At 33.9% G+C, this 72,089-nt stretch overlaps 4 protein-coding genes, 2 long non-coding RNA genes and 1 pseudogene across 6 annotated transcripts; 2 read left to right on the forward strand and 5 right to left on the reverse strand.

The window, feature by feature from the left end:
• Positions 1-12,930: 12,930 nt before the first annotated feature.
• On the reverse strand, positions 12,931-17,387 carry LOC122598938 (annotated as a pseudogene).
• An 837-nt stretch (positions 17,388-18,224) lies between these two features.
• On the reverse strand, positions 18,225-21,653 carry LOC122600126 (sodium/calcium exchanger NCL2-like). Its single transcript, XM_043772790.1, has 8 exons — positions 21,117-21,653; positions 20,735-20,920; positions 20,436-20,626; positions 20,053-20,343; positions 19,812-19,936; positions 19,472-19,727; positions 19,116-19,388; positions 18,225-18,641 (listed from the first exon to the last, which is right to left on the reverse strand). The coding sequence occupies exons 1-8, from the start codon at positions 21,511-21,513 to the stop codon at positions 18,393-18,395; spliced, it is 1,968 nt and encodes a 655-aa protein (XP_043628725.1). The 5' UTR covers positions 21,514-21,653; the 3' UTR covers positions 18,225-18,392.
• A 4,143-nt stretch (positions 21,654-25,796) lies between these two features.
• On the forward strand, positions 25,797-26,979 carry LOC122598932. The gene is made up of 3 exons (XR_006323792.1): positions 25,797-25,969; positions 26,184-26,260; positions 26,802-26,979. It is a non-coding gene; the product is annotated as an uncharacterized LOC122598932 (long non-coding RNA).
• Positions 26,980-27,886: 907 nt separating this feature from the next.
• On the reverse strand, positions 27,887-32,608 carry LOC122601558 (sodium/calcium exchanger NCL2-like). Its single transcript, XM_043774311.1, has 8 exons — positions 32,209-32,608; positions 31,449-31,634; positions 30,976-31,166; positions 30,602-30,883; positions 30,355-30,485; positions 29,134-29,368; positions 28,777-29,058; positions 27,887-28,392 (listed from the first exon to the last, which is right to left on the reverse strand). The coding sequence occupies exons 1-8, from the start codon at positions 32,606-32,608 to the stop codon at positions 28,144-28,146; spliced, it is 1,956 nt and encodes a 651-aa protein (XP_043630246.1). The 3' UTR covers positions 27,887-28,143.
• Positions 32,609-34,337: 1,729 nt separating this feature from the next.
• LOC122601559 (sodium/calcium exchanger NCL-like) lies at positions 34,338-44,757 on the reverse strand. Its single transcript, XM_043774312.1, has 8 exons — positions 44,361-44,757; positions 37,080-37,238; positions 36,476-36,675; positions 36,105-36,359; positions 35,869-36,014; positions 35,296-35,533; positions 34,920-35,192; positions 34,338-34,586 (listed from the first exon to the last, which is right to left on the reverse strand). Exons 1-8 carry the CDS (start codon positions 44,755-44,757, stop codon positions 34,338-34,340), a joined length of 1,917 nt encoding a protein of 638 aa, XP_043630247.1.
• Positions 44,758-53,601: 8,844 nt separating this feature from the next.
• Positions 53,602-54,775, forward strand: LOC122599033. The gene is made up of 3 exons (XR_006323847.1): positions 53,602-53,743; positions 54,039-54,152; positions 54,310-54,775. It is a non-coding gene; the product is annotated as an uncharacterized LOC122599033 (long non-coding RNA).
• Positions 54,776-56,088: 1,313 nt separating this feature from the next.
• On the reverse strand, positions 56,089-61,519 carry LOC122601560 (sodium/calcium exchanger NCL2-like). Its single transcript, XM_043774313.1, has 8 exons — positions 61,132-61,519; positions 59,399-59,632; positions 58,961-59,151; positions 58,553-58,846; positions 58,278-58,423; positions 57,335-57,572; positions 56,949-57,257; positions 56,089-56,557 (listed from the first exon to the last, which is right to left on the reverse strand). The coding sequence occupies exons 1-8, from the start codon at positions 61,517-61,519 to the stop codon at positions 56,309-56,311; spliced, it is 2,049 nt and encodes a 682-aa protein (XP_043630248.1). The 3' UTR covers positions 56,089-56,308.
• Between the last annotated feature and the right edge of the window lie 10,570 nt (positions 61,520-72,089).

The raw sequence follows: 72,089 nt of genomic DNA on the forward strand, positions 1-72,089 counted from the left end.
AATTATATGGGGTGTTGAAAATTTTATATGTTTGGGACATGCAATTTTACCCTTTCCCTTAAAACAAAACTAAATATTTTTTCTTTCTATATACCAAAACAATACACAACCCCCCCCCCTTATTTTCGTGAATAACCACCGCCATCGTCCATCAGCAGCCACAGTCGTCCATAATATCCGTCGCAACGCACGGATACTATGCTCGTAAATAAATAAGAGAACAATATAGAGAGAGAAATGGTATTAGATAACCATAGAGTAGATGATCACTAAAAATAGAGAGTGGAGAGACTGCAAAACTAATTTCCTTACCAACTCTAAATCTCTTAATCGAATTAGTGACGGCGGTGTAGCCGATGAACACAACCCAAGCCGATCCCCTACCGACCCCCACTCCCTCCACTCTAAACACTTTTGCACATTGATCCTAAGTCACACATCATACATCATTATTCATAATGTTAAGTTATTGTGAAATAATGAATTTTACCAATATGATGTGTTATTGTCATGTTGTATGTAATAACGCTTCGAAAGGTGTTTTTTTTCTCAGTGTAACAAAGTAGAAATAATGCCCTTAATTATATATAAAAAGTAACATTTTGATAAAAACATTTTAACATTTAATATTGAAATTTTGCTTCTCAAATTCATCGAATGATGCATTGATATCTTAAATAAACACTAATTTTCATTGTCAAAACAATGAAAATTCATGGATCGTGTGATTACCTTGATTTTAAGAAACTAATGTGTTTTTAAATTCTGAAATCACAACAACTAGCTAATTAATCCGGGTTCAACACGTGAATATTAATGAAAGTTTTTTTTTTTTTTATAAAAATGCATTTTCGCAACTGAAGTTGCAACATTCCAATATTACTCATATCCTCAAAATAGTATAACTTATAATTAGCTTATTATCTCGCATAATATGCGGATGATTTAAAAATTTGTTATCATAAAGTTATTTTGATGATGAAACTTATAAGACAATGTATAATTTATTAGAGTTTTTTTTATAAAAATAATATATATATATATATTTAAAAAAGTAACATTACAAAATAACAAAAACAAAAATGCAATAAATCTTAAAAAGGAAAGTGTTTATGACATTATAAGTAAATTAAATAAAAAAAACTAAATTTTGAAAAAGAATTGGATATGACAAATAAGCAATATTTATGAAATGATAATGTCACAACAATCTTCTTTTATTTAACACGAGACAAAGCACCCGCGTGTTGCGGCGGTGAAATAGTGGGGTGATAGGTCATATAGTATGATAGGTCATAAGAGGTGATAAGTCATAGAGTGTGATAGTAGCCGTCTGGGCTCCGTCCTCGGATTTAAAAATTCGTCGAAATTATATCGAATGACATCTCTAATAAAAGAGCATGAAAATTTAAGAACACCCATATAATTTTTATAATTTATCGATGTACGGTTTTTGAGATAAAAAATTTTGAATGAATTAGAGGAATAAATGATTTATGGAGGAAAGAGAAAAAAATTATTGGTTAAGATTTGAGGAGAGAGAAATGGTAATATAGCTATTTTAGGTAAATTTAGAATTGAAATTTTAAGTTCAATGTTGAAAATCTAGAGGCTTTTTGCTTTATAATATACGAGAGCAAGTACCCGCGCGTTGCAGCGGTGAGATGGTGGGATGATACCTAGGTCATAGAGTATGATATGTTATAGGAGTTGACATGTCATAGAGTATGATAGTCAAATGCCTTAGCCGTACAGGCTCCGCCCTCGGATTTAAAAATTTGTCGAAAGTATATCGAATAACATCTATAATGAAATAGCATGAAATTTTAAAAACACCCATACAATTTTTATAATTTATCGATATACGGTTTTTGAGATAAAAGATTTTGAATGAATTAGAAGAATAAATGATTTATGGAGGAGAGAAAAAAAAGATGATTGGTTGAGATTTGAGGAGAGAGAAAATGTATTATAGTTATTTTAGATAAATATAGAATAGATAGGAGAGACATTTTGGAAAAATACTTACAATCAATATTGAAAATTTCAAGTTCAATGTTGAAAATATAAGAAAAATCTGCTTTATAATATAGTATAGATTATAGATAAATATCTACCAATATATATATAACAAGGTCTTAAATTCTTTTATGAATTAACAAGAACCGTTAGATTAGTCCAAACTTTTAATCACAACCCTTTGATCAAAATAATGGTATCATTACCAAATTTATTATTAGGTAAATACGACATTAGTCCTTTTACTTTATATATAATTCACTTGATTTTTGAAAAATAATAACAAATGCTGTAACTTACACAAATCGGAATATAATTAACTTGCTAAAATAACATCTTAATTCTCCAAATTTTACATCGACTACATGTTGGTCGCGTGAATTGCATTTAATTAAAAGACTAATATGTATTTCATTATTATTAATAAATCAATGTTATTCATGGTAAGTACATATATATGGTTTTAACAAAAAAACAATGTTATTTATATGCCAAATTTAGGCAATTTGTGAAGTGTATGAAGAATTTACGAGTAAAGTAATATTAAGATAAACGTAACGTTTGTCTTATTTTGTATGATTTTACATATATTTTAAAACTATACATACGGTATCATATATTATTAAACTCGATATACAATCTTAAGTTAATAGGTGTACATTAGCATTGTACTCATTTTCGAGTATATGGTGGAAAACCCATGACACTCCTTAATAATTTTCGTTTCATGTATTTTAATTTTTTATATGGAAGAATAAGAACTGTCAGATGAGTTTAAACTTTTAATTATAACTCTTTGATCAAAATGATGATATCAATACTAAATTTATTATTAAGTAAACACAAAATTAGTCTTTTTACTTTAAATTTATTATTGTTTAAACAACACTAATCCTTTATATTATATGATTAGTCAAATATCACCCCACTTTGTTGTAATTTTGTTATAACATGGTCACTACGTCTAATATGTTTGTTTTTTGTTTTTAAGTAAATGTTATTCATATTAGGCAATTTATGTATGTTGATTCATGTGATTGTTTTATATGTTGATTGAGTATGTCTTTAATATATAACTAGCTAATCAATCCGGATTCAATCCGAGCCATTGCAAATAGATTTCATTATACATACGAAAAAAATTTGTTATAGGAGGCTAACCTAGATCTTAATATTACCAAACATTGAATTCAATAATATTAATAAGACTGGAGCATCAAAGTAAAATAATATTAATAACATCATCGGTAGATAAAAATAATATATTCTACAACATATAAAAACAAAAATCAATTCACATATCTATAACCATAAATTTGAAACACCAAAGGAGCTAAACATATGTATTTTAACTCCAAAATAATTACTTACTTTTATATATATATATATATATATATATATATATATATAGGAAAGTTAGTTTGAGAACCCTTAAAAAAAAGAACGCGAGAACCAATCCTGACAATTGATTTTGATCTTGATAATATTTAATTTTCTCTCTTCTCATTTTCACCCAATTCATTCAAATGGTTTTATCTCACAAACCGTACATCGTTAAACGAAAAAAAAAGCATGGGTAGTCTTAAAATTTCGTGCTCTTTCATTAGAAATGCGACTTGATATACTTTTGACAAACAAACTTTTAAATTTCGATTTTTTTTTTAATTTTTTTTTTTTAGCGATAATCCTACACATGTCCAGGACATGTGTAGGGTATACATCATACACATCCTACACATATGCAGGTAAAAAAAAAAATTCGAAAAAAAAAAATTTTGAAATTTAAAAGTTTGTCAAAAGTATATTAAGTCGCATCTCTAATGAAAGAGGACGAAATTTTAAGACTACCCATGGTTTTTTTTTTCGTCTAACGATGCACGGTTTGTGAGATAAAACGTTTTGAAAAATTTGGATGAAAGTGATGAGAGAGAAAAAAGGAGATGAGATGTGTGACCCAGATTGGTTCTCACGTTCTTTTTTTTTATGGTTCTCAAAATAACCCACCCCTATATATATATATATATAAATATCATTAACATAAATTTATAGTAATATAATATATCATTAAACTGTATATACGTCATTAAATTAATAGGTGTGCATTAGCATTGTACTTATTTTCGAGTACTAGCGAATTTACCTGGGTTTATCCCGGACGTTTTAATTAAAATTATAAAACTATAAATTATACATGTAAATTTTGTTATTAATTATAAATCGATATAAAGATGATGAATTGAATAATATAATAATTATAAAAAAGGTTTCTTTGTTTGTAATAAAAGATTAGTAACTTTAAATAATTATTTAATGAGCTATTTTTAATTAAAAATATTATAAATTATTTATGACATTATAATTAAAATAAAGAGCTTTTAAGAAAAAATATAGACTTGACATATCACATTTTTTCTAAAAATATTTTTAAAAAATAATTATCTTTTATTTAGTATAGAGATATGGTGGAAAACCCATGACACTCTTTAATAATTTTTCCTTTCGTGTATTTTAATATATGAAAACCAAATTGATAAACTAAACGGTACTAAATTAATAGGTGTACATTAGCATTGCACTCATCTTCCAATATATGGTAAAAAACCAATGACACTCCTTAATAATTTTCATTTCGTGTATTTTAATATATGAAAAGCAAATTGATAAACTAAATATAAAAAATATTATTAAATCAAAGTAAAAGAATGTTATTATATAACATTGAAAACATATCCTCTATTTCATCTTGTATAATAAAATGAATGATTTCTAATTTTTATTGATAGCCACCGGATTACATTCATTTATTTCTTAATTGGTTAAAGTTAATATTAATACTCACACTTTAGATGATTAGTCAAAATATACCTCTTTTAAATTAAGTTTTAGTAATAAAAAGTGTAAATATGTGATGAAAAACAAAAAGGTGTACATTAGTGATAGAAAAACAAAAGTTTAAATTAATTTTATTTATGACCACTAGATCAAATTATTTAAAGTCTTAATTGGTTAAAGACAATATCAATACCCACACTTTAGATGATTGGTCAAAGTATACCCATTCGAAATTATATATTAATGATGAAAAGTGTAAATATGCTATGCAAAATAAAAAAAATGTAAATTAAAGAGACTTTATATATAATCATAATATAATTTATAATTAAACTTCTTTGTTTGTATTTATTTTATTTATCTATTAGTTAAAAATAAAATTAATTGAGATTAAGTCAGCTATATTTTTGTATATAATAGATTTATGACTGTGTCTAATATATGGGTAGTTTATGACATTTTTAAAATAAGATAAATTGTTAAATTTGTAGGTTTAAATGTAAAACATTGAACGCATATATTGTAATTTATCTTTTGTAATAATCTTTTTGTAAAACAATATTTTTTGTATTTTTTTGATATGACATTTGTTGATTATCATTATCATACGATACTTTTCGATTTAATTCAGGATATTGTAACATGCAATTGTCCGTATTTAAACTGGACGTTGTAACTACAAACCAACTTTTATTAAAAAAGAAGAAAAAAAAAAAGGTTCATAACATTTACATGAGCTCTATACCTTATATTTCTTATTCAAAACAATGTATCACATTTGTTGAAAAAAAATGAATTCTATATACAATTATGTTGTTTATACTATATTTTATTATATATAAAGATAAAGATAAAAATGTATTTACTCGCGTATTACGCGGGACAATAATCTAGTTAGTAATATATTATGTTAATCTTATAAATAAAAAATAAATATTTTGAGCATTCTCACTTTGTTTTTACGTCATTTTGTATTTATAAGCTTCATTTCAAATTATTTGCCAGATGCTTTTTTAAAAGCAAGAGTTGTAACTACACTTTTTAAATAGAAGCTAGCTTCATATTTCAACTCTAATTTTCAACTCTAACTACATGATAATTGAGATTTAACCCACTTGCTCAAGCTAATATTGGTGATAGTATTCATTATATATATTTATGGTTTCCATAACAAAAAGAAAATAATAATATTGCCTTTTAATCTCAACCTTTTAAAATAAACTAAAATATAATCTTCACCCTAGAAAATAAAATGCTAATCTTGGCAAGTTAGAATTAATTGCTACAACCAAATTATGTCGTTTTCATCTATCACGAATATGATTATTATTTAACATATACATAATTGACTTAAGTTTTAAAATTTGTTTAAACTTATTTATAATTGAAGAATTTTTATATGAAGTGACCAATATATATAATTTTCAATCAAATAATTAGTTATTAGCTACCATTTTTGTTAAAACTATTTTGAAGTCACTTTTTATTTATATACTAGTTAATCAGCCCGCATATTATGTGGGCGGCTGAATAGATTTGATGTTAAGATTATAACTTTTTTAAAAGTCATAATATATAAATTATATTAGTTATGTTAAAATTTTAATGATAATTCAAATGTCATACCTCTAAGTTCAAAATAATATTACAATAATCAAATTTAATCTATAAACTGTATACGGGTTTTGTTTTTCAAATTTTTTTCCCTCAAAAGATGAAGTAAAATAGGAAGCTTCCATGATTATCTACTTAAATTATTTTAAAATCATAATATTTTAAAATAAGTTTTCATTTATCTTTATTTTGCCCATTTTTTTATCATGTCATAAAAAAATCAAGATTTTATATGAATATGTCATTGAAGTCTATTTAAAGAAAAATGACATCATCACAATTTTCTTATATTAATATAAGAGATTCTTAAATGATATATATTTTACATTTGTTTGGAAAAATTTTAAGCTACAAACATAACATATATTTATACCTTTTTTTGTATTATTACACATAGAAAAAAAATTTTACTATTTTTATATATGACTGTCAATGGACTTGGGTTAATGGTTTCAATTTGGCAAGTAAAAATTTTTTTAAACCCAACCCAACTATACTTATTTTTATCATAACGTCAAGAAATCATTTTAATAAATAAGTGATGTATATTAAAATGGACAGAGCATATAAGTAATCTAATTATTACTCTTGATTACAAAGTTGACTTGGAAATCTCAATCAAGGTCTATCAACCCATCAACCCGAACTCAACCACCAACCCAAAAAAATCGGGTTGGCGAGTTAGATAGGTTGGTGGATTGGTAGGTTCACATATTAAATAGGTTTGTTGGTTGATCTCAGATTATATGGGTTGGTTGGTTGACGAGTTGGTTTTACGTCAAATGGGTTTGTGTGTTGTCGGATCAAATGAGTTGATGAGTCGACATATTGAAAATTATATAAATATAAATATATTTGGGTTAGGGGGTTGATCTTCTAACCAAATATGTCAACCCGACCCAAACTCAAAAAGGTCAAATTGGCAGATTATCAGGTCGAGATTTCACAACTCTAACCCAATTTTTCGGGTCAGTTTCAAGTCAAATTCAGTGTAAGGTCGAGTATTGACAATTTTAATACATATCAAACCGACTCTATATATATTACATCTAAAAGTGTACATGATTTAAAACTTATTATGAACATTAGGTTCGATTTTATATTAATTTTTATTTTTGGTTTAAGGCTTTTAAGTTTACTTTATAACCCGGTTAACGACCGGGTATTAATCTAGTTATATCGGGTTGAGGTCGCCAATGATTGATCCTCGGCTTGGAATTCGTCTTTTTTTTTTTTTTTTTTAATTGGAGCTACATGGTGGACTTGGGCTACACAACATTGTCTGCGTTAGTGTCAATTGATTACCTCCGGATTGGCACATCAACAATTATCGTGCCGAGGTTGAAGGAAAAAGTTTTGGTCCATAATATAAGATGCTTTTGAACAACTTTCACATATTTAAAAGGAAGTCTTTAAACAAAGTGCCGGTTCAATACATGTAATCAAAATGAAAAGCACAAAGCATCATCTAACTAAAAGTAATATATCAGATGTGGATCACGTAAGGATGTGAAACTATTGGAACAAGATATTTTATCTACGTAAAATACTTTATCTACTAGCAAGTTTCGATAAGTGGTTAACACCTTTGTTTCTAGAGACAAAACTCAAGAGTCTATATCCTCATGCCTTGCAACACAAAAAGTCCTTTTTCAATTTCAGATAGAACCTAGAAGCAATCTTTATTTTAGTACGGACACTACAATAGATATGTCATTTTCTCACACTTAATTTAATCATATTTAAAAGCGTGTATAAATACTTTACATTTTAAATTTAAAAAATCACAATATTTATACATTTATACATGTGAAAAAGAAAAATAAGTGTAAAAATATGTAAATTGATCACACTTAAGAGTGTGAAAGTTTAATTTGTAACGCTTATTTTTTTCATATATAAAAAATGTAAAGAAATCATGTGTTACAAATTGACTTTCACGTTTTTAATTGTAAAAGTCGATTTGTAATAAATTGGTAATTTTTTTTATTTAATAAAACAATTTACTAAGTATTGTTAAAAAAATATATATATTTAATAAGTACACAATATAAGTCAACTATAGTTTTTGATTTCACGCTACAATTAATTAAAAACAATTTGAAACTAGTACAATACCTGTGCGTAGCTCGGGTAACGATTATTAAAGTGGGTAACGATTATTAAAGTAACTTTATATGTCACACTAAAAAACAAAAAAGAAAAGACTAAACAGAAAAAAAAAACACGAATTCATAATAGTCAAGAAATAAAAGTAACAAAGTAATAAAAAATAGATTCAAACATAAGTCGAAACCTCAAAAATGAGATTTGTTCAAACTAATAATACTAACACTTATGAAAATCCATATTTATGCGGCGAATTGTAAAATATCTTCATTCTTTTTCAGCAACATCTTTCACGCCTTCCATATCAAATCCGTCCTTCATATTATAATCTTCACTTCCTCACTCTTCACATTTTCACAAGTAATTGTTGATGCAGTTGCACAAGTAGTTGATACACACCCTCCTCCCCATTGAATTTCGTCCATCATGATTTCCTCATCTTCGGTTACACTTTTTGGCAACTCATTCTCGTTGGAATCGCAATAGTTAGCATGAGAGGGAAGATTACCAAACGTTGACACCATCGTTTGGCCTACATATTTAGTCACACCATTGTAGTTCTTTAGGGAATCTGGATGATAACCGTAGTATTTAGTAAAATACCCGTGCGTAACTCGGGTTCAACAAAACACATTAATAAGTTACACAAAAAATCTCATATGATTAACAAAAGGAAATTATTATATATTACATTAACATAAAGTTAAAACATAATTAAGTAACTCAAATAAATCAAATTTAATGAACCTATATACGAATCACACATTTCTAGCTTGCGGTTTTTCTCAAACTAAAATGTTAACTTGAATATATAAACCGGCCTTTCAAAAGCAGTGCCCATACTTGAATGAGACAATTTAGAAATTCAGTAGAGATGCCCCTATAAACAACAAAACCAGACCCTCATTGTTGTCACGATTCATGAATGGAAATTATAAAAATAAAATCACTAATGTAGCAATGCAAATTCTTTGTTAGTTTTTTTTAAAACTTATACAAGTATTTATTAAAATGCTTCGACAAGAAGCCTAAGCAATTAAAGGAAAGTTACAATTACAAAAGGAAAGAAGGACTCAAAAGCCAAGTCGGCCATAAGAGACAACACTTTTTATCACGATTCGAAATCCAACAATATGACAGAAACAATAAAATGAAAAACGTCGGTGCACGTGTCGTTGATAGCCTTGTGAACAACATGATTTTTATGTTTTTAAAGTGACCACCGCCATACGAAAAAAGTAGCCTCCAAAACTCTTTTAAATCTAACCTGGAAATGAGATGCTTCAATCCACTCCAACAGTAACTTTGGACTATTAATTGGCATATTCAAGCAAAACCAATTGTTGCACATGTGTGATAGCTGAATGAAAAAGTTGCATTGTGAATAAAGATGCTCAACAGATTCAGAATTGTGATGGCATAATGGGCAAGAAAGATCATCTATCTCCAACCCTTTGCGACTGGGTTCCGTCGCAATGGTAAACGATCTCGTAAGAGACGCCATATGAAAAAGTTAATTTTCTTAGGCACCAATGAATTCCACCTCGTCTTAATCGACTCGTAAGGTAAAAGAGCACGTTCAAGAACTAAGCGGAGTTGACGAACAGAGAAATAAACTTGACCTGGTACGTTCCACACCCATGCGTCGTTTTTATCATCAAGATGAACCTTCTGTGGAAGTGAAGTTAACTCCATCAATTGTGACGTTTCCACCCCACCTCGGATATGTCTGCGCCACGACCATAACCCCACGCCATTTAGACATCTCTCGTTAACATGAGCAGCCTTATTTGTTTCCAAAGCAAAAAGACGGGGAAATCTATTTGCAAGAGTTTCATCCCCCACCCAAACATCTTTGTTAGTTTCTTACCATGAAAACTGTTGAAGCTGCCATCATATCAAGTTTTAATTTCCATGCATATAAATCTTTCACCATAAGTAACCTAGTAAACGTAACTACAAACCAACCCACTTAACCCAAGCACAAAAATGACAACCAGCTCCACTTGATCATAATTGGTGCATGTATAGTACCTAGGGTGGTCACCAAAACATTCTTTTGGTTACCTAAGTATATACAAACAGTTAAAATTCTAAACTGCAAAATATGAGATTTTAGTACCTGGGAAACCAAAACAAAAAATAGTAGAAGACATTGGCTTGCAAGTAAAATATGCGGGCTGGTTCAGGGTGGGTGACGACTTAAAACGGGCCGGTATGTGAGGTATATGACTCTTTGAAGTAGTCCACATTTTAAGTCAGAAGACACCTGTTCTGCTTTGGCATATACCAATCGACTCCCTTTTGCATATAGCAAACATCAATACATTTTTGATCCAGTCGCCTTAAAATTATCAATATGGTGTGCAAGAATAGAGAATGTTATAAGCAATTGATAGTTCTACAAGCTGATAACAAAATACACATAAACGGATAAACCACCTATGACCTATATGACATAATACCTCTCTAAGATAACATTCTGGTAATATATGTCCGTATATATTCAAGGAAAAACCCAAGAGTAGCATATCCCATGTTACCGGCGTTATGTGGCATATTTGACTTCATCACATAGATTTAGACTCTAGCTTTATAAACAATTACACAATTATAGATTAAATTATATATTAATTAAACTTGATATACATATCTAACATATTAAAATGAATTATGTGAAAGGAAAAAAAATCAATACAAATAAACCATGACACCCAAATGTCAATAGAGAAACATGATAAGTGAAAAAAGTAATACAAAACAAACCTCTTTCAATTGAAAGCTAAAATCTTGAGATATCGCAGACCATATTTCTTGAACTCAATAAGTGGAAAAGTTTGAAGCCATTAATATTACACCTCTATCTTCTTTCTAGTATGGGTCTATGAGAAGCATAATCCTGCAATTAAAAGTAAAGTGTAATAGAATTAGTTAGATACAAAATAAAAATATCTTAGAAAAAAATAACGTCAATCAGAGAACTAATTTAATTTTAAATATGTAGCCCTTGATTTATGAAGAGATAGTATAGGAAGTTGTTAAGCAGAAAAACCATGTTTTCATTATCCATCTAACTAACTGTCAGTTTTAAAAGGATGAGTTTATACGGATAAGATTGAAAGAATATTTGATTAAACGGCCAGGATTAACTAATATACAAACTAACCGGTGACAATAATTATATATAAAAACACCATCGTAATTCAATTCGGAAATTTGGTCATCATGATCATCATCACCATCGTAATGCAAATCGTCAATTTCTTCATCATCTGAATCGCTAAGCACGATCACCTCTTCCCACTTCCAATATCTCAAGTTGTACTCGCGTTTTTGTTTTTTGAAATCAAAGGTATCATCGCGTTTTTGTTTTTTTGAATGGTTGGATGACAAGGTTTCATTTGTTTTGGTTTTTGGAGCCATTGTTGTGGAAAGTGTATGTTTTAGTGATTTGAAAAGCTTGTGATTGATTAGTAAAGCTGTGAAAAAAAAGCAGCTTAACATGGCTCTGTTTATATAGACGCGGTTTTACGAAATGTTGGAGGGGAATTGTGTGAAGTTGAATTTTAAAAAGTCATAAATATCTCATTAGTTGTTGTAATCGTGAAAGTGCCGATTTGTTTTTAACATGTGGAGGCAAGTTGATAAGGGATAAGGTAACAAATGATCCTTTTTTATTGGAAGATTTAATACGGCCATCTAATGAATAAGGGTGTAATTTAGTACACGTTTTTTTTAAGAAGCTAACTAACTTTTAGATATAATCCTTATTAAAAGGAAGAGTTTTTACGGCTAAGATGAGGCAATTGGTGGATCAAACGAACCATATTTAATTTCAAGCCCAATAATTATATATAATACATTCTTTATTTATTTATAAAAACAATCTATGGCAACCTAGAACCTATTAACACCAATTCCTCATCTTTATAGAATCGATGGATTTTCCGATAGAGTTTTCCCAGGTGAATTTTCAACGAATTTACACAATTGATGGGTTTTGGGTTTACTCGGGTCTGGGCTGATTAGGTTTTGATCCGTGCTGATCCCTAATAGCCAGTGTATTGTTGGAAGATAGTGTTTTTGGAGCTTTTACAAAGTCAATGGCTGAGTATGGAGTTAGACATAAGTCGCGGATTAAAAAACTGAAAGCGAAACCGGTTCATGGTTAGAAATAAAATGCTTAGAGAGTACAACTGGAAGTTTACCAAATGTTTTAATACTCAAATTTTACATAGAAATGAAATACAAGATACAACACATCAGCTAACTCAAAATACACAAATGGAATTAGGTAAATTCGAAAGTAATTGTACAAAAATATGGTGAGATCGTCTACTGTTATGCATATCCATCTCTCTAGACATTCCGACGCAGTTTCAAGTAAACTGAAAAGCATCGTTGACAATGTAAACCACTACTAAAGATAGCGGGTACAGTGGGAAGGCAATGAGCAATATCCAGTTTGGAAACTTGGTTCTGAAACTTGCAAGAAGCCCCATTATGATGCAAACCATGATCACAACTAGGATCTCAGCTGAGAAATGCCATGTCAGGCCACGGAAGTATATGACCGAGACAAGAACAGAAAATCCGAGTATATTGTTCATGAAAACTTTGTGGTATATCTGCATTTTAAGAATATTGAGTTTGTGAAATGCAAGTATGGATAGTACATATGGAAATGGTAGCTTTGACCCATTAACTATGAATAGGATACTAGGTTAGATTTTGCCTCAAACAAGTCAAATTGATGATAACAAAAATAAAAAGATACAGGGGAAATGGGTCGGGCAGTTTAAATGGGTCAAAAGTCACCCACACTGTAGTATTCCCACATCGAATTTTGAAATCATCATATTACCGAACTTCTAGCAGTTTTAATAATCACATTTAGCACTATTTCTACAAACCGTTTCAACCCATTACCCAATCAGAGTGACCCACCAGTGCTTTTTCCATTTCTAGTAAAATGAAATGATGATAGAGGAACGGACATACCTCAGAGAAAGTTACAGATATTGTTTGATGTCTGCTCTGCTTTGCAGCTCTAATGGCTGCAACAGCTGTTCTTGCGTTTGTTGCCAGGGGAACTAAAATGAATGATACATAAAAAGGCTCTATCTTAACAGATTCTGATAATTGTCTAACACTTTCCACCAAAGGTTCAGCCAACACCATTAGCATAAAGATCCCGACTAATAGTAAGATAATTGCCTTATATTCCCCCCCAAAAAATAATACTATTGTCTGAAACCGTTCCATTGCATTTGCTCCAGCTCGAGTCACCATCACTTACCTGCAAAAAAAAAAAAATAATCAGTTAACCTTTCAAAATGTACAAGGAACCGGTTCTTTCCATCATGATGTACTTACTTGGTTGATGTCTAGTGACTGATTTTGTAAGTTACGCTTTTGTGAAATGAGCAACTTTGAAACTCCGCTTGTGAATTCACCTCTATCAATGTTTCCATCTCCATCAATGTCTAAATTTCTCATCATGATCTCAACTATTCCATCGTCCACAAGTAACTCCTTGTCATTGACTTCCTTGATAAAGTTTCTTAATTCTTTTTTTGTAATAGATTTATCCTCGTCGGTGTCAATTAAATCGAAGAATCTGGAATAACATGAAGTTAGACCCTACAGATTAGAAGTGGCGACATAGGTGGGTTGGGTGACCAGTCAGACCAGCTTTGTGTCACTTTCTGTACCGATTCAAACGAACTAACTGGGCTTGGATGACCATTTTTTTTCTTCATTTTTTTTAGTAATTTATGCATAACCAGTGTCACTTTCTTAACAAATATTACAAAATATTATATGAAGCTTTTGGACAAATTGATTTAGGAGTCGGTAGACATTGGTTTGACTAGTTAGAAATCAAAATAACCGAAATTAACTCATTCCTAAATAGATAGATCAAATTTGCCACTTTGTGAAAGGTTCAAATGGAAACCAAAAGTATGCCTATGAAACCAAAAGTAATATGTGATTGACTTCATTCACATGTGTAAAGCAAAGGAGTTTAAATCAAAATAAATAAATAAACAGTGCTAAATACAACCCTGATGGTTGTAGCTAACGTGTATTAAAAAATGTACCTTTCATATTAAAAGTTATCCTTGAATTTTATGGGAAGCATACAACTATTTTATGCATGTTAACATAAAAAAGCTGATAGTCACACAAATACTTTTTATTTGCATATGATGAAATATTTTTCACATGTGAATACTCGAATAACCTGTGTTTTAACCCATTTTCATCTCTCTTTTTTTCATCTCATTTATTTTTCACATATGAATGAACTTAATCATATGAGATTGAAAAAGTACTTGTGTAGTTCTTCATTAACTTTTGTGGTTTTCGTTGAACCTTAACACTATTAGTAATGGTAGATTTTCCGCACCTATTTATGACAGCTTCTTCTGTGTCTCCATCTGGTGCTCCTTTATGTTTGACATATTCTATCACAGGGGATATGAGATCTATCAACTTTTTCTTATTCTCAAGCAATAGTTCCAAAACCTAATATATATGCAAATAAGAATGTATAGTATCAGTCAAATATCTGTAACAAATTTATTTAACAAACTAATACTAGTTTATGGTATGACCCTTACCTGATTGTATTCCTTCCCTGATCTATCACAAGAATGTGGATCATCCATAATTTTTCTTGTGCCATCTAGCCATTTTTTAAACATATTGTAGAATTTCTCCATGGTCAATTGTCTCTTGGGATTTCCTATTAACGTTTTCTTCATTTCTCTTTCCTTAATCATGAAATGTTTTTCACTGTCCAACATAAGTGCTTCTACTTCATAAAACGGCACATGCAGTTCAACTTTTTGTTCAACTTCTGCATACTCCAGTCTCCTATTCTGTATCAGTCGATTTGAATACTGCAAAAGAAGGACGCCCAATTGGACGAAATTAATAGTTAAGTAATATATCACGTTATCAGCATATGATATTAAATACTTTCTGGTAAATGACAGAACGTATACCTGATAGAAGAAGTAAGAGAATAAGCATATAACCGAAACCAAAAGCGACATAAGTAGAACAATCTCGTATTCTTGACTAGAATATGATAAACCAAATACACTAGGCAATAGGATGACTACAAAGGGTATAAGTGAGTAGAACATAACTTTGGCATGATATTTGGTTTCCGCATCGGTAAGAACACCAGAACCTGTAAAATATATAAAGTTCATATTAACTGAAGTATACAAGGAGAATGACTTGAGTTAGTAAATTTTCTAGTACGTGTAAGTGCTTTTTAGTTATATACAAGTGAATATAAACTGATAACTATCCTAGTTGTTGAGAGATAATGCAAACCGGTGAATAGGTGTATCGCTTGTCTTTTTACTTTAAACAGTATCCCTTGATTTTCTACTCTTGGATTAGATTTTACAAAGAAATCTGTTCTGCTACAGATGAAGCATACTCCCCACAAAAGAGTGAGAAGTAATATTGACGATCCAGCTAGCAACCCTGCTCCCGTTACAACATACTCTTGAGCTTTTTCTTTACTAGTTGACAGTCCCGTTGCTGAATTAGAAACCAAGGGTAAAAATGCCAGATCAGTTCATCAGTAATTTAAACAAAGAATTATCACTTGCACCACCCTATACATTGAATGTAAAAATGCCTTAAAATGACATTTAAGATATTACTTTGACCTCACACCCTATATACTCATTTGCAATCGCCAACCCTGTGGTGTACGATCATATAAAAGATAATGTTTAGCCCTCCCAATTCGTCCCCCACTCATCCTTGACTCATATTTCAACCAAGGATCGACGAGTCCACACCATTAGGTGTGACTAGTCCTTGGTCCGTCCTTGGGTTACTACTGACTAGTCCTTCCGTGGCGAGTGTGTGTATTTTTTTTATCTGTGTGTTTATATTTAAAAGTGTAAAATTAAATAAAAGGCAAGTCCTATATTAGTCATCACATAAGACATGGATGTTTTTAGGGATTAGTTATTGATCAGACGTTTTCTGATGTGACGCTAATGTTACATTGACAGAGATTAGTCTTTCTTGATGAGTATCGTGCTGTGACCACTCTTACTAATATACATCCAATGATCTCAGCATTCTGAGAACAGATAATTATGGCATCACTGCTCTAATTGTGAAAACTACACCTGTTTTTCTAGGCCGGTGAAATGCAATATAAGTTTTGTAAGTTAAAAAACTATAACATTGTTGAAAGTGAAAGTACAAGAAAATTGGAGTAAGTTTATGCATCAACACAAGTATGTCTAGCTAGCTTGACACGTGATCTCGATACTATATATAATATATGCATTCTGTATTGACCATCAAACGAAAGACTATGTATGGTATAAATTTAGAAATTAGAGGATGGTTGAAAATAAATACTCACCAAGAAGAATCAAAGAGTCAGGAAGGGCATCGAGAAGCTGATAAAAAACTGAAACACAAAAGTTCTTTCCAAACAAACGGAAAAGTCTTCCGTCACCCCCAGCATAGGATTCAGCATGATATAATAGGTACTCATATATTACCATGAGAAAGATATGACCTGGTAGACTTGTTGAACATGGCAAAAAGCCGTACATTTCCTCACAATTATGCTCTTCAGGTATCATTCCTCTGAGATGTAGAAATGATTCTTTTTCTCGAGCAGCATGACCATCACTAACACCATCAGACACTAACTCATCAGAACTATCATAATGCAAATGACGACTTGTAACGTTCCAAGCTAACACGAAAAGGATAAAAATAACATAAGCTGCGATTCTTACAGATACCTTTCCCATCTTTAAATTAAATTAGTAATTCGGTTGATTGAATTTCGTCTGAAGATATTCTGCAATATATAGATCCTTATGTTCTAGTAAGTCTTTTTTATTTATAACTATGCTATATTGAAATCATCCTTACACACCACTGAATGAATTTTCCTTTTAAGTCCTATAATAATCATTATCGTTTCACATCTCCCATGTTCTAGACTGTTGTAAAAAAAACAAAAATTCAAATGGTTCAAATGAAGTCGGAAATATTGTAAAATTTAGGCATGTTCTATAGAGATTTTCTGTTAAAGTTTGAGCATGATACTCATATATACATCAAATCTAACAAATTTTATATATGTTTTTAGTTTGGCCAATTAAGGGTCCTTTATTGTTCTATTGTGTGTTTGTTATTTTGTTATATATTACTCTTTCGTGTGGATTTAAACAGAAATTTGAGCATGCCAAACAACTTAGGGCATCGATATTTGGTGTTCAGATTGTTATTCCAGATTCATAGGATAGTAATATAATCAATTGATCATAGTCAATGGCTTTTTTTGCAGCTCACGGTGGCTGAAGAATAAGTCAATCTTTTTTTTTTTAACCAACAAACCATTTTGCCACTAATATCAATAAAATAATTGTGAGGTCTTAAATTAATATAGACATCCAAATGAGATAACCTGAATGCATCAATCAACTTGTTCACACAATAAATTGTAACAAGAGATCTTCCAACATAATGTGACACAAAAATGGTCGCTAAAAGTTGTTGACAAATGGTTTCCACTGAACCGAGCCAATATATACAACATTGTTTGGAATTCATACTCTACATAATATGTTAAGAAAGCATAGTTTTAACGTTCAAACTTGCTAGCTTTTGTTATTAAAGTTGTAAAAGGATTACAACGTTAAGAATCATTGTCTTGCTAAGTGTAAGCATCTGTCTGAGTGGATCGATCAGATGGAGGGACAACTTTTTTATGCATATATATTAATGCTAGATGTATATAGTTCATCTTTTCAAGCGGAGTGGAAAGTATCATCAAATAAATAAACCACTACCAAAGATAATGGATAGAGAGGGAAAGCAATGAGCAATGTCCAATTTGGAAACTTGGATTTGAAACTTGCAAGAAGTCCCATAATGATGCAAATGATGACCACAACTAAAATCTCAGCTGAGAAATGCCATGTCAAGCCGCGAAAGTATATAACCGAGACAAGAACAGCAAGACTCAAGATGTTGTTCATGAATACTTTGTGGTATAACTGCAAATTTAAGCAAATTATTAGAGTGCAATATTTGTATGGTATAACTATAAACTAGAGGCGCAATTACAACCCATTTACTAAATGTGTTGATTCAGGTTGCATTTTAGTCAAATGGATCAAAAGTCAAAACTTAAAACCTGGTAAAAGTGGAACGGGTCAAAATTGTTGAAGTGACCCCTAATGATTAGATAAACTTATAATCTCTTAAATTTCCTTATGAAAACATATTACATTAGTGTGTCTGTCGTATAATAACTCTTAGCATAATTTATAAATTTGTAAAAGAAATAAGTTTAAGCAAAAAGTACAAATAGAATACCAATTTCCCTGGTCAACCCAACCTGACCTCTTTTGACCTATAATAAACTGACTCTATTTGATTCCAATATAACATGAACTTTTAGCTAAACTTCTTGAGCTGACCATGTATCCATATGTAGTAACAAATGCATGATAAAGGGTGGGACAAACCTCGGAGAAAGTTAAAGACGTGGTTAGATGCCTCTTCTGACTTGCAGCATTAATGGCCGCAATGGCTGTTCTAGCATTTGTAGCCAATGGGACTAAGATGAAAGACACATAAAAAGGCTCAATCCTTACTGATTCTGAAAATTGTCGAACACTTTCAACCAGAGGCTCGGCCAAGGCTGTTAGCATAAAGATGCCGACTATCAATAATGCTATTGCCTTGAACTTTTCTTTGGCTTTTGCCTTTGCCTCAGCCCGTTGGTATCTATCTGTTTCCTGGACAATATAGATAAATACTTGACCTATAAATTAACAGAACAAAGCAAAATTTTTGAAATTGTGATCATGATATATCTTACTCGGTTGTTGTTCTGTAACTGCCTTTGCTGGTTACGTGAAACTACATAGTCCATCTCTTTAAGCCATTTTGAAACCCCAGATTTGAATTCTTGTTTATCAATGTCTCCATTTCCATCTATGTCTAAATGTCTCATTATGATCTCTGCTATCTCATCATCCATTAGAATCTCATCATAGTTGACTTCCATAATGAAGTTTTTCAGTTCAGTTCGTGTAATAGCTCCATCATGGTTGGAATCAATACGTTCAAAGAATCTAAATATATAAAATGGAAGTTAAAGTTATAGCATGAGTATCATTATATACCCTGATATGCATTTCAAAGTAGCTTTGTCACACCTATCTATGGCAGATTCATCTCGTGCTCCATCTTCTTTAAGCAATTTTTGTCCTGAAGCCCGTTCCATCATAAGGGATATTAGATCTATCAGTTTATTTTTATCTTCAAGCAGTAGTTCCGCAACCTGAAACACTCAACCAGAATAATCGATTCTAAACCATATATCTTTCTGGGAGATTTTAATTAGACAATGCTTAAATTGAACAGATTGGTACTACTTGTTTTTTTGGTTACACTAACCTGATTGTACTCCGTCCCTGATTTATCCAACGAATATGGATCATCCATCAATTGTCTTGTGACATCAAGCCACTTTGTGAAAATGTGATAAAAATTGTCCCTGGTCATTGTTTTGTCATCGTTTGCCTCTGGATATTTCATCATTTTCTCCATCTCTTTCTGTCTCAACATGAGATGTTTTTCCCTGTCCAGCATAAGGGATTGAACTTCAAAAAACGGTACTTTCAGTTCAACTTTTCTTTCGACTTCTGCATACTCCAGTCTTCTTTTCTGAATTCTTGGATCAAAAAGCTATAAAAAAAATGCACACAAAAGGAAAATCATGATCAGATGTTTTACTTATGAAATACTTCTTGAAACTTTTACAAAAAAGAAAAGTATACCTGATAAATGAAGTAACAGATTAAACAAAGAACTGATACACAAAGTGACACAAGAACAACATTTTTGTATGCTTGACTAGAGTATGATAAACCAAATACACTCGGTAGTAGGATGACTAAAAATGGTATTAGCGAAAAAAACATAACTTTGGCATGATAACTGGTTTCTGCATCTGTAACAATACCAGAACCTGGAAAGATATATAAGGATATTAAGCTCATAAATTAATGCTCACATATCTAAAAATCTTACAAAACCACTGCCTTTTAATCATGACAGTCAGAAGAAATATGCAAACCAGTAAAAAATTGCAGCACTTTGTTTTTCTCTTTAGAGCCGGGTTTCACATAGAACTTTGTTCTGCCACAAATGAAGCATATCCCCCATAGAACGGTGAGAAGTAATATGGAAGATCCGGCTAGCAATCCAACACCCGTAACAACATAGTCTTGAGCTTTTTCTTTACTACTCGATAGTCCAGATGCTGCAGTCAGGCAATTCAGAGTATAATTGTTAAAGGGCCAGCTTAATTACAAGTCAAATATCCATTAAATTCTATTAATTCAATTTGTATATAAACTAATCTGGGATAGAGTTCATAGTGAACCACGCATAGATTGCACAGTAACCTTTCTACACCACAGCATAACAGATTAACATAAGAGTGTGTGTATATATACCCAGAAGAATCAGAGAATCTGGAAGCGAATCAAGAAGCTGGAAAACACTTGCGCCGAAAAAATTATTGCCAAGAACACCAAAAATTCGTCCGTCACCACCAGCATACGATTCTCCATGATACAACAGGTATTCATATACCACAATGAGAAACAGATGACCTGGAAGATTTCTTGAACATGGCAAAAATCCATACATCTGCTCACATTGTTCTTCAGAATCGTCTGATTCTTTTAGACGTATCAACGATTTTTTCGTTTTAATGCTACCGTTTTTAAAACCATCTGAAACCTGTTTAATACCAGCATTGTACTGCAAATAACGCCCGGTTACATTCCAAGCTAAAATGCAAAGAAAGAAAGCAGAAAAACATGCAATATTTGCAACAAGTTTTCTCATTTTGAAATTAGTAGTGATTGAGTTGAGAGAAATTGTTTATCACTAATAATGTATTGGTAGTGTGAATGTAAATATCTGGGTGTCTTGTGAGAAGACAGAGGAGGATAAGGAGAGCTTGCTTTGTGGTGATTGCCTCTATATTTAAAATTTATTTTGGAAGTTTTCTTGTCCTTCCTATATATGAAACAAAACAAAAGAAAAACCAATTTAGTTCCTTGTTACTTCAAATTGTTTCTTATTTTATTTATTTTTATGTTTTTGTGAAAAACAAACTCCTGCTATTCTATTTCACCCAACTTGTATAGTACTAGGTAATTAGTTCAGAGCTATTGTTGCAAGGAACTAATGCTAGTGGACCCCATACACTACTTTTGAATTGAAGGTATACTCATTCCCAGGACCATCTTGATAGCCCAAGACTTTAGTCATACACAACATACACATTTATTTGTAAAATACTATAAATTAATAACATACGTGTATATTTTATGAGGATATCACTTTCCGTTGATAAATGTTAATGTCCAACAGATAACGGATACTATACAAGAAAAATGTGGTGACAATACATTTGTAATGCTTTCTAAAATACAGTTTTTTCATAAATATCAAAACGTAATGTATTGCTTTAGAATGTTTGTCTTTAACCATATGTTTTTCACTGAAATTAATTTATTATTAATATTGAGAACTTAGGTCATTCCCATCTTTAGAGAATTTTAGTCTGGTTGTCGTCCCAAGTGATATTTTTGAGTGGGGCCAATACTATAGCCAGCCGACTTGTTTGTTTCACATTAAATTTGATATGTTTACCAATACTATGCATTGAAGTATTGAAGAGTTGTATGGTATGCATAAATTGTGTTATTTTGTTATAAATTTATCAAAAAAAACGATACGAATATCGTTATTCAAAACATATAGGAGACAATATCATACATCTTAGTAGATCTATTACATTAAAATATCACTCATTTGTCTTATTATAAAAGTTATATAGTGTAATAAATTAATCAAAACCTATAGTGTATTTATCATATTCCAAAATATATAAAGTCTTACATGTCGGTGACACATTTGCACCCATAGAGTGATAGAGTCACTAAATCGAGGTTTTAGTAGGTACAATCTATTTTGAGATATTTTGAATATAATTGATTTATTGATATGTAACGTTATATCGACATGTGTTTCTTATGTTACATATCACAAACTATATTAGATTCTATGTGTCTGTGTTGGATCACGGGACGGGATTCTTAAAAGAAGACATTAAAACAAGAGATACATAAATGGGACGTAACTTATCGAAGTGTCATTGTCAAATTCAAGTCAGTGGCTTGAAGTTCACTAGAAAGGACCTACATATCCATTGCTTGGCATATTCGATTTTTATCTATAGCCATTCGCCCATTTAAATTATTTCATATTGATATCAATCCTAGATTTATACTCGTGTTAAATACAAGGATTGTTTATGATATTTTCATCATACGATATTCAAAAGTTTTTTGAATTTAAATGTAAAAAATAGTCTTTGTAAAAGAATATAATTTTAAAACATTACACACGCATATTGTATTTTATTTTTTTGTAATATTTTTTTATAGACAATATTTGTTTATAATTTTTGATCTAACATTTGTTGCTTATCACACTTTAAGGTACTTTTCGATTTAATAAAGATATCAAAACGTACATTTGTTTGTACTTTAAAATTAGACGTTGTAACTACAAACCAACTTTTGATATAAAATAGTTAAATAGCTATTTACATAAGCATTGTACCTATTACTTTTTTATTCATAATAATGCTTCAATTAATAAATAGAGTTTGAAATATAAATAATTAAAAATTGATATTAGTTAATGAAATATCAGTTAATAAAATCAAAACAAAATTATTACCGTATTAACTTAAAAATTTTAGAAATATGTAAAAGTTGTCATTTTTGCAAATTATATTAAAAATTAGGTCTAAGATAAAATTACTTAATAATATCAAGGATTTTGATTAATTAATAGATCGTTAAAGTAGATATTATCTTAATATATACATAAATAGACACAAAACATTATAAAAATAATATTTATAAATTAAGTATTTGATGAGGTTAAAAAGTATTAATTACTCATGGAAAACATAAAATGTTAAATTAGTGATACTTTTTAATAAATACTAATATAAATATTAATATATTTAAATAATGATTATTAGATTTTAATTTAAAATTAAGTTAATAATGACATCATTGAATTTCAATTTTTATGATTGGATAGTTGTGATTGGTTAATAAATTTTTATGTCAACTGTCTTTTGGTATATATAAAAGATATAAATTTTATTTCTTTAAAGATAGATATTAATAGTTGTTTATAAGTTAGTAAATCATTAAGATTGCATATCATGGGGGTTGAATCCCATATCTTCATGTAAAGAACCTAAAGGAAATTTTCATGATCAACCCACTAAAATAGAATTTACAACTACGAGTATTATATTAATGACAATGATTTATATGAAAGAAGAAATTTATAAAATTATAAGATAAAATAATTAAATAAAAAATTTATCGGCTAGATATGATAAAATGTAAAAGATTAATATAAAATGCAATTTTCAATAAAATATTCTATCATAATAAATGCCTTTTACATGTGACCCTCGGATATATATTAGAAAATCTATTTTCTATTTGAAATTTTTAAATATTATTGTTGATTTTTGTAAAGTGAGTTCCGATTAAGATGTGTTAGAGACAATTTTAACCAGATATTTTCTATACCTCCAACCCCCACATGGAAAATTTATTTGAGATGAGAACCCCAAGACTCGAACATGAAACCTTGGGTAAACTCACCCTAGGGCCCACATAGTAGATTTAGAAAATACCTCTGACCACTGTGGTTTAAGCCAGTGGTTTGTTGATTTTGTTTTTGATAGGTGAGTTTTGAATTAAAGTTTTTTTGATAGGAGAGGTTTAAATAAATTATCTTTTATATATTATTTTTTTGATAAAAACAGATTTTTTTATTAAGTCCTAATTTGACGACAGATACTTGATTGTGTAAATCGAATCCCACTGTCACAAATCAATGATTTTGAAAAATCCCTATTAAACTGTCCAACGCTTTAATTTTTATATTCTTGAATGACTTATTCGACGGTTCAATAAAGTTTGTTTTTTTACCCAAGATATTATAAACACAATATCATTTGATCTATTTTTTTTCCTTTCCATAACTATGCTTTACAATAACTATTTATTCATCATTATTTCTTATTCAAAGTTAGGCCCTCCTTAACCCAACTTGAAACGACTCATCTGATAGGATAATGGATTGGATCATGGTTTTGGTCAGACCGAGTTTTGACACGTGATGAAAAAATGTACCTTAAATTTGAGAACCGACTCGACCCGTCTTATAGGGAAATGAGTTGGGTCACATGTTCAATTTTGTTGTATTGTAGGGGTTTGAGTCGTTTGACTTGTGTTCATGCCTAATTAAAACTATTAAAAATAACTAGCACGGTACTCGCGCTATGCGGCGGTGGTCGTGACGGCGACGGTGTGATGGTTGGATGACTGTTGGTGGTGGAGCAACGGTGAGTTGTGTATATAATTGATGTAAAAAGTTAATGGACATATTTTAAATGATAAATGACTGGCGGTGTAAATTAATCATTAATGTTAACAGGATAGTGTATATGAAACTATTTTAAGGGGTGTGAAGTGAAAAATATTACATATTTTCAACATTACCAAAAATAAAAAGGCTATTATTTTTTATAATACTATCATGGTACCCGCGCGTTGCGGCGGATATCATGGTTCAGGCTTCTCATGTCGCGATCACCAAAAAACGTAGGCGTGGACAATTAATTACGCAACATCATACAATAATGTATATTTTGTTTATGGTAATTAATGCCAGACTATCAAAACAATGAAAAGATATTTAAAAAAAATCTGGTCGTTCATATATTGTTGCAAAAAAAGGTTATATTTACATGATTATGTGAAAGAAGAAAGATTTTGGAGAATTAAGGAATTGATAATCAATTAAAAAAAATAATTACCATATATGGATAATAATTCGATAAGAATTTAAGAGAAATAGGCATGTAAGGGTGTTAGTTCACATGGTACTTTATTTTTTTTTTTTTAATTTGTGTGAGGGCATTTCTGATATTTCCCCATGTATAACTTTCGAAAGGCTACTATCATTTTTAATACGTAGTATAGATAGTATAGACAGTGACTTCTAAATTCGAAGAAGGGTTGAAGTAAAAATTAAAAATGGTAAGAAGGTAACAAAATTGTTGGTGAAATTAGGGCTCGAAACAAAATTAGGGCTCGAGAGGAACGGCACTATGGTTGCTGCTGCTGCTGCTTCTTCTTGCTCTGGCGAACCTCACAGTTGTTGTGATAAGCTATTTTGCCCAAATTCAATGGTATTTTTTTTATCTTTTTACTTTAATTTTAATTAACAACCATGTCTGGTATTTACTTCAAGATGAAAAATCTTAAAATTGCTCATAAAATCTCAGACATGATGAACTCAAAGTTTTTAACTTTAGGGGATTTTTATGGCTGTTTTTAAAGAGGGTAATTTTTATTTTTTGTCACTTAAATGTGAACTTTTTTTGGGTACATTTGATTTTGCAGGATTAGCTTCTTTTTGTGTTGGCTGAGTAGTTTGTTTCTCGTCAGGCAGGTTCTTTTTCTCGACGTTCTTCCTGCAAGTAAGTAATAATCGTCATCGTATTTTACTTATAATATCTAGCAAGAAATGAGTTTAATTGTTAGTTAATTAATCCTATATCATTAGTTTCATTATTGGAATAGTTAGAAATATTTAAGATTTAAAGATGCAAATTTTTTAGCTTGAGACTTAGCGTTTCTTGAACTCGGACCGGCTTTAACACTTTTACTACCTCTTCCCGATTTAACACCCCTATAACTTGTGACCTGCCAGTCTGCCACATCCTAAAATTACATGTTTTAGCCTGCAGAGTAATATGATAAGACTCTTTGAAACTCCTGACTTTAAACTGGTCTAACCCGCCGATACAAAATAAATTTAGTTAATATAAGATAAACTTGCTCCAAATTTCATTTTTCTTGATAGATTACCTCTGCGCTCTTTAAACAAGGTTAATTGCTTCCTAACTGAGGGCGATTATCACATATTGAAGCTCCATTGCATTTTTCTTCATCAAGAACAACCTTTGCATAATAAAATGTCTTAACTTCTATCATTTTGAATTATCACTATTTCTCTAGATACTACAATGAATGAATTCCAACTCTCACATATTCCATTTTCAACAACACTACACTGTGTAGTCGATATCGGTCGGATATTGTTATCGGCGTTCCTTCAGAATATCGGTGATATGTACCGATATTCCAACGATATGTTTTTTACCAAATATCAGTCTTATTGCCGTTATACCAGGTATTCTTGTCATTATTCTTATCATTTGTGTGTGTGGGGGTTTGATGTTTTTGAGAGAGTAAAAAGGGGGGGGGGACTTCACCACAACATAATAATCACAAGTTTTTTGTACTAGCCCATGAAACTAAGATCCCAAACCCAAAAAATGTTACCTAATCTATCAATATACCTCTAATGCTAAAGTTCCTGCTTCGTAAGCATTTCTGTCACGTGGAAGATGATACTAGAGTTGAAGTGGATGGTCATGAACAATTAGATGGCTTGATTGATTTGGACTCGGAGGAAGATTTCCAAGACGTAGGAGCAAAAGGTCTTTATTGGAAGCATCTTCAACGAACTAAAATTTTAAATAAAACTTCGAGAGAAATTGTAACGACTAGTTTTGTATACCTAAACCCCGTGTAAATCTTTTACCACCACAAATATTTATCTTAAACATCAACGTCAAAACAAAAATACTTTATAACAGAAACATAAAAATTTTAAAACAATAACATTGTAAAATGTAAAAAGATTTTGTTAGCTTGCTAATACATGCATATTAAAGCATATTAAGATTGTAATAAAGCAATTTAAAATTATTTGTTAACATTGTAATAAAGTTGGTAAAGTTATATAATTAGAGGCTTGAATTATTTGTTAAGATCGTCTTCTTTGTTCAAAACTAACTCACCGTCTAACCCATTAATGCCTTAAAAATACACCTTTTTTTCATATTACTATAGGTTGTCTTTAGCGTATGTCTGAATGCAAAATTACAGTAGGACATAACATGAAACAAAACTTTGAAAGCCAACACAGTCTTTATTCGAAGTCTTGAACTACCTAGTTTAACATAGCCTGAATTTATTTTTGATGCCCCCTTTTTGTTGCCGGTCACCTACTTGGCCCAGCCCCAGTACACCTATGATGAAATTTGGAAGGACATTGTTTATCTAACAATTGTCATAAATGAAGTAATACATACGATGGTTTGTCATACAATACAGAGACGATGTGATTTTTCAAAAGAAAGATTGGTACTAGGAATTGAAGTAGAAAATATAACCTGATACAATTGCTAACTCATATATCAGGAATGAAATTTGGCTAGCCGTAAGTATATATTACGTAACACGGTTTAAAATGCTATGCATAACCACAACTCTGAAACCATCTATAACAGATTTACGTAGACTGAAAAGCATCGTTGACAAGGTAAACCACCAATAGAGATAGAGGATAGAGAGGGACGACAATGAGCAATGTCCAGTTTGGAAACTTAGTTTTGAAACTTCCAAGAATCCCCATTATGATGCAAACGATGACCACAACTAGAAGCTCGGCAGAGAAATGCCATGTCAGGCTACGGAAGTATATGACCGCAACAATAACAAAAAATCCCACGATGTTGTTCATGAAAACTTTGTGGTATATCTGCATTTTAAGCAAAATGAGTATGTGAATTGTCCAAGACCGTTTGTAAAATTAGAGATTGTTGGAAAAATTCACCGAGCTATATATAGATTAGTTCAGGTTAATATTATAGCTCTAAAATGACAAATGGATAAAAGGACATAAAAAGACAGAAATTGTTTAAAATGAGTTAAAAGACACTCAAAGTGTACCTTTAATGCTAAAAACGTGTCATTTTTATAGTGTAATCTTAATTAACACGATCAGTATATATAAAAGAATGGTAACCTGACATGCTAGTAAAATCTTTTACCATGCCAGTTTAAACCTGTAAGCCAACAGGACTGACCCGCCCATAATTCAGTCTCTAGTAAAAATGAAACCATAATCGAGGGAGGGACAAACCTCGGAGAAAATTACAGATATAGTTTGATGTCTCTTCTGCCTTGCAGCTCTATAGGCTGCAATACCTGTTCTAATGTTTATAGCGAAAGGAACTAAGATGAACCATAAATAGAAAGGCCCTATACTTAGAGATTCTGATAATTCCCTAACACTCTCCACCAAAGGCTCAGCCAAGCCACCTAGCAGAATGATTCCGAGAACTAACCATATAATTGCCCAAATCATTTCATTTTTCTCCGCCTTTACCTTTTCTTTAACAACCAAACTGTCTTTTTGAGTTTCCTGCACGAAATAAACAATTCTTAACCTATCTGTTACGGTATAATAAATCACTTTTTCTATCATGATGTATCTTACTTTAGTGCCATGTGACTGATTTGTTAATTCACGTAACTCAAGCAATTTTGAAACTCCGGTTTCGAATTCACTTATATCGATGCATTTATTACTATCAGTGTCTAAATGTCTCATCATGATCTCTGCTATCCCATCATCCACCATTAACTCCTTATCATTTACTTTCATGATGTAATTTTTCAGTTCATCTGACGTAATAGATTCATCTTCGTCAGTATCCATCTTCTTGAAGAAACTAAAAGAGTAACATGAGAGTTTAGAGTGACTATATGATTAAAGGTCTAAATTGATTTAAATTGAAATAAGTCACTTTTCTAATATGATCAGGATGGTTATTGTAATGAGACCGTGATGCATGGCAATGTTATATAAAACTTTAGGTGGTTGTGCAAAGTTGTTTCTGACAAAATTGATGCACACCGATTCACATCTTTCCTAAAAACTACCCCGTGTCATCATCTCCTTTCCTTATCTATTTTAGGATAGACTATTTTATTTCAATTACCGATTTACAATATTTATGCATAATTAAGTCACTAATGAATAATTTTTAGTAAAAATAGAATATAATAAACTCATGAGCTAGCAAAATATTGGTAGTAGATAATAATTTAAATCTTTGGAAAAAAAACCATTTTGGAGTTTGTATGCATTAACAGAAGATTTTAGGCGATTTTCACCTCCGTTGACCCTTTCCTGCTTTAACTCATTTGACCCTTGTATGCATTAAAATAAGACTTTGGGCGGCTTTCACACTTAAACTAATACTCGTATTTTGATTTCACCCCTTTGAAATCAAAATAAACCAAATTGACCCGGTGAAAATTTAATGGGTTTAAATTGCTATATCTGATATTAACATACGAGCATAATACGCGCACGTTGTGGCGGAATTTTATAACTACTTTTTTGGATGATACATTGGATAGAGAGTGTTTTATGAGATTCCGTCGATTGTTTTAAAACCATATAAAAAGATCAATGTTAATTAAATTAGAATCAATTACAAATTGATAACAAAAATAGTGAACTAATATAATAAAGAAAAAACAACCCAATATAATATTTATACATATATTAAATAGTGTTGTAGTGTGTGGAGGGACATTTTGGGAACTATAAATATGCTGAAAGGGGCATTTTGGGAACAAAAAATATGCTGAAAGTCTTATTCAATACTCTTTATAAGGGATTAAAGATAAAGATGTAGCCTTGCCTGACCTATATATGTCCGATTTAACTTGTGCTACATCTTGTGTTCCGTCTTTTTCTCTATCTGGTTTACCCAGTTTGAACATGCGAAATATCTGCTCTATAAAATAATCCTTATTTTCACGTAGCAGTTCCAAAACCTGAAAAATAAACCCCACAAATTGTATGAATCAAAAGTTGATCAGTTCCAAAAACTACATCTAACAGGAGTTCATCAACAAAGCAAATACATACTAGTTTATGGTATGACCCTAACCTGTGATTTATCGAAAGAAGACGCATCGTACATATATTTTCTCGTGTGTTCTATCCAGTCTTTAAATATATTATCATAGAATTCCTTCTTGGTAAGTTTTTCATCAGGTTTCTCGGGATTTCCTATCAACATGTTGACCATTTTTCTTTCCATAATCATGAAATGCTTCTCCCTCTCCAGCATAAGTGCTTCTACATCATAAAATGGTATATTCATTTCCACTTTTTGTTCCACTTCTGCATACTCCAGTCTCCTTTTCTGTATTTTTTGGGGATCATGATACTACAAAAGGATGATGTCCAAAAAGGTGAATCAAGATTAAGTAATGAATCCATAAAGGAATTTTACACTTTAGCAACTTGTTAGTAAGTTACCTGATAGATGAAGTAACTAATTACGCATAAAACTGAAACAAGAAGAGACGCACGAAGCACAATTTTGTATTGTTGACTAGAATACGATAAACCAAATACACTAGGCAATAGGATGACTATAAATGGTATGAGTGAACAGAACAAAACTTTGGCATGATATTTGGTTTCCGCATCTGTAACAACACCAGAACCTGTAAAAGTATATGGGATATGTATATCAACTAATGTGTATAAGTTGTTGCACAATTTTCAGACATTCTGTACATGCATTTTAAGCATTTATTTATTCAAGTAGATAAGTATCATGGAAAATGATACTTGAGTAGGATAATTAGGCTAATTTTTTAGGAGGCTCTATCATTATTCATCATGGAAATTAGGCTTGATCTTGTGTTTAGGAGGATAATTAGGCTAATATTTTAGGAGGCTCTATGATTCTCAAGTATTATATATAGTTGAGAGAGAATGCAAACCTGTAAATAGTTGTATCACTTCACTATTCACACTAGCTGTGGGTTCTGCATAGAATTCCTTCTGGCTATAAATGAAGCATACTCCCCACAAAATAGTGAGAAGTAATATTGAGGATCCAGCTAGCATCCCAGCACCCGTTACAACATAATCGTGAGCTTTTTCTTCACTAGTTGTTAGTCCCATTGCTGAGAAAGAGCTGAATGTCATGACTCTTTTATATAAAAGGGGTAATGTCGTAAATACCGATAAACTTATAGAATGTCCATTAGAAATTTCATTTTTTTTGGGATTATTACCTATAGATGTAACTATGACAAAATGTCTATGTTATGTAAAGATTTCGTAAAATGTATATGTAATGTAATAAACTTATCATGGTTATTGGATGTACCCGGGTATATGTGGCAACCTAGGTTGCACCGAGACGGGTTCGGGGACGATACGGGTACGGGTACGGGAAACGGCAAAAAAAAAAAATATATATACGGGGACGGCAAGGATACGACAATAAAAAATATATTAAAGAAAACTCAAAATAGATATTGATGTAAAGTGTAAACTCAAAACATACTACATGTTCCAAAAATAATAATTATCAACAATCAAATCGATCATAAGTCCACCAGGTCGGTTAGAGTTGTTTATTGCTATTAATTTATGGCATCCAAGAATATTATACCGAATTGAAAATTTCTTGACCCGTTTGAATAATGTAGAAACTAGAGTATGGTTGATATGGACAACATGAAAATAACTTACCAAGAAGAATTATAGAATCTGGAAGGGCATCAAGAAGTTGAGAAAAATATGAAACCCAAGGGTTCTTGCCAAAAACACGGAAAATTCGCCCATCACCACCAGCCCAGGATTCAGCATGATATAATAGGAACTCATAAACCATAACAAGGCATATATGACCTAAAAGATTGCTTGAACATGGTAAAAAACCGTACATATGATCACAGTGCTCCTCGAATGAATCCATGCCTTTGAGACGTAGAAATGATTCTTCCACTCGAGTTGCAGCATCATTACCACCAACACCAGCAGACACCAACTTAGCATCATCGTAATGCAAATGACGACTGGCTACGCTACCAGATAGTATCAACAAAAAGAAAGCGAAGTAGGATGGAAATCTTGCAACAAATTTACTCATTTTGAAAATGGTAACTGGGTTGAGTGAATTATACCTATGGAGATTTTGTAATTTATAGATCCATATGGGTATCCATGTAAATACTTGATGAGCAAAGTCAACGTCTACTAATTGTTATGGCTATTCACACCAAACAGAAACAATTTTTAAAAAAGAATCAATTTAAGCAGAAGTATAGTCACAAGTCTTTTTATTAAATTCTAAATATCGTGGTAAAGTCATCCTTGCACGTTAATTACTTCAAATTTCATTAGTATTAAATGGGAAGATTAAAGCCCATTATCTCGTCATTCATCTAGAGTGTATGACTGAATGTAACTTAAAATACAATAACTTCACATCGAGTCATAATTATTAAAACCATACAGATACAATACATAATTACATATGTATGATTACGTCACATGTCATGCATCATACCGCATCACATCTTGTAGAGCAAATTCAATGTCTAATTAATAGTAAACGGTACAAAAATTTACTACATTTCTAACAATACCTTTATCACTTTTTTTCATCAATCAACACTGTCAGTGGCCACGTGCTGACTTAGAAGCTGGGCCTAGATGGAAAGTCTCTTGGAAATATGAGACGTGGGTTCGAACTTAGTCTCAGGCAGTTTTCCAGAACCATTGTGTGGAGACATTTCACATGCATCATATCTTTGTAGGGTAATGATGATGGGTACCAAAATGGTACACATGGTTAAGGTATCCTTTGCCAATCTACACTTTCTGAAATATTTATAACATAAAAACATCATATCATTCGAAAATTTAAATGACTGATATATAAATAAGAGTTACATTAAGAGAATGGATGCATGAATGTGTATATAGTTGTTATTGTAGTTAAATGTGACTAAAATGGATGGATGAATGTGTATATTGTTGTGTTGGTTCGAAAGCTGTTTCCAACAATATATTGGCCTTGGTAGAGAGGATGAGCTTAAAGAAGTGTTCCGCCATGAGAGCCATGGACTCCGATTAACGGTGGGCGGGTCTTTTTTTGGAGGCATTAAAAGCAACAAATGTTATGGGTCAATTTGAGATGGCAATATCCAGAAGTATTCGAGATAATAAGACATTCTAATTGAAGAATTTTTTATTCTTATTTTTTGTTATTAACATTAACCAGGGGTAAGGAATTAGATGTCGTAATGCTGAAAGGTTACACTGCCCCCTCCCAAAATGATTGGTATAGGTTCGTCGGGCGTTGATCAATCCTGAATCACACGCCGTTTTATCATATATTGTCTGATATTTACTCCAAGATGAAAGATCTTCAAGTTAATCATGAAATTGTAGATATGAAATCAAAGTTTGAAGTTGAGATTAAAATAATGAAATTAATATTTGAAGATGAAACTGAGGATTTGAAGAAAGATAAAGATTTATGTTTTGGGGTCTATGTTTTGATGTAACCTTAGTTTAGTGTTGACACGGAATCTATTAAGACACAAACTTATTAAGGTGACATGATTACTAATTGTGTCATTTTGATGCCCCTTGTTTGTGGGTTCTCTTTAGTAATACATTCAATGGTTTATCAGACAATTTAGAGACTAAATGATGATCTTTTAAATGAATGATTGGTAAAATATAACCTGATCATATTGCTAACTAGAACATCACAAATGAAATTTGGCAAGCTAGTCGTAAGTAAATGTTACATAAATGTGTCAAACATGGCCTACATAACCACCATTCTGAGACGATTCATTATAGTTTCATGGAAACTGAAAAGCATCGTTGACAAGGTAAACCAGCAACAGAGATAGAGGATAGAGAGGGACAACAATGAGCAATGTCCAGTTTGGGAATTTGGTTTTGAAACTTGCAAGAAACCCCATTATGATGCAAACCATGATCACAATTAGAAGCTCGGCCGAGAAATGCCATGTCAGGCCACGGAAGTATATGACCGCGACGATAACAAAAAATCCCACGACGTTGTTCATGAAAACTTTGTGGTATATCTGCATTTTAACCAAATCAAGTATATTAATAGTCCAAGACCGATTGTAAAAGTAGAGAGATTAGTTGAGGTTAATAATATATCTCTAACAAGAAAATTGATAAAATAAAATAAAATGTCAGAAATAGTTTAAAATGGGTAAATAGACAAACATTTTAAATTGACTTGTTAAAAAAGTTGGATTTATAAAAGAATGTTTACTTTGACATGTAGTCTAATCACTTTATTTTACCAAACCAGTTTCACATTTTAACCAGTATACCCAAGAAGACTAACCCACCCATATTGCAATCTTTAGTGAAAATGAAACACCATAATCGAGGGAGGGACAAACCTCGGAAAAAGTTACAGATATTGTTTTATGTCTCTTCTGCCCTGCAGCTCTAATGGCTGCAATTACCGTTATAATGTTTGTAGCCCAAGGAACTAAGATGAACCATAAATAGAAAGGCCTTATCTTCAGAGTTTCTGATAATTCTCTAACACTCTCCACCAAAGGCTCAGCCAAACCACATAGCATGCCGATTCCAACAAGTAACCATATAACTGCCCCGATCCTTTCATTTTTCTTCGCATTTGCTTCAACCGAACTGTCCATCTGAGTTTCCTGCACGGAATATACATACATTTACTTAGCTCGTCTATATTATGGTATAATTAATGAATCACTATATATGACACTGTTATCTAGCATGATATATGGATCTTACTTGGATACAGCCCTGTGACTGATTTGTTAAGTTATGTGACTCAAGTAGATTTAAAACTCCGCTTACGAATTCAAGTTTATCGATGTGTCCATCTCTATCAGTGTCTAAATGTCTCATCATGATCTCTGCTATACCATCATCAATGAGTAACTCCTGATGGTTGACTTTCATGAAGAAAATTTTCAATTCATCTGGTGTAATAAATCCATCGTTGTCGGTATCCATCTTTCGGAAGAGACTAAAAGAGTAACACAAAAGTTAGACCCGGCCTATGGATCGATGATAAAATATATATATTTGCATACCCATTTAGAGACCGGCTAGATGATTTTTATTTTCTTATTTTTTGTATTTTTTTGAACTGCAGAGTGCAGACTGGCTAGATGTTAAAGGATCTAAAAAGATTTGGATTGAACTAAGTCACTGATTGTTACTATAAAAAGTGATGCACGTTATAACTATTTTTTTGATTTCTGCTCACCCGTTTGACATCAAAATAACCCAAAAATTGACCCAGTAAGAATTAAGAGGAATTAAATTGTTAATAGTTACATATATGTAGCCTTGCCTGACCTGTATATGTCCGCTTTTATATCTTTTACTCCGTCTTGTGCTCCAATTAGTACTCCATCTAGTGCTACGTCGCGTCTACCCAGTATCAACATGGGAGATATTTGATCCAAAAAATATTTCTTATTTTCATGCAACAATTCTAAAACCTGGAAAAAAGAGAGTATGAATCACATAACTCAGTACCAAAGACTACTTGTACCAATACATACTAGTTTACTATATGTGACACTAATTACCTGATTGTATTCCATCCCTGATTTATCAAATATATCATTGAATTTCTTGGGAGTTCCTTTTTTCTTGGAAGGTCTCTTCGGAGTTCCTATCAACGATGTCTCCTTTTCTCTTTCTTTAATCATCAAATGTTTCTCCCTGTCCCTGTCGAGCATAAGTGCTTCTACTTCATAAAACGGTATATTCATTTCAACTTTTTGTTCAGCTTCTGCGTACTCCCGTCTCCTATTTTGTATCCGTTTCTCTTTATCAAAAATCTGCGAATTTAAAGAAGGATGTCCAAAAACTAAGGTGAATCAATGCATCTACGTGCGAAGGAATGATACACTTGTAGCAACTTGTTTGTAAATGAAAATTATAAGCAATGCGTTACCTGATAAATGAAGTAGGTAATTACGCATAAAACTGAAACAAGAAGAGACACAAGGAGGACAATTCTGTATTCTTGACTAGAATACGATAAACCAAATACACTCGGCAATAGGATGACTATAAATGGTACGAGTGAATAGAACAAAACTCTGGCATGATATTTAGTTTCTGCATCTGTAACAACACCCGAACCTACAAAAAACCATAAGGATATACATGTATATATATCAACTAGTGTCCGTACATGCATTTTAAGCATATATACTCAAGTAGATAGAAATGATAAGTATCATCAATGTATCATATATTCATATATGGAGGATGTAAATATAAGGCTGTTAGGTACCTAAGCTTAGGTGTGGAACACTCACATATTGTTTTTTAAATCCATAAAATTCATGGGGCCCAAATATTTATTCATTAATCAAGAAATATTAAAAAAATTGTATGTGAGAGGTTCCACACTTAAGCTTAGGTGTCGGATATGCTTATATTCACGAATCCCTTCATATATATAGTAAACAGAGATTTCAAACCTTTTATTTGTCGTATTGCTTGACTTGTTACTTTACAAACAGTCGCTATTACATTAGAGTGTCTCACTTCACTATTATCCTGGGGTTCTACATAGAATTCCTTCCGGCTAAAGAAGAAGCATGCCCCCCACAGGATAGACAGAAGTAGTATTGACGATCCAGCTAGCATCCCGGCACCCGTTACAGCATATTCTTGAGCTTTTTCTTCACTAGTTGTCAGTCCCGTTACTGAAGTCATAAACCAATTAAGCATAAAAAAAATACCAGAATGACTTAAATATCCATATAAGCTAGATAGGGAGCTGATATTGGTACCATTGTTTTTTATATTATTTCTACCACAATATACAACTACGTACTATTACATATGGCATATTTAATATTTTAATGCCTAGTTGTGATAGTAATTTATATCTTCAATCGGCCACGACGAACAAGTCAACAGTAAGTCAGCTGCGACATGATTAGTTGACTGGCTTGAAAGTCAATGTTTATACAACAGTGACAAAAATAAACCTGCTTTAATTTGGTTAGGTCTTTGGAGAATTGATTAGTTATACATTGTCATCACATGACATATATACAAAAACTTAAGTTGTAATTATGTGACAGTAACTCTTGCTTAAATGGATATAAAATAGTTATAACTACGAGTGGACAATCCGGAAAAGTTTATTGCTTTTAGTTTAAGAATAAATGGCTAATTAATGTGTATATATATATTGAATTGTTGACATGAAGAACATGAAAAAGATTGAGAACTTAATGTAGGACACCATTCAAGAAAACAACAATTTTATAGAAGATACATTCGAATTACAGTAAGTAAATTACAAGTAAATCAAGTAGTACTAAACAATACAAGAATACAAATAAAGAACATAACAGAATAAAAAGAAAGGCAAATCGGGCTGAGGATATGGTTAAACCAAGGTCCCTTAAAACTGATTTCGGGCCACCCAAGTGAACCCGACAGTTTCCCAGGGTACAACAGCCAAAACAGATTGTACTGCCGGAGTTAACCACAACCCAGAATTATACCTTCAAGAACAAAACGAAAAGAAGAAAAAGAAAGAAAATCTGGTTGATGATCCAGTTTGAGAGAGTGTTTTTTATTGTAGCTGAACTACCAAAATACCACTAAGTATAGTTTATATACATATAAATTGGTTAGTGGATGTTTTAGTGGGACACATGTTGGTTTGCATGATTAAACAACATGTGTTACACTTAAGGCTATGTCAAGTGTCCTGCCAGGTGCAAGGCCTGTGCAAAGTGCGCCACTAAAACGCCACATTACGCCTCATCGCCCACGCCCCCGGTCCCGGTCTCGGGCTCGGGCACGGGCGCGGGCGCGTCGGGTGCTTCGCACCCTCCTAGCTCACTTGGGGTGTAGCCCCTTATAAGGAATTATAATTCCTCCAACACTCCTCCTTATAAACATACTTAATGTTTATTCTTCTACCAATGTGGGACACACTTACATTAGTTAATTATTCTTTCAACTCCTTTTAACATATCTATTAACTTGGATATTCTATGTTATTACATAAAATTTCCAACAATCCCCCACATTAATAGATATGGTTATTAAAGATAAATTCCGACAGTCAAGTATTGCAGGATAAGTAGGTGTTACCCTTTGAACTTTCCTTTGTGAGTGCACTTAGTCTCCTAGCAGTTAGTAGAACTTGATGTCTTTGAACTAACTCCTTTTTACGTAGACGTTATTGCACATCACACAATACTTTCCCTAGTCTGGTTAACCCTCACTTTCGTGTCCGTTATGGTCATGGAACACTATCCTGGTTCTGCGAGAGCTCTAGGAATTGCGCCCCCACAATTCCATTCGAAGCGACCACACTTCTCTCTAACATAGGTGATTGCTCACAATCATTAAAAGCTATAAGCTTAACCTCTATGATATCATTGATTTGATATAGGAATGGACTAGGAAAAATTTGCAACTCACTTTATTGTGGTGGGTTCTCCCCCCACAGTGACTGTAAACTCCCTTTGATGTTTGGGGTACTCCCCACAATGACTTCCTCTATTCGTACAATTAGGTTGTCCTATTGAACCTAGATCATGGGATCTCCATTTACATCTAGGTTAGGTTTTCCTTCGTACAAATTTACTCAATGGGCTTTAGTCCCATTCCTCTTGATGACTTATAAACTGCCTCACTACTTAAACCTTTAGTTAGCGGATCCGCAATGTTATCCTTTGACCTAACATAGTCAACAGTGATAACCCCTGTTGTGAGCAGTTGTCGTATACTATTATGCCTACGACGAATATGTCTTGACTTGCCATTATACATTGTATTTTGAGCTCTACCAATAGCCGATTGACAATCACAATGTATACAAATAGCCGTTAATGGCTTTGGCCATCTTGGAACATACTCCAAGAAATGTCGTAGCCATTCTGCTTCTTCTCCAGCTTTATCCAATGCTATAAATTCAGATTCCATCGTGGATCTAGCAATTAGCGTTTGCTTGGACGATTTCCAAGTTATAGCTGCTCCTCCAAGAGTAAATACATATCCACTTGTGGATTTGGAATCCTTTATATCCGATATCCAATTAGCATCACTATATCCTTCCAATACAGCTGGATCTCGACCAAAATGCAGCCCATAATTCTTTGTATATCTCAAATATCTTAGTAACCTAGTCATAGCTTTCCAATGTTCCAAACTAGGATTACTAGTATATCTACTTAGCCTACTAACAGCATAGGCTAAGTCAGGCCTAGTACTTGTCATGAGATACATTAAGCTGCCAATTACCCTTGAGTATTCCAATTGAGCAACACCTTCACCTCTATTTTTCGATAGATGTTGCGTGGTATCTATTGGAGATCGAGCGACTCTTGAGTCCTCGGGACTGAATTTCTCAAGGATCTTGTCCACATAGTGAGATTGACTTAACACTAGACCATCTTGGGTTCGAGTAATTTTCATTCCAAGAATGATATCTGCTAAACCCATATCCTTCATGTCAAATCTCGCCTTCAACATGTCTTTGGTAGATTTGATCATACTATCATCACTACCCACAATGAGTATGTCATCGACATATAGACAAAGTATAACATATCCCTTAGATATGTCTTTGACATAAACACATTTATCACACTCATTAATCCTGAAACCATTATCGAGCATGACTTGATCAAACTTTTGGTGCCATTGCTTTGGAGCTTGTTTCAAAGCGTACAATGACTTGACAAGTTTACAAACTTTGTCCTCCTGGCCAGGAGCGGAAAAACCCTCAGGTTGTTCCATATATATTTCTTCATCAAGCTCTCCATTGAGAAATGCGGTTTTTACATCCATTTGATGTATTTCCAAATTTCTCAATGCTGCAATCGCAAGCACCAATCTGATCGAAGTTACTCGAGTTACAGGCGCATATGTGTCAAAGTAATCAAGATCTTTCTTTTGTCTATATCCTTTGACCACAAGTCTTGCCTTGTACTTATCAATGCGTGAGTCCTCGCTGACCTGAGCGATTTCGATCACCTAGCGGGCCTTTTATTTGGTAGCCATCAGATTTCATCTTTTTCTTGAATATCCAACGATGTTCAAGTGGTTTACAACCAGGTGGAAGATGAACTAATTCCCAAGTATGATTCCGCAAAATAGAATCAATTTCACTCTTAATGGCTTCTTTCCATTGAGGCGCTTCTTGTGAAGTAACCGCTTCATGATATGTTTGAGGTTCACTCATAACCATATAAGAAACAAAATCAGGCCCGAAAGATTTTTCAATCTTTTGCCTTTTGCTTCTTCGCGGTTCTACTTCTTCTTCCTCTGATTGTTCTTGATGATCATCTGGAACAATCTTATCAACCGTAGTTGATGTAGAAGATTTTCCTCGATCCAAACGAGGAAACACATTTTCAAAAAACGAAGCATTTCTTGACTCAAGTATACTGTTTTTGTGTATTTCCGGGTTCTTAGACTCATGTACTAGAAACCGATATGCACTACTATGTTCAGCAAGATTTGAAGATTCACAATCGCTACCATGCTTAGCATATCCTATGAATACACAATCAACAGTTTTTGGTCCTATCTTTTGAACTTTAGGTGGTGGAACCACCACCTTTGCTAAACACCCCCACACTTTCAAGAACTTATAGGATGGTTTTCTATTAAACCATAACTCATAAGGTGTAACATCCTTTTTCTTGAAAGGTATCTTGTTCAAAAGATAGTTTGCCGATAAAACTGCATCTCCCCACATATCTTGTCCTAAGCCCGAGCTTATTAACATGGCATTCATCATCTCTTTAAGAGTTCGATTTTTCCTTTCAGCAATGCCATTTTGTTGTGGGGTATAAGGAGCTGTTTGCTCATGGATAATACCATTTTGAGCACAAATTTCAGCAAATGGAGAAACATATTCACCTTCTCTATCACTCCTTAATCTTTTAATCTTTTTGTTGAGTTGATTCTCAACTTCATTTTTGTACAAGATAAACTTATCTATTGCTTCATTCTTGCTCTTTAGTAAGTATACATAGCAATATCTTGTACAATCATCAATAAATGTAATGAAATATTTGTTACCACCTCGAGTGGGAATCGATCTAAAATCACATACATCGGTATGGATTAAATCAAGTGGCTCGGTGTTTCGTTCAATAGATTTGAAAGATTTCGTGGTTTGTTTAGCTTCAACACAAGTTGGACATTTAGAATTAGAATCAATGTTAAAAGATGGTATACAATTTAACTTAATTAAACGACGCATTGAATTAAAATTCACATGTCCAAGACGATTATGCCAAATATTAGAAGACTCAATCAAATAAGCGGAAGTAGAAGCATTTTCATTCACTTGCTTAATAGGTACAACATTGAGCTTAAACATCCCATTAAGGGCATAACCTTGACCAACATACAAACCACGTTTAGTTAACACAAACTTATCACTTTCAAACACTAAACGAAACCCATTCTTGTTAAGCAACCAACCCGACACAAGACTCTTGCGCAATTCGGGAACATACAACACATTGGTTAACTTGAGCTCTCTCCCCGAAGTCCACTTGAGGATCACATCTCCTTCACCCTTGATATCGGCGGTGGCGGCATTTCCCATATACAGCTTTTCTTCACCGGATATTTCTTTCAAGTTATGGAACATAGTCTTATCCGGACACACATGACGGGTTGCACCCGTATCAACCCACCATCCTTTGATTCCATCGGTGGTAAGATTGACCTCTTCCAACTTAGCCGTGAGGTCAGAAATCATAGCAACAAGAGCCATGTTATCTTCGATCATATTTGCCCTTTCCTTCCTTGGATTCTTGCATTGATTAGCTCGGTGACCAGATTCACCACAATTGTAACACTTCCCTTTGAACAAACTAACCTTCTTCTTCACACCACCATTCTTTGGACTCAAATCCATCCTTTTTCCTTTGTTCTTCTTAATAGGACCTTTCCCTTTACCCTTGAAATTACCTTTTCCTTTGGAACTTTGTCCATGTTCAACAAAGTTGGCCTTAGCAAGACCTTCAATATGACCACCATTTTGAGCACCTCTATTGTCTTCCTCAATTCGAAGACGAACAACAAGCTCTTCAACGGTCATTTGCTTTCGCTTATGCTTAAGGTAATTTTTAAAATCCAACCAACTTGGGGGCAACTTTTCAATCATGGAAGCAACTTGAAATGTTTCACCAAGAACCATTCCTTCTGATAAGATTTCACTGATTATGATTTGCAATTCTTCAACCTGTGCCATAACAGTTTTAGAGTCAACCATTTTAAACTCTAAAAACCTTGCAATAATGAACTTTTTAGTTCCGGCATCTTCGGTTTTGTATTTCTTTTGCAAAGATTCCCATAAATCTTTTGCAGTTGTTATTTTGCAAAATACATTATACAGTGAATCAACTAGACCATTTAACACATAGTTTCGGCATAGATATTCAGAATGCTTCCAAGCATCAACAACACTTACTGATTGAGCATCAGTAGAACCTTCAGGAATTTGAGGTGCTGTTTCAGTTAGGAATCTCGCAAGATTCAAAGTGGTCAAATAGAACAACATCTTTTGTTGCCACATCTTGAAGTTGTTTCCAGAAAACTTTTCTGGTTTTTCATAATGGTTGGCCATAGTTTGGGCAGCTTGGGTACCTACTAAAGGTCCCATGCTTGTAGAGACAGTAAGTCCTACAGATTGTGAAACATTTGCACCAACAGTGTTGGTGGTGGTAGAAGAAGTAGTTCCATTAGTAGAGGAGTTCATTTCAGTAGCCATTTCTGAAATAGAACAATCAAAGTTTTACTAAAAACTTGCAGAAAGTAAAGACTAATTTAAATGAATAACTTTACAGAAAAGTACATAATAAAGTTTTGGAAAACATATTTCTGTAATTCGAATTAACAGAATGGTGAAGAAAGGAAATCAGTTTTAAGATTGTAGGACACCATTCAAGAAAATAACAACTTTATAGAAGATACATTCGAATTACAGTAAGTAAATTACAAGTAAATCAAGTAGTACTAAACAATACAAGAATACAAATAAAGAACATAACAGAATAAAAAGAAAGGCAAATCGGGCTGAGGATATGGTTAAACCAAGGTCCCTTAAAACTGATTTCGGGCCACCCAAGTGAACCCAACAGTTTCTCAGGGTACAACAGCCAAAGCAGATTGTACTGCCGGAGTTAACCACAACCCGGAATTATACCTTCAAGAACAAAACGAAAAGAAGAAAAAGAAAAAAAATCTGGTTGATGATCCAGTTTGAGAGAGTGTTTTTTATTGTAGCTGAACTACCAAAATACCACTAAGTATAGTTTATATACATATAAACTGGTTAGTGGATGTTTTAGTGGGACACATGTTGGTTTGCATGATTAAACAACATGTGTTACACTTAAGGCTATGTCAAGTGTCCTGCCAGGTGCAAGGCCTGGAATTAGACCACCCACTGAGCCATATACAACTACCCACTGAGCCATAATCAAGCCATGTAAGCCATAACCGAGCCATACTGAACTAGCCAAAAATAAAGACGGCTAAGTGCAAAGTGCGCCACTAAAACGCCACATTACGCCTCATCGCCCCCGGTCCCGGGCACGGGCGCGGGCGCGGGCGCGTCGGGTGCTTCGCACCCTCCTAGCTCACTTGGGGTGTAACCCCTTATAAGGAATTATAATTCCTCCAATACTCCTCCTTATAAACATACTTAATGTTTATTCTTCTACCAATGTGGGACACACTTACATTAGTTAATTATTCTTTGAACTCCTTTTAACATATCTATTAACTTGGATATTCTATGTTATTACATAAAATTTCCAACACTTAATTACCAAGAAGAATTATAGAATCTAGAAGGGCATCAAGAAGTTGAGAAAAATATGAAACCCAAGGGTTCTTGCCAAAAACACGGAAAATTCGCCCATCACCACCAGCCCAGGATTCAGCATGATATAATAGGAACTCATATATCATAAGAAGGCAGATATGACCAAGAAGATTGCTTGAACATGGCAAGAAACCGTACATATGATCACACTGCTCCTCGTATGAATCCATGCCTTTGAGACGTAGAAATGATTCTTCCACTCGAGTTGAAGCACCGCCATCACTAACACCATCAGACACCGCCAACTTAGCATCTTCATGGTAATATTGCAAATGACGACTGGCTACATTACCAGATAATAGCAAAAGAATGAAAACAAAGTAGGATGCAAATTTACTCATTTTGAAAATTGTAATTAACTGGGTTATTGAGTGAATTCTCTATGGAGAGTTTTGCAATATATATAGATCCATATGGGAATTCATGTAACTAGGCGATGACCAAAGTCAACGTGTGGTAATTATTGTTGTGGCCTATTCACACCAATTAAACATATTTATAAATTAAAAGCCATCCTTATGCGTCTTAAGTCTTTCTAAAAACTCTAAATATTAGTCACTAGTCTTTCTAAATTCTAAAGATTATGGTAAAGCCATCTTAGCGCGTTATAAAAGTACTTCAACAATAATAATGCTAGTCTCCCAATACGTTGTATCGTCATCATTTCAGGAATATATATATATTGCATTTGGAAACGTGCATAACAACTATACCCATTCCCATCAAAACGGGATACGGAGAAAGAAGATATAAACATCATGTCTTTATCTGAAGTCGGATGACAATGGGTGGGTATCATCGAGGATCTCAATCCTCATCCCCATCTCCGTCTCCATGCATCCACGTCGGAAAATTAGATTACATCTCCATATATACCTATCTCATCGGGTAGATTTAACATAAAAATAAAAAATAGTATATATAACATAAACTTTTAAACAATTCATAATAAATTAAATCTAAAAAGATTTAATTAGCTAGCTTGATAATAAACGGATATTAAGTTAAAATTGCAATAAAGCATTAAGCAATTCAAATTTATTAATTAAGATTGGAATATATGTAGTTGGTAAAGTTATGGGATTAAGCTTAAATTGTAAGTAATACCGTACGTATAAGTATCGGGGTTTACATATAAACAAAGGGATGCATGGAAACTAAAAGATAACGTACGGATCGTCCTCGTAATTAAGTTACTACCATTAATTTCACTTGCAAGGCTGCAACTCTGCTAAGTATTTTTTTTTTTTTTTCCAAATAATAACATAACATGCATGAAACAAAAAACATTGAAAGGAATACAAACTTTAATTCCATGTCTTGAAATTCCTAGCTTAACTTAGCATGAATTGATGAATTTGATGCCCCCTTAATTTTGTGGGTCGACGACTTGACCCACGTACGTACCCCAGATTGGCCCTGTGATAAAATTTGAAAGGACATATTGTTTATCAAACAAATGTCAGCAGCATACATAACATGAGGTAATACATTCAAATGGTTTATCAAACAATACAGAGATGAAATGATCTTTTTCAGAAGAGTAATTGGTACTAGCTAGGAATTTAGATGGAAAATATAACTTGTACTAACAACTCAAATATCATGAATGAAATTTGGCCAGCCATAAGTAAAGTGGAGTAGTACACATAATTAATACAATGCATTATAGCTAGTTTCATGTAGACTGATCGAAAGGCATCGTTGACAAGGTACATCACCCATAGATCGAGATAGCGGATAGAGAGGGACAACAATGAGCAATGTCCAGTTTGGGAACTTGGTTCTGAAACTTCCAAGAAGCCCCATTATGATGCAAACCAGGATCACAGCTAAAAGCTCGGCTGAGAAATGCCATGTCAGGCCACGAAAGAATATGACCGCGACAATAACAAGAAATCCCACGATGTTGTTCAGGAAAACTTTGTGGTATATCTGCATTAAATTTTAACCAAATTGAGTATGTGAATTGACAAATGTATAAAATATAGTAAAACTCAAGAAATAGTTTAAAATGGGTAAATAGACCCTCAAAGTGTACCTTTAATAATTGATACACATTCTAAATTGATTTGTTGAATTTTATTTAAAATCCTTCTAGATGGATATCCGCACGTTCCATCGGCGCGCGAGAGAAAAAAGAGTCGGGAGGGTGTTTTTTTTGTTTTTTTGGGGAGGGGGCTAGTTGGGGTAGGAATGAATAAAAGGGCAGTTCAAGTATTTCTAGGTGTATTTGGTGTATCCATTCTAAAAATTGTAAGGTATTTATGATTTTTCAAAGGCTTAAAAGTTTTTTAAACAAAATGTCATATGCTTTATATGGGTTTAAAGATCAAAGATAGTTTGTGTAATCCTATTTATTAAAAATAGTATCATGTTAATTTGGCTTGTATTAAAATCACTTTTTTTTAAAAAATTTGAACGGCTAAAATCACCTATTTTTACCAGACCAGTTTCAACCTAACAAGAATGACCCGCCCATATTGCAATCTCTAGTAAAAATGAAACCATAATTAATTGATGGAGGGACAAACCTCCGAGAAAGTTACAGATATTATTGTATGATTCTTCCTTGCAGCAACTCTGGTGGCTGCTACTAAAACTGTTCTAAAGTTTGTAGCCAAAGGAACTAAGATGAAATTCAAAATGAAAGGCTCCATCCCTATAGATTCTGATAATTCTCTAACACTCTCCACCAAAGGCTCAGCCAAGGCAAATATCATGCCAGTACCGACAAGTAAAAATATTATTAACGAAATCCTCATCCTTCCCTTTTTCCTGGCCTTGGTGCATCTGATCAGTTTCATGCATGAAATCAATATACTATTTCTTAAATGATGAAAGTATCTAATCTCATTCTTGAATAATTGTTGTTCTATTACTTTAGGGGGTGTTTGGGATTACGTTATAAAAATAGATTATGCGTTTTGAATATTAGAATCAGATAATCAGTTGTAACAAAATGCATGTGAAGCTGAAAAATAGTGTTTGAATTTGATTATGTTGTTTGATATCACAATAATTAGATAATCAATTCTTTGAGTGTTTGACAAATTTATATACTTTAAAAGGTAAACACAAAAGAGGACATTAATGAGTCTCAAACTCCCACTATTCTATAAGCTCCTCTGGTGAAGCTGTAAGAACAAGAAGCATGCATGATGCCGATCGATAAAACATGTTGTTAAAGTGAAACACCGACATAAAAAAAAAAAAAAACTACTAAAAACTAATGTTGATCGGTAGTTTACTAGAATACTTGGGTGATATAATAAATACAATATATTGTTTCATAAAGAAATCATAACAAAAAACAAATCACATATGTGGTGTTGAATAAAGAAATCAGATGAAAAGCATAGAGAGACTTTGCAGTATTGGTGTAAAAATAAAGATGCGAAAGTGGTTTTAGATATCTCCGTTTTCTTGCAGTAAGGTGGACTTGCTTATGAAACTCTGTGTTTAATTTTCTGACCTTTTAAACGCAATTCCCAAATACTAAAAACTGATTATCTACGATTATCAAATGCAATAATCTGAAAATCCATTTCAAAACTCAACCCCAAACACCCTCTTAGTTCATGATTGGTAAAGAAAAAGGCTCGAGTAGTAGACAAGGTTAAATAGTGTGCTGGTTCAAAGGTTCACGGACTAGAGTGATACAACATACAATTCAAGAGACTCGAAGTGCAATTTAAATATGATAATACATAAAGTTATAGGCTGGATTTTTTAAAGGGTTAAGTCAATGGATGACCATCGTACTTTCTTTCTTGTGCATGGTTGCCCATCAAACCAGAAAACTAAGCTGTATGACCAACATACTTTTCAAATTTGTACACGGTTGACCAAAAGTTTACCTTTTTACAGTGTATGAAAATGTATTCCTAATTTGTATAATAATAATAATAATAATAATAATAATAATAATAATAATAATAATAATAATAATAATAATATATTGAATTAAAATGCCTCAAAATGGCGGACTCGCTCGGTGTACTCAAAATGCCTCCTCAAAGTATGCTCATGAGCATATGCCATGGCTAGCTCATATCTTCTCCGCTGCTTACTCTCTCTAACAGTCAAATCCCACATGCACTTCTCATACGAAGTCCACTGATTATACCCACTAGGCCGCTCATACTCAACACTCGGCCTAAAAATTCCACTTCCAACATCTAATGGACCATCGTCTCTTCTTTCTTCCAAACCCTCTCTAGCATTACTGGACTCACCTATCTCATTAGCACCCATTGGTTCCATCAGTGCTATCGCCTCCTCCCGAGTAACCCCATTCTTAGGTGCTATTAAGTAACCATGAGTTTTCAAATCCCTAAGGAGTTTGAATTGAGAATGATCCTTAAACTCCCACTCAGTTCCCTTCAACAACTGTTTCATAGAATGTGAGGTGTGAGGCAAGTCATCCAAATGAATATCTTCTGGAATTACTTTGTGGATGTGAAGAAGGCGAGAGATAAGTCTAGGATGGGGAATGATTAGCTTATTCTTCTTGTTTCGTGCATCCCAAATGTTAGACATGATAAGCTGCCTAAATGATAAGGCTAGGTTTCCTGTCATCAAAGCATACAACACCACAACATCTTGAAATCGAACCATACCCTTATCACTAATCCGAGGACACACATTCCAACTAAGAATGGACATGATCAAACGGGGCAATGGCTTCAACAAATTACGCTCTAACTTGAAATTTTTACTTAAAGCGTCTCGAGGAACAACAAAAATTTCAGCCACCATCTCAAGCCAATTATCAAACTTTTCCACCCCCATTAATTTTTTATCAGTCAAGTAGTCAAAATCCCTCCCCGATTTGGCACCCATGTCAAACTTAGCGATTCTATCTAAAGTAGCAAAAGACATTGTTACCTTCTTTTTATTCACGGTGCCAACTAGCTTAGTGGTCTTTGGAGGGTGATTACCTGGAGTCATCACTAAAGTACCCATCCACTCAATAATACCATCTAAATACACTTCCGAATCATCATGATTATTCCAAAGTAATGCTTGTTTCCAACCCATCTCTTCAAAAGCTTCAACCATCCCAAACCCTTTAAAATCCTCTAAGACAATTTTTCTTTCCCCCAATAATTGGCTCACAACATTATTGGCCGCAACCATCTTTTCCTTAAACAATATCAAATGCCATTTAACGGGTAAAGTATGTAATGAAATACCTTGTCTTCAATCGGGTTTGTCAACTTCCACATCCACCTCCATCTCCTCACTTCTCGGAGGTGAGTTGTCTTCTTCATCATCTTGAATAACCATTTTTCTCTTTTTCTTTTGTTGACTTGAAGAAGGTTCAGTTGATTTAGCCAAGCTTTTCGTCAAATTTCCTACTTTCTTCTTCATCCTATCAACAAAAATCAATCTCGAAAAATAGGCCAAAATTAGAAAAACAATTATGGGGGGTTTTGTAGCCCTTGAAAAGTTATTCAATTTAGCCACAAGAATTGTTGAAATTGATGGAGAATTAAAGAAGATGTGGATGATTGAATTGTTAGGGGTTTATGGAGAATTCAAATGGGAAGGAGAAAAGAACATCAGAGAGAGAGAAATAGAAGAATTGATATAAAAAATAATAATAATCGATCGGTTATTGGCTGCAGTTAAAAGGGTTTTTGAATTTTATTAAAATAAAATAAAAGAAAAACAAAGTTTTTCGTTGATCCCGGCCCCACCGTAACCGACGTTGACATTGGCGTAACTTACGGTGCACTAGAAAAACCACTTTTGGCATCTTGTTCTTGCAATTTGCCGTGACCCAGGAATATGGGCCGTAAAGCCCAATTGAGGTTTCTGTTGGACCGTAATTTACGCCAGACAAAGCGTGGCCTACGCCACTTGCAAAATAAAACCACCGTAATTTACTCTAAATGGAGCATAGCTTATGCTGGCCTAGAAAGTGAATATTTGGCGTTTTGTGAAATTAACGTGGCGTGGGTCAGGTAGAATTGGCGTAAGGCCTTTTTAGCATTTCCAGTCAAGCGTAAGCTACTCCGGGTCCACCGTAAGCTATGCCACTTCAGTAGTTTTTTTTTTTTTTTAATTACAACCACAAAATATGTTTTCAAAGTAAATTGCAATCTTCTATATAATTGAACTCCCTTCCCCAACTTAGTGGTACATTGACCCAAATGTACACTAAAAGTTAGAAATGAGTTACTCGACTTGACAAATTGCAAAAACGTTCACTCTCACCCAAACCATCCTTCCCCAACTTATTTCTCAAGCATATGTGCTGAGAAATAAATGTAAACCTGTGTGACTATGCAACAAAACACTACAACAACTAAAACAAAAATATACGAAAGCGAAAACATACCGCAAAAGAAGATAGAAAACAAACAACGGGTTGCCTCCCGTTTAGCGCTAAGTTTATTGTCCTCGGCCCGACATTACCTCAATTTGATTCATGCAAGATCATAAGATGGTGGACTTGAGATGAAGTTCACCATTTCCTTTGTAGAGCCATTTATGTCACTTGCGTCCAAATAAGGTTTCAAACGGTGTCCGTTGACCATTTGCTTTACTCCATCTTTCGGGTCCTCAATTTCAATTTCACCAAACTTTCCAACTCTTGTAATAACATATGGACCCATCCATTTGCTCTTGAGCTTTCCTAGAAAGAATTTGAGTCTTGAATTGTAAAGCCACACCTTTTTGCCAACTTCGAACACCTTCTTCTTCAACTTAGCATCATGAACCGCTTTCATCTTGTCTTTGTAAGTGGATGCGCATTCATATGCTTCATTCCTTAATTCTTCCAATTCACATAGTTGCAACTTTCTTTCCTTACCTGCACTTTCAAAATCCATGTTAACGGCCTTAACGGCCCACAAAGCTCTATGTGCCAATTCTATTGGAAGATGACAACCCTTCCCAGAAACCAACCGGTAAGGAGTAGTGCCAATAGGTGTTTTAAAAGCGGTACGGTAAGCCCATAAAGCATCATTCAATTTTGTTGACCAATCTTTTCTATCGGGTCTTACCGTCTTTTGCAAAATCTCTTTAATCTGCCTATTAGACACTTCAACTTGCCCACTTGTTTGTGGGTGATATGGGGTGGCAATCCGGTGGTTTACTCCATACCGTTTGAGAAGTTTGCCAAACTGAAAATTTTTAAAATGAGATCCCCTATCACTTATGATGACACGAGGGATTCCAAATCTTGAAAAGATATTGCTTTGCACATACTTACAAACAACGGTATGATCATTGGTTTTAGTGGCTATGGCTTCTACCCATTTGGAAACATAGTCTACGGCCACTAAAATGTAGTAATTACCAAAGGAATTAGGGAAGGGACCCATGAAATCAATGCCCCATACATCAAAAATATTAACAACTAAAATGGGTTGCATGGGCATTTCATTCCTCCTAGTAATACTACCTAGTTGTTGACACCTAACACACTTTTTGACAAATTCAGCGGCATCTTTAAAAATACTAGGCCAAAACAAACCACACATTAAAACCTTATAACCTGTCTTTTGGCCGCTGAAATGACCTCCACATGCAAATGAATGTGCATGCGTCAACACCTCCTGAATTTCTTCTTCCGGAACACATCTTCTCACCAATTGATCCGGGTCAACTTTGAACAAGTTGGGCTCATCCCAAATGTATTGCTTGGCTTGTGCCAAGAATTGTTGCTTCTTTCTTTTAGGCCAATATTCCGGTATCTTACCTGCAGACAAGAAATTCACAAAATTTGCATACCAAGGAACAATAGAAACAATTAGCAGATGTTCATCTGGAAAGGTTTCATTGATTTCCTTGGTTGGTTCACAATCCATGACTTGAATTCTTGACAAGTGGTCCGCCACCACGTTCTCACTTCCTTTCTTATCTCGGATCTCCAAATCAAACTCTTGTAGCAATAACACCCATCGAATTAGCCTTGGCTTTGCATCCTTTTTCTCTATCAAATGCTTCACCGCACTATGATTTGTGTATACTATAACCTTGCTACCACAATGTAAGAATGAAACTTGTCAAGTGCATAAACAACCGCAAGGAATTTTTTTTCGGTGGTTGTATAATTCAATTGGGCATCCGATAAAGTTTTGCTTGCATAATAGATCACAACGGGTTTCTTGTCTACCCGTTGTCCCAAAACAACCCCAATTGCAAAGTCACTTGCATCACACATAATTTCAAAAGGCATGGACCAATTAGGTGATTGCAAAATGGGGGCTTCAACCAATTTCTCTTTCAAAGTTTCAAAAGCTTTTAAACACTCATTATCAAAAACAAAAGGTACATCTTTTAGTAACAAACTACACAAAGGTTTTGTAATGACACTAAATCCCTTGATGAACCTTCTATAAAACCCGGCATGTCCAAGAAAAGAGCGGACACCTTTAACATTGATTGGAGGGGGTAAAGTAGAAATCACTTTAATTTTGGCTCGGTCAACTTCCATGCCTTTATTTGAAATTACATGACCCAAAACCGTCCCCTCTTGAACCATGAAGTGGCTATTTTCCCAACTTAAAACCAAATTTGTCTTAACACATCTTTTTAAAACCTTGGCTAGTTCATTGAGACAATTATCAAAGGTTTGACCAAAAATTGAAAAATCATCCATGAATATTTCTAGGGAATCACTGACCATATCGGAAAAGATACTCATCATGCACCTTTGGAAGGTAGCGGGAGCATTACATAACCCGAATGGCATTCGCCTAAAGGCAAAAGTCCCATATGGGCATGTAAATGTGGTCTTGTGTTGGTCATCGGGATGAATAGCAATCTGATTATAACCTGAATAACCATATAGAAAACAATAAAACTTCTGACCTGCAAGTTTTTCGATGATTTGATCAATGAACGACAATGGAAAATGATCTTTTGAAGTAGCGGTGTTCAATTTCTGATAATCAATGCACACCCTCCACCCGGTAATGAGTCGGGTTGCAATTTGCTCATCACTATTTCTTTTTACTACTTAAATTCCAGCTTTCTTAAGTACCGTTTGAACACCATATGTAAAGGGTGGTGTATTTTGTAATGCTTCTTAAAATATACTCCACTAATACCATATGTAAAGGGTGGTGTATTTTAACGGAAGTTTTTAATTCTTTTAAAAAAATATCAAGTAAAAGATAAACATGTCCTCAGATTTTCTTTGACTGAAAAGTGAAAACCTATATTACCAATCCATTTATTTTTAACACATCCCCAACCCAATTCCTCGTTTCCTCTCTCCCAACGCAATATCTTCTCAATCTTTGTGACGCGGATAAGGGAAACATTCAGAAGAGATTGTTGATGCGGCGTGAGGAACGGCCTAACAAGGTAACTTGACAAAAGTGTAGGTGAAATTTGGGCCCGAAAGCAACAGCACTATGGTTGTTGCCCCAAATTCAATGATATGTTTTATTATTACTCTAATCTTAATTTAATAACCATGTCTGATATTTACTCCAAGATGAATGATCTTCAAATTGCTCAAAAATTCGCAGACATTATGACATCCTTATATATATATATATATATATTTAGGGGATTGTATGGCTGTTTTTGAAGAGGGTAGTTTCTACTCTTTGTGAAATGTGAACTTTAAAGCTCTTTTTATGGTATCCCTCGGAAGCCTGTCTTCTTTTGGGTACAGGAGTTTTTGCAGGATTAGCTTCTTGTGTTGGTTGTGTCACTTGTATTGGCTGATCTCTTCAGTGATTTCTTCTTCACGACGTTCTTTCCGAAAGTAAGTAATAGATATCATCAATATTTTACTTTTCGATATCTGGTTAAATTTTTAGTTAATTAGCTACATGTTATTAGTTTCACTTCTAGAATCTTCATCAATTTACTATGCAAATAATCTTTCAGATTGAGTCTTACCACCCCTTGAACTTCGACAGGCTTTAACACTTTTACCATCTCTTCCCGAGTTACCATCCCTAGAATTCGTGACTTGCCGCACCCTACAATCACAACATTTTAGCCTGTAGCTTAAAATGACAAGACTCTCTGAAAGTCCCGACCTCTACCCTTTTTAAACAAGGCTGATTGCTTTCAAACTGAGGGGAACATCACATCTTCAAGTTCCATTGCATTTTTCTTCATCAAGAATAACTTTTGCATCTCAATATCTTTATTTATTCTAGCATTGTAATCATCACCTCTTCTCTTGAAACTACAGTTCACGAATTCTAACTATTACATATTCCATCATCAACCGCAACACATGACCCGTCCTCATTTTGAAAAGCTCTAGACCAGCTCTTTGGCTTCCTTTCCATCCAGCTGTTTTATAGCTTCCGTTCTGAAAACTAGCCTCTAAATTGCTGAATGCAGCTTGGCAAAACAACCTTCTATATTGGACTCCCTGTGAACCTTTTCTAAAGAAAGCATAAATGCACTTAGCACATGATCTGTGCTCTGCATACGGTGCAATTTCTTTACATGCATCAACCAGTCCTTATGGAATGTATAAAGCTCCCTGATAACTAGTAGTGAAAGTTGAATTCAAAGCAATAATTGGTTAAAAACAACACCTTGTTGTCTGCACATACAATAACCCATGATATCGGATATATCTAATCATTACCACCCCTCCCAATAGCTGATATAAGTTCTCCTGTAACTGGATCTCTAAGAAAGCATCCATTCAAACCCACGATTTCCTACAACCTGACCTGCTTTCCAACCCTCCCTGACTGCTTTATAGCCGTGACCAACGAGGACGTTGGCTTTTCAAAGAGTGGGGTAATGTTACAGTGTCACATCGGCCAAGTACGAGATTGGTTGGTGGTGTATAAGCCTAGGTGTCCCCTCCTCCTTTAAGCTAGCTTTTTGGGTATGAGTTCTACACCTAAGCCTATTATGAGATGGGTTCATATCAAAATTAGACTTCAATAATTTATATTCTGAATAACTGCTATGGTTAATAAAATCTTATATACTGGTAAAATATATGGTAGCATATACATCTTTGTAAACTTCATAATTTGAATAGATGTTCTAAATTTTCCTCCTCAAACACAACATATTAAAAAGATCATAATCGAAAGTATCTTCAATGAACTAACATTTTAAGTGAAACTTCAAGCAAACTTGTAATGACTAACTTTATATCCCTGATGTAAATGTTTTACCACTATTTATTGTAATCTTAAAATTAACATAAAAACAAAAATGGTATATAATAGAAATTGGAAACACAAAACCTAAAACAATTCCATGATACAATGTAAAATGATATTATAAGCTTACTTACAAATGGATATTAAACTACATATAGATATTGTAATAAAGCTATTCAAATTTATATATTTATTAAGACTGTAATAAAGTTGGTCAAGTTATATAAAGTATTAAAGGCTTTCTGATATGGTATAACTAACTATAGGTGGGTATAGAGACAAAGGGATGGTTACTAAAAGATAGTACTATAATAGGTCGTCTTCTTTCAAAACTAACTCACCCCATTAGTTTAACTTGCAAGGTTATGTCTTTATTCTAATATAAATATGAAACAAAACTTTGAAAACCAACAATTTTAAGTCTTGAGTATATGTAGTATAACATATTAACATAGCATGAATCACACTATGCTGCCCTGTTATTTGTGGATGGTAGCCCACTTGGGCACTTAGCCCACTTCCAGCTGAAATAATATAATGATATTTGGAAGGACATTTTCTATATAAAAAATGTCTTAAATGGAGTAATACATTCAATGGTTTATTAGACAATACATAGTTGAAACGATTTTTAAGAAGAATTATTGTTACTAGGAATTAAAGTAGAAATAAGTCATATATCAAGAATGAATTTTGGCTAGCCGTAATTAACATATTGCAAAACTGGTTTAACATGGTCTACATAGTCACCACTCTGAGACGATCCACTATAGTTTCACGGAAACTGAAAAGCATCGTTGACAAGGTAAACCACCAATAGAGATAGTGGATAGAGAGGGAAAACAACGAGCAATGTCCAGTTTGGGAACTTGGTTTTGAAACTCCCAAGAAGCCCCATTATGATGCAAACGATGATCACAACTAGAAGCTCAGCCGAGAAATGCCATGTTAGGCCACGGAAGTATATGACCGTGACAATAACAATAAATCCCACGATGTTATTCATGAAAACTTTGTGGTATATCTGCATATTAAGCAAGTTGAGTATGTGAACTGTGCAAAAATGGAAAATTTCACCCAGATATTGATTAAAATTCAGGTTAATATGTACTATATTTCTAACAAGACACATGGATAAAATAAAAGAAAAGGTCGGAAATAGTTTAAACTGGGTTAAAAGACACTAAAAGTGTACCTTCATTGCATACGCCTTCTAAATTGATTTGTTAAAAAAGCTGGATCATTATTAAAATCATATAGTTTGTGTAATCCTATTTATAATACAATGTTAACCTGAAATGTAAGAGAATTTAGACTATACTAGTTTCAAGTTTCGACCTGTTACCTAACGAGACTGACCCGCCCATATTTTAATCTCTAGTAAAAATGAGACCATAATTGAGGGAGGGAATAACCTCAGAGAAAATCACAGATATTGTTTGATGTCTCTTCTGTCTTGCAGCTCTAATGGCTGCAAACACTGTTCTAATGTTTGTAGCCCAAGGAACTAAGATGAACCATAAATAAAAAGGCCCTATCCTTAGAGATTCTGATAATTCTCTAACACTCTCCACCAACGGCTCAGCCAAGCCACATAGCATACCGATTCCGACAAGCAACCATATGACTGCCTGAATCCTTTCGTTTTTCTTCGCAGTTTCTTCATTTTTCTTTGCTTTTTCTTCATTTTTCTTCGCCTTTGCTTCAGCCGAACGGTGAGTTTCCTGCATGAAATATACAATTTCTTGAACCATTTATTATGGTATATTGAATCACTGTTTTCTATCATGATGTATCTTACTTGGTTACTGCTCTTTGATGGATTTTTCGAGTTATGTAACTTGAGCAATTTTGAAATTCCGGTTCTGAATTCAAGTTTATCAATATTTCCATTTCTATCTGTGTCTAAATGTCTCATCATGATCTCTGCTATCCCATCATCCACCAGTAACTTCTTATCGTTGACTTTCATGATGAAGTTTTTCAGTTCATCTGTCGTAATAGATCCATTCTTGTCGGTATCCATATTTTGGAAGAAACTAAAAAAGGTAACACGAAAGTTAGACCTGATGGATAAAAAGGAAAATGATAAACATAACCCCTAGCTAGGCTATGAAGTTTTTTAGTTTACTTGACTTAATATATATTCATTCTAATATGAGGATGATTATTGTAAAACAATATATTACAGAATGTGACTGTGATATGTGGCAGTTTTATATAAAACTTTAGGTGGGTGTGTAAAAAATTTTCTACAAAAAGTGATGCACACAAATGCACATCCGCCTACAAAATCCATGTGTTGTCATCTTCCTTTTCTATCTATTTTTGGATAAAACTATATTATCTCAGTTAACTCATTTAGATATATATGTATAATAAAGACATTAATAATTATTAGTAAAAAGTAAACAAAGTGAAAACATGGACTAGCTAAATAGTATTACTCGGATTATAATTATAATACTAAATAATAACTTAATTTTGGAGAAAACCATTTGGGACTTTGTATGCAACTATGCATTAACAAAACAAAAGACTTTAGACTGCCTTTAAAACTTTCCTGCTCCAACTAACTTTTTCATTTGACCCTCGTATGCATTAAAAAAAGACTTTGGCGGCTTTCCCACTTTCACTACCTTGATTTCACCCATGTGAAATCAAATATAACCAAAATTTAACCGGTAAAAGCAAACAGGTTTAAAGTGCTACATCTAATATTTACATATGCAGCCTTGCCTGACCTATATATATCTTGTGCTATGTCTTGTTCTCCGTTTTGTGCTCCCTCTAGTACTCCATCTTGTGTTACATCTCGTTTAACTCGTTTTAACATGCGAGATATTTGTTCTTTAAAATAGTTCTTATTTTCATGCAACAGTTTCAAAACCTGAAAAACAAAACAAAACAAAACAGAAGTGTATAAATCACATATAGCTCAATAGCAAAAACTACTTCTAACTGAAGTCATCAAGAGATCAACAAAGAAATACGTAATAGTTTATGATGTGACCCTAACCTGATTGTATTCCATCTGTGATTTATCAGAAGACGGCGGATTATCCATCAATTGTCTCGTGTCTTCTATCCAGACTTTAAAGTCATCATAGAATTTCTTCTTAGTAAATTTTTCATTAGATTCCTCAGGATTGCCTATCAGCTTTTTCTCCATTTCTCTTTCCATAATCATGAAATTTTTATCCCTGTCCAGTATAAGTGCTTCTACTTCATAAAACGGTATATTCATTTCAATTTTTTGTTCAACTTCTGCATACTCCCGTCTTCTATTCTGTATTATTCGTGGATGATAATACTACAAAAGAATGATGTCCAAAAATTTAGGTGAATCAAGATTACGTAATGCATCTATTTACTAAGGAATGAGACACTTTTGGCAACTTTTTTGTAAATGAAATAAATGTGCTACCTGATAGCGGAAGTAAAAAAATACGCATAAAACTGCAACAACAAGAGACACAAGGAGGACAATTTTGTATTCTGGACTGGAATACGATAAACCAAATACACTCGGCAATAGGACGACTATAAAGGGTATGAGTGAATAGAACAAAACTTTGGCATGATATTTGGTTTCCATATCTGTAAGAACGCCAGAACCTGTAGAAGCATATGGATATATATCAACTAATGTGTATAAAGATAAGGAGTTGCAGGATTTTCAGACACTCGTACATGCATTTTACACATATTCAGTATCATAGTTAACACACACTTTTGTCATAGGTCTTTTGGAAGCAGTCTCTCTACCTTCAAGTAGAGGTATAACTGTCTACATCTCACCTCCACCACACCCTGCCAATGACAAGATTGGATATTGTTGTTTTAGTCAAGAGAGAATGCAAACCTGTTAATAGTTGTATCACTTTACTTCTTACATAAGACACTGTCGCATTTACTTTAGACTCTATCACTTCATTGTTTTCATTAGCCTTGGGTTCCACATATAATTCCTTCCGGCTACAGGTGAAGCATGCTCCCCACAAAAAAGAGAGAAGCAATATTGACGATCCAGCTAGCATTCCAGCACCCGTTACAACATAATCTTGAGCTTTTTCTTCGCTAGTCGATAGGCCCGTTACTGAAATCAAATACCATAAAGAGTTGAATGGCATCACTCTGTAATAATATAAAAAGGGGTAATATCATATATAGCGATATACTTTTAAATAATGTTCATTAGTGATTTTAACTTTTTGTTATTATCTGATTAATTGTATTAGGTAGCTATAGCTATAAAGCATAATTAACTTCTATCCAGCTACAACAAACCACGTGTCAAAGGTTGCTTTTGCCATCTACAATTAGTGGTTAAAGATAATCATTATTTTGATAGAGTTCCACTTATGTGTCACGAGAGCAAGTACCCGTGCGTTGCGGCGGTAAGATGATGAGGGTGATAGGTCATAGAGTGTGATAGCCAAATGCCTTAGCCGTACGGGCTCCGCACTCGGATTTAAAAATTCGTCGAAAATATATCGAATGACATCTCTAATGAAAGAGCATGAAATTTTAAGAACACCCATATAATTTTTATAATTTATCAATGTACGGTTTTTGAAATAAAAGATTTTGAATGAATTGGGGGAATAAATGATTTATGGAGGAGAGAGAAAACAAATGATTGATTGAGATTTGAGGAGAGAGAAAAGGTGTGTTACGTAAATATGGAATTGAAATATAAACATTTTGGGAAAATAAATGTTGAAACTTAAAATATAAACAGGGGAGATCTGCTTTATAATATAGTATAGAAGATATAGATATAGATGTAATGTGCTTTGTAACATCAATGAGAATGCTCAGCCAACTGTTAAGTCACCTAAAGTGTTACGAACATATTTTTGGCTCTTGTGAAGTAGCAGCACAGGTTTGGGAGTACATTTCACTATGGCGAGGGTTATCCTCTTTCTTTCTATTAGCTAGAGACCTGTCAATTTTAGCACAACAGTTGAGACTTGAGAGAGGACCGGGATGGAAACAAGTGGTCCATCTGTTCATAATCACTTCGATTTGGTGTTTATGTAGGAACATAAATGACGGTGTTTCCAAGTCAAAATGAGCCCAGTGGGTTCAATTATAGATAAAATCCCGATCCTTTGCTTTTACATGGATCAAGAGTCGGTAGAGGTATAATGCTTTGTCGTAGGTAAATTGGTGCGAGTTTAAATTTGATTCATTTTAGCTAGTGTTGATGAATTATCATGCTGTTTATTTTGGATAATTGGTATTTGTAGTCCCAATGTTTTTTTGGTACATGTTAATGGCAATTGTTATTTGCTGTTAAAAAAAAAAAAGTCAAATCAGCTGCTCATGACATGAGCACTAGTAGTTGACTGGCTTGAAAGTCAACAAATATGCATCAAAGACAAAAATAAACCTGCTTTAGTTGGGTTTTTAGAGAACAAAGTTATTACATCGTGACATAAAGAAACGTAAATTGTTATTTTGTCTCCGAGTGGATAATCCATGAAAGTTTATGACATAAAAATGACTGTACTGTACAGAAACTCTTTTGATCCATTTGAATAATGTAGAAACTAGAAGATTATTGATAAACATGAAAAAGAGAAAACTTACCAAGAAGAATTAAAGAATCTGGAAGGGCATCAAGAAGCTGAGAAAAATATGAAACCCAAGGGTTTTTGCCAAAAACACGAAAAATTCGCCCATCCCCGCCGGCGAAGGATTCAGCATGATATAATAGGAACTCATATATCATAAGGAGGCAGATATGACCTAGAAGATTGCTTGAACATGGTAAAAAACCATACATATGACTACACTGCTCCTCGTATGAATCCACGCCTTTGAGACGTAGAAATGATTCTTCAGCAACGCCATCAATAACACCACCTGACACCAGCATGGAATCATCGTAATACAAATGACGACTGGCTACGTTACCAGATAATAGCAAGAGAATGAAAGCAAAGTTGGATGCAAAACTTGCAACAAGTTTAGTCATTTTGAGAATGGAAACTGGGATGAGTGAATTGTCTCTGGGGAGGATATTGCAATATATAGATCCATATATGGAAATTCATGTAGACAGGTGACCGAGCAAAGTAAACGTCTACTAATTATTGTTAGGGCCTATTCACACCCAACAATAAGATTAGTCATAAGAGTTTTTAAATTCTAATATATTATGTTAAAGTCATCCTTCACGTTAATTACTTCAAATTTCATTAGTATTAAATTGCAAGATAAAGGCCCACTATCTCGTCATGCATCTAGATTATTGAACCAAAGAGAGACAACACATATATATGATTGGGACATCATACGTCAAACGTCATACGTCATACCTCATGACCTCTTGTAGAGCAAATTCATTGTCTAACTAATAATAGTATACGGTACAAAAATTTACAACATTTCTAACAACACCTTCATCACTTTTTTCATCAGTCAACTAGATCACCCTAAGAAGCGGTTTGCTGCTGAAATAGGTGGGAGTTCGAATCTTCGTTCTCCAATCAAGGTTTCTGAGGTCTAACCGCTAGTCAGTGTTGCAAGATTGCTAGACTGGAAGGAAAAATCCCTTCACGGGACTAAGGGGGGTCGGGACATTTACCTTCTTTTTTTTTTACCTCATTTCCTTCTAGGGCTTTATCGTATTATCATTATTTATTAACTGAATACAATAATTTAGAAAGTACATATTATAACATGAAAACGTCATATCATCAAAAATTTAAACGATTGATATATTGTTGTTATTGTAGTTAAATGTGAATAAAATGGATGGCTTTGAATGTGTATATTGTTGTTGTTTTGGTTCGAGTGCTATTTTTAACAAAGTCAAGCTTCTTTATATTGGCATTGCCGCGTTGGTAAAGAGGATGAGCTTAAAGAAGTGTTCTTCCAAGCGAGCCATGGACTCCAATCAATGGTGGACGGGTCTTTATTTGGAGGCATGTTTTGATTGAATGAAAGCAGAAATGTTGTTGGATATTTTAGCGATATCAATGTTCCGTACTGGTATTGGACTAACTTATCGAATGGTTGATCTTAACATTCGTTTAATCGGGTTAGGTGATGCGGGAGTGCGGACCTGATGAGTGTATTAAGATGAATGTGTATTGACGGTTTGGTATTAAAGTTATATGTCAAAATTGGTTTCTAAATTTGAAACCATATATAAGTGTAGCCGTCGTTCATGAAGGGAGATACACTTACAAACTTTTAGTTTAGAGAAACCGTCCATTTTGACATAAAAAGAAAAGCACACGAACATTTTTTTGGTGTGTGAGAGAACCGTCAATTTTAGTGTGGTGTATCTTTACATACACAAATTTTGAAAGAAACTGAACATAATGCAAAATAGATTGAAACCATTGAACATTTCATGGTACAAGATTCTCAATGAATCAAAAGACTAGTTCTTATTTTGGGAAACCAGTCTTATCCGTTCAAACATTTGGATGTACTGCCAAATAGTTTGTTCTGAAAGTGATTACACGGTTCTGGTTCCAATCCAAGTTTTTTATTTATTTTGTTGATCGGGTTGCGAGATTCACAAGAACAGGTTCGCTACTATGACTACGGGATCAAATCGGTACATATTTCTAACATATTTCCTACAAAGAACAAACTAATTTGTTTAAGATCTGATTACCGTAAATTAATTAGTATTGTTAGATGACTTTATGTGTTTGCGTTGCGCATGGAAACATAATGAAGATCACTAACTGTTGTTTCTATTGAAACAAAATGAAAACGGACAGTTTTCATGCAATCAAATTTTGGGTGTGTGTCACTTTTGTGTCAATGAAATGGACGGCTATTGCAAATATTTTCAAAGTTGAAAAACCAACTTCCACAAATGCATTTTAATATGGAACATATAAGTTCATTGATATATGTTTTTGTTAAACAAATAAGATGTCGGTGTTCAAAATTAAGGATGTTGATTTGGACGGTACGGTACGGTTTCATATTTATGGTTTTCATACAAAAGTCTTTATTCATCTTATTCTCATTATGATGATGATGATTGATGATATGGTTTTCATGCAAATATCTGTATTAATATATCATGATGATGATGATGAAATGAAATCTATATTGCATGTGGAAATGAATGTTTTCATTTGCATACGGTTTGTGTGCGGAATTTTGAACGTGATTTATTAAGTTGCAAAGTACAATATTGGGCTCATCTTGAAATCTTTCGAAATCCTACATTAACCAAGTGTTCGAAACAATTTGTGGTTCAATTCGAAAATTTGGTTATATGAACTTATGCGATTTGGTTTTAAGTTTATAAGGCCATATTGTTGATGCACGTTGATGTGACAACAGCAACTTAGATTTGATATGTCGTTTAGATTGAGATATTATGTTAATTTATGTCGTATCTATATATGTAATTGATAGATTATGAACTTTATGTTTTGGAGTTATATATATATATATGTGTGTGTGTTATGTATGATGTTTGTTGTGTGATATACAAGTACAAACATAATATGTGTTAGGATTCCTTAAGATGAAACACTTAGGAATATAACTAAGCATTACATCTAACGAAGATAAGATATATCTTCGTTAGAAGCAAACGAAGATAAACTTCGTTTGGTACAAACGAAGATTAACTTCGTTACATGGGCTGGCAGCTAAATTCGTAAGAACAAAGCCCAGCAAGCCCAGTTCGACCTGAAACATATATATACGAACGAATACCCTGATATATAGGGAGATAGACGTTCGACATACAAGTACTCCAGTGAACTAAGTTCGTTCTATAGCTTATAGAAACGAAGATAGTACTATACGGCTGATTATTTATTTGATAATTAGCGATATACCTATTTACTAATCAAACTAGTTATCTCGTGAGGATTCCGCACTCACGACATAATCATAGACGATCTCGAGAGCGATCTATAGCTATCGAGGGACTCACAAGTGGTATCAGAGCCAATCGATTTCTTATCGAAGGTTGGAGATCGTTTTGTTTGATTTTTTTTCTCTCTGAAAATTCACCTCCCGACACCCTTACTGTCGCTAACTTCGTTTTCTCAAACGAATTTAGCAAACGAATTTAACCTCATCTTCGTTTCGAGTTCTTCCAACATTTTTAGCTTTATTTTCGTTAAGTTCCTTCAAACGAATTTCAAGTTATCTTCGTTACTCTCACCTTACGGATTTTTGATTTATCTTCGTTCTTTCCTTCAAACGAAGATAATTCTATCTTCGTTTCCTCCTGCAAACGAAGTTAATCCTATCTTCGTTTCTCTCATTCAAACGAATTTAAGATCTATCTTCGTTCAGTGCAAGAATTTTTGAAATGGCTTCCTCATCAACTAACACTGCTGTTGCTCAATACCTGAATTCTCTTGTCTATCATGATCATCTCGTTGGACGTACTAATTCTCCACCGAAGTTAGTTTCATTGGCTGACTTCTGGGCGTGGAGAGGTCGATTTGAAGATTATATTCAACGAGACGATTTGAATATGTGGATTATGATCACTGAAGGATATGAATGGCCAACTCTTACTGTAAACGGTGTTACAACTAATTACAAAGTAGGAGAATTAAAAGGTGAAGAAAAATCCTTGTATGCTGTTGAAGTTAAGGCTCTTTCTACTCTTAGAATGTGCATTCCTCAAGAATTAGTGCACTTGTTTCCTAAACAGGAGTACAAGACTTCAAAGCAACTGTTCGATGCTATTGAAGCTCACTGTGAAGGTGATCCATTATTGAAGCAAAATCGAGTTAAGATGCTTAAGAAACAATTTGATTGCTTTAATGCTACCAAGAACGAACTAGTTGAGGATCTTATCTTGAGATTTCAACATCTTCTTGCTGAGTTAGCCTATTTTGATCTTAAGTATACTCCTACTGAGATAGTGGATAAATTCTTGGATGGTTTGCCAAAAGCTTATAAAGAATTTCGTCATGGATTGCAAGAACGAGCTGATTATGCATCTCTTCGTATAGATGGTGTTATATCCACATTAAGAAACAGAGAAATGAAGGATAAGGCAAAGGATCTCCAAGACAACTTCACACAAGATCCATCTCTTTATCATGCCACTATGAAGAATCCTACAGCTGATATTAATGCATTCTTTTCTGGAGTTGGTTCTTCTGGCACGAAAGAAGGTCCTAATTGTGTTATGGATGGAGATGATTCTGCAGGTTTCATGGCTTCTGATGCTGGTTTCAAGGCTCGAAAGACAAATGAGAATGCCAAGCCTGGAAATATGTCGTTTAGTAACAATTCATCTACTTCTGCTGGTTACAAGTCTATGCCTATGGATATGAAATCTGCTGAGGGAAGGATGAATGTCTTTGCTGCAATGTGTGCTGCACATGAAGCTTTTGTTGCTGGGAGGATCACGGATCCAGCACTCATTGATGAAGATTATGACCAAATAGATCCAGATGATGTTGAAGAAATGGATCTGAAATGGAATTTGGCGATGATCACTAGGAGAGTGCAAAGGTTTATGCAGCGAACAGGTCGACAGCTTATTGGGGGTACTCAGGGCTTTGACAAGTCAAAGGTTAAGTGCTATAATTGCAATGGCTTTGGACATTTTGCCAAAGAATGTCAACGACCAAAGAGAGATGTCAACATTACCCTACCCGTCAAGATAGAGGTGGTAATCGTCCTTTTAATCAGAATGCAAGTAGAGCTCTCTTGTTGACTGAAGATACTACTGGAAATAGCAATGACAAGGCTATCGTAGCTGCTCAACCTGATGGTTCTTATGTCTGGAATCTTCCACAGGATGAGACTAATAATGCTTATTTGGCCGAAATAGTTGATGATATGGCTCAAATAGCAGATTCTGTTGAGGATTTCTTGGACACCTCAGTTTACCACAGTGATGAGCATCTGTATGAAAATGCTCAAAGCTCGAACTTGGAATCTTCTACTCAGGTATATGACACTGATTCTGAGTCGGATGAAGAGGTTGAGGTTGCTGATACGAAAATTCTGGAGAGGTGAACACTGCTGAGAACAAAGACGATTCTGCTACTGAAGAGGTTGAAAAGACGATTGAAGAGCAGATGACGGAGTATGAAATTCCAGCAGGCATGAGTGTGGATGACTTTGTCGCGTACATGGCAGACTGCAAAGAAGCAGATCAACAGGTATCTTATTCTCTTCGTACTATTGTTCATGTTTGCCAAATTGTTAATCGAATGTTTGATGAAATTGAACAAAAGAATGAACGAATTAAGCATTTAGAATCTGTTGTTAATGCTGCTCATGAAGAAAGAGACAAATTGATTAAAAAAGATTTAACTGTCACTGAAAGAGAAAGATTTTTAAAGGATAGAATTAAATCTTTAGAGTCTGACATTAATGCTATGAAAGACAAAGTTAAACATGCTGTGGCTGTAGAAAGAGTAGGTGGTGAAGCTTATGCATTATTAGCTAAGAAGTGTTCTACTATCGAGAAAGAACTAGCTGATGCTAGAATAGAAATAGTGGACTTACAAGCTAAGGTTGATTCAACTAGACATGATGAGCTTTTGATGCATATGCAAAAATTTGGGGACTCTCCATCTAAGAGTTCTGACTCTGCTAAGGTTTCTTACAATAGCATGCCTCCTCCTTTCAACAATAATTATACTCCTGTAGAACCTAATATTCCGGAAGTCCTACTTCAACCTAGTGTTGATGTTGGTAAATCTCAAGACTCGTCTCCTAAGTCTACTTGACTGAGGAGACAACAGTGTCTAAAGGAGTTTCTTCTCAACCTACCAAGGAAGAGAAATTGAAAGGTGTCGTCCTAGATTCATCCACTTCTTATGGTCAAAAAGACAGTATTACTCACTTTACACTTCGTAAGAGTAGTAGGGTCTACACTGAGTTAGAATTCCCGTTATCATTAATTGACCCTAAGAGGATTGATAAAGTCTGGAATGTTGATATTAAGGATATGAAGCGCTTAAGTCAGTTGCGTCAAACTCCTTTACCTAAGCAGTCTAGGATTAGTCAATCTGAAGATGAATTAGTTGTTAATATCGAAGCAACTAAGGCTTTGAAGCATATCTTAATGCCTGCTCAAAAGAAGTCCCAAAGTAAGTCTAGGATATCACCGACCAAACACGACCATAAGGATCCTAGTAAAACAAGTAAATCAGTGGACAATAGTGTATCTGTAAGTACCAATAATAAGGTAGATACAATGAAAAAATCTAAGGTCCTCTCTTGCTTTGCTTGTCATGAAAAAGGTCATGTTTACAGTGTATGTCCTAATCGACCTCGGAGATCAGGTTCTCCTTCAAAGGTTGTCACCTCGGAAGGTAAAAGGGGGTTGGGTAATGATAAACAGGTTTATGAAACTAAAGTTCAATCTTCTTCAAAACTGTTTACTATACCTCAAAAACGTGAATCTCCACCAAAAGGTTCTTCTCCTATGGGACAAAGATTCACTACCCCCAGTGGGAGTTCAAGTTGGTCACGCATACCTTCAAGTCGTAATTCATTTTATGACCGAAATCATTCAAGTGTCCGACCCTCTTTTGGCCTTCATTCCTCAAGACCTTCTCCAACGAACGGTCAGAGGTCTTCTCCAGTAAGAAGACAAGTTGAGAATCAAGTCTCACCCACGGCTTCTAGCAATGGATATTGGACTGAACTGATTCTCAAGGATGAGAAGGGACGACCCAAACCTATGAAGGTTTGGGTCCCCAATGATAACTAATATTTCTCATTTGATGTGCAGGGAGTTCCTAGGAAACCTATTCATTTGTGGTACCTTGACAGTGGATGCTCCAGGCACATGACAGGGGACAAGAAGCTCTTGTCCAATTATACTGGTATAAATGGGTCATATGTTAGTTTTGCTGGTTCCAAGGGCGGCAACATCACCGGTCAAGGAGATGTCGTCAATGGACAACTAACTCTAGAAAGAGTTAACTATGTGGAACAACTTACTCACAATCTAATGAGTGTCTCACAGATCTGTGATAAGGGCAACAATGTTCATTTCACAGAAAAGGAGGCATACATCTTGAAGCCGGGTTTTGTTATTCCAGAAGAATGGATTATGCTCAAAGCTCCTAGGAAGAGAGACATCTATGGTTTAATTTTAGGTGTTGATAATCCAAAGGAGCCCCTTTGTTTGTTGAGCAAAGCAAATGAGTCTGAATCTCTCCTATGGCATCGTAGAATGGGACATATCAACTTTCGGAAAATGAATGAACTTATCAGTCTTGGGTTAGTTGAAGGTGTGCCTGTTAAGAAGTTTGGGATGGAAGATAAGTGTGTACCGTGTTTGAAAGGAAAGCAACATAAGAATCCGCATAAATCCAAGGTACTCAACTCCATTTCCAAACCATTCGAATTACTTCATATGGATCTCTTTGGTCCTGTGAACAAAAGAAGCATTGGAGGGATGTCTTACTGTTTGGTGATCACTGATGATTACTCGCGGTACTCATGGGTATTTTTTCTGAAGACCAAGGATGAGACTGCCGAACGATTTATGGATTTTGTCAAGCAAGTTGAAAATGTCCATGGAGTCAAAGTTAAGAGAATCAGGAGTGACAATGGCACTGAGTTCAAGAATAATACTATTACTGTATTTTGCTTGACCAAAGGAATTCAACATCAGTACAGTGCACCATATGAGCCACAACAGAATGGAGTGGCTGAACGGAAGAACAGGACGCTAATTGAGACAGCCAGGACGATGCTTGCTGATTCAGGGCTTCCTATTACTTTCTGGGGAGAGGCAGTGAATACAGCTTGTCACATTCTGAATCGGGTTTTAACAGTGAAACGGTTTAAGAAGACTAGTTATGAACTATTGCACAACAAAAAGCCCAATTTACAGAATGTTGAGCCTTTCGGTGTTCCGTGCACTTTTCTTAAAACTCTTCCTCAAGGGAAATTTGAACCTAAATCTGAGGAGGGTTTCTTTTTGGGTTATGTTCCAAGTACACCGATTAGGCGAGTGTACAATCAGAAGACTGGCAAAGTAGATCTTGGTACAAATGTCGTAATTGTCAGTCACAAACCTGCTGTACACCTTGGTCCTGCTAATCATTTTGATTATGATGGTGTCTTCACTTCTTTTCGTGGTCCTGTTTCTTTTGCAGGTGTTCCAACAGTGGAGGATGTCGTTACTCTTCATGATCCTCTGGATGGTGGACCGGTTTCTGGTTCTTCTTCCGGTCCCTCACCAATGGTTGAGCCTACCTCTGAATCTGGAGAATCTAGTGGGACAAAAGTAGCAGATTCAACCTTAGAGCCTGCTCCTATAGTTCCTACTGATCCTTTGCATGTACCTCTACCTGATTCTCCTTTCTATGATACTGATGACACGGAAGGTGACACTCAGGAAGAGCCTAAAACTCCAGATTATAAAACTCCAGAGCAACATGTGCAAACGAATTTGGGTGATGATCTTTCTATCGATAAGGTTCCTCAAACCAGAGTCCACAAGGATCATCCAGTCAAGCAAATCATTGGTGATGCTTCTGCCTCTGTTCGCACGAGGAATCAATCTAAGAAACCGTCGTGTATGTTTGCTGAAGTTAAGGATACTGGGGCAATTACTTGGTACTTGTATTACTGCTTTATCTCTCAGGTTGAGCCTAAGAATGTTGGAATGGCTCTTAAGGAACCGTCATGGGTTGAGGCGATGCAAGAAGAATTGGCTCAGTTTCGAAAGCTTGAGGTATGGAAGTTAGTTGACTTACCTCCTGGTGAATCTCCTTTAACAACGCGTTGGGTTTTTCGTTGTAAACGCGATGAAAGAGGTGTAGTCACTCGAAATAAGGCTCGCTTGGTGGTTAGAGGATTTGAGCAACAAGAAGGTTTTGACTACGATGAGACATTTGCACCTGTAGCTAGACTTGAAGCTATTCGATTATTTCTAGCATATGCTAGTTATAAAGGTATTAAGGTGTATCAGCTTGATGTAAAGAGTGCCTTCTTGTATGGTGATATTAAAGAAGAAGTGTATGTCGAACAACCTGCCGGGTTTGAGGATCCAGACTTTCCTAATAAAGTATATCGTCTCGATAAGGCTTTATATGGTTTACATCAGGCTCCTCGATCGTGGTATGAAAAATTGTCAACACATTTGAAGGACAGTGGTTTTACTAGAGGTTCTATAGACAGCACGTTGTTTATTAAATGGAAAGGGAAGGACTACTTGCTTGTACAGGTTTATGTCGATGACATCATTTTTGGTTCATCTGATGACAAATGTGCAAGGAATTTGAACACAGCATGAAGGCTAAATTTGAGATGAGTGCTATGGGGGAATTAACCTTCTTCCTTGGTCTACAGGTGGATCAACTGAAAGATGGTTTCTTTATACATCAGACCAAGTATGTTAAAGATTTGCTTACTCGGTTTCGCATGTCTGATGCTAAGGATGCTGTTACTCCAATTAAGACTAATCATGGGTTGTGTCCTGATAAGCCTAATGATCCATCTGTCGATGCCACTCAATATCGAGCTATCATTGGATCCTTGATGTATCTGACAGCCTCACGTCCAGATATTACCTTTGCTGTTTCTATGTGTGCTAGATATCAGGCTAATCCGAAAGAGTCTCACTTGAAAGCTGCAAAAAGAATCCTTCGTTATGTGAAAGCCAAGCCTCGTCTAGGTCTTTGGTATCCCATGTATGGTTCTTTTGACTTTGTAGCTTATACTGATTCGGATTATGGTGGTGACAACTCGGATAGGAAATCAACGTCCGGTGGATGTCAGCTTTTAGGGGGGAGAATTGTATCGTGGCAGTGCAAAAAGCAGACATCTGTTGCACAGTCATCCTGTGAAGCAGAGTACATTGCTGCTGGATATTGCTGTTCTCAGGTGCTTTGGATACAGCAACAACTGCGCGATTATGGTATGAATATCTCTAATACTCCTATTTGTATTGATAATAAGTCTGCCATAGATATTACCAAGAATCCGAAAAACTTTAAAGTCACCAAGCACATAGATATAAAGTATCACTTCATACGTGACTGTTTTGAGAAAAAGCTTATTCATTTAGAAAAGGTTATTACTGATGATAATCTTGCTGATTTATACACTAAAGCTTTTGATGGACCTCGTCTTGAGTTGTTATTTCAACTCAATGGTATGAAGAATGCCGAGTAGTTTCTCTCAAAGAACTTAAATGTATTTTTCGTGTCTTTGTAGTATAAGTTTGTATATATCTAGTGTCAAAAAAAAAAAAAAAAAAAATTAAGTAAGGTTACTGCGCTAAATGTAAGAAGTGACGATACTTTAGCTTTTAAGCCTGCTTAATCGTAATATAACTGATTAGTTCAGTGTTCACAATTTGGGATATATCGGTAGACACAAAGTATCAAGGTTTCCTTCAATCTGAACTTAAAATATACAATGTTCTTGTGGGAAACATATTCAGATATATGGCTGAGATTGCTTGCTTTTCAGTAATGAATTGATCTAGTCCTTAAATTTTGTGAAAGATCTAGCATTACTATAAGATTTGTTCATGAGTAGGCAAGAACATCTACCGATCATGAGCATAAAAGTAAATGTGATATTGTTATGCAAATCAACTGAATGCA

Source organism: Erigeron canadensis, chromosome 5 (assembly GCF_010389155.1).
Source record: "Erigeron canadensis isolate Cc75 chromosome 5, C_canadensis_v1, whole genome shotgun sequence".
Taxonomy (NCBI): domain Eukaryota; kingdom Viridiplantae; phylum Streptophyta; class Magnoliopsida; order Asterales; family Asteraceae; genus Erigeron; species Erigeron canadensis.

Excerpts from the sequence above, each read along its gene's own strand:
- LOC122601558 (XM_043774311.1), bottom strand. The coding sequence starts at position 32,608 with ATGAGTAAATTTGTTGCAAGATTTCCATCCTACTTCGCTTTCTTTTTG. Across the intron at positions 31,167-31,448 it reads AGTGATACAACTATTTACAG|GTTCTGGTGTTGTTACAGAT; the intron begins GTTTGCATTCTC and ends ATACTTTTACAG. Across the intron at positions 29,059-29,133 it reads ATCAGTCACATGGCACTAAA|GAAACTCAAAAAGACAGTTT; the intron begins GTAAGATACATC and ends TATTTCGTGCAG.
- LOC122601559 (XM_043774312.1), bottom strand. The coding sequence starts at position 44,757 with ATGAGTAAATTTGCATCCTACTTTGTTTTCATTCTTTTGCTATTATCT. Across the intron at positions 36,360-36,475 it reads TTACCTACTTCATTTATCAG|ATTTTTGATAAAGAGAAACG; the intron begins GTAACGCATTGC and ends TTAAATTCGCAG. Across the intron at positions 36,015-36,104 it reads CAGGGATGGAATACAATCAG|GTTTTAGAATTGTTGCATGA; the intron begins GTAATTAGTGTC and ends TCTTTTTTCCAG.
- LOC122600126 (XM_043772790.1), bottom strand. The coding sequence starts at position 21,513 with ATGAGAAAACTTGTTGCAAATATTGCATGTTTTTCTGCTTTCTTTCTT. Across the intron at positions 19,937-20,052 it reads CAGGGACGGAGTACAATCAG|GTTGCGGAACTACTGCTTGA; the intron begins GTTAGTGTAACC and ends TGAGTGTTTCAG. Across the intron at positions 18,642-19,115 it reads CGTCTTTAACTTTCTCCGAG|TTATACCACAAAGTATTCAT; the intron begins GTTTGTCCCACC and ends TTAAATTTGCAG.
- LOC122601560 (XM_043774313.1), bottom strand. The coding sequence starts at position 61,519 with ATGACTAAACTTGTTGCAAGTTTTGCATCCAACTTTGCTTTCATTCTC. Across the intron at positions 59,633-61,131 it reads AGATTCTTTAATTCTTCTTG|TAACGGGCCTATCGACTAGC; the intron begins GTAAGTTTTCTC and ends ATTTGATTTCAG. Across the intron at positions 57,258-57,334 it reads CATCAAAGAGCAGTAACCAA|GAAACTCACCGTTCGGCTGA; the intron begins GTAAGATACATC and ends TATTTCATGCAG.